General features: G+C 39.0%; 1 protein-coding gene across 12 annotated transcripts; it reads right to left on the bottom strand.

The window, feature by feature from the left end:
- Window positions 1-24,044: 24,044 nt before the first annotated feature.
- SLC39A12 (solute carrier family 39 member 12) lies at window positions 24,045-61,197 on the bottom strand. 12 transcript variants are annotated; one of them, XM_043541281.1, is made up of 15 exons: window positions 61,023-61,151; window positions 59,517-59,866; window positions 54,180-54,461; window positions 51,061-51,268; window positions 46,302-46,504; window positions 42,809-42,980; window positions 40,212-40,384; window positions 38,326-38,478; window positions 36,973-37,083; window positions 34,678-34,738; window positions 30,448-30,606; window positions 28,207-28,394; window positions 26,878-26,953; window positions 24,988-25,058; window positions 24,045-24,165 (listed from the first exon to the last, which is right to left on the bottom strand). In XM_043541281.1, exons 2-15 carry the CDS (start codon window positions 59,787-59,789, stop codon window positions 24,148-24,150), a joined length of 2,148 nt encoding a protein of 715 aa, XP_043397216.1. In that variant the 5' UTR covers window positions 59,790-59,866; window positions 61,023-61,151; the 3' UTR covers window positions 24,045-24,147. The 12 variants fall into 12 exon arrangements, with proteins under 12 accessions (XP_043397216.1, XP_043397214.1, XP_043397218.1 ...); XM_043541279.1 differs by lacking the exon at window positions 24,045-24,165 and having other exon boundaries at window positions 24,933-25,058; XM_043541283.1 differs by lacking the exon at window positions 24,045-24,165 and having other exon boundaries at window positions 24,933-25,058; window positions 28,207-28,286.
- Between the last annotated feature and the right edge of the window lie 838 nt (window positions 61,198-62,035).

Genomic DNA, 62,035 nt, shown 5'->3' with positions numbered 1-62,035 from the left:
CACTTTATGCTTGGAATGGATTAACATAGTTCTCAGAATCTGATTCCCATACAAACACTTATGGGTTATGGATTTGAAATATGGCCCCAGGACTTTCTTTTACTGGCAGTGGTGGAGGGAGTGGACAGGCCTGTAAAAGTAATTAAAGCTCCCTTTCCCACCTACCAAACTTCAGCCATTTTTGAGATCTCTAACCATGCTAAAATTGGTGCTTTCACTATTGAAGATATTTTCAGACCTTTTGATTATCTTGGATCACTTAAATGGTTTCTTTTAAAATATTTCAAACTTGCCATGGGCTCAGGGCTGACCCAGCAAGTGCTCACATTGCAACTCCCAGCCTTGATGGAAGTTTCAAGTGTGCACTACTGCCAGAAAAAGTCCTAAGTCTTCAAAGACTTAAAGCCTTTTACATGGTTGAAGAAATATGATTTAGAATTAACTATGTTAGTCACATGCTGTGTTTTCCTTTTTTAAAAAAAATCACAGAGGGCAACATTCTATGTAGGCACTTTTAAGTGTGTATGTATCTGGAGCACCACACATTCAGACTCAGTAAAAGCTGGTTTAGTCAGGCAAATTAGACTGCATAACCTTCACTGTGGTAGGCAGCCCTTATTTCTTCTCTCCTCCTCCTCCTCCTGCACCAGACATGACCAGATATCCTGATTTTATAGGGACAGTCCCGATATTTGGGACTTTATCTTATATGGGTGCCTATTACACCCCCCACCCCATCCCTATTTTTCACACTTGCTGTCTGGTCACTCCACACACACCCATCCTAGGCTGTCATTCTGCTTGATTAATCTCTCAGCCAAGTTTATCTGAAAGATCAACATTCACTTCAAACTTCTTGCATTTCAGGATTTTATGCCTTTGCTTTTTGGATGGCACCAAAAGAGCCATCAGCTTTTCTACTGGTCCTCTGTGAAGCCATTTTTCAGATGGTGCGTGCTCTGTAGAAAACACAGGACCTCAGAAGAAGAGAAACAGAGCAAGTATCTTTGAACTCTACATTTGTCTCCTGGTTTCATTAACTTCAAAAGGATCTTGCGTAAAGATGCTCTCTTATTAAGATAGTAGTAAAGTGAAGATGGGGACTGTACCCATCAAACACATTAACATATGCAGCTGGTGCTAGATTACATTTGTTAGCATTTATCCTCTAGTCAGTCTCAAAATATATTTTCTTTTGACTAACCTTTAATATTTATAGCTGTAGGATATATTTATAAATAAATGAATAGCTCTGAAAATGTACAAGTTATATAAATACAAGATCCTTTGTCCATTGTACATGGAGTTAGTCCAGACAATTGTATACAGATAAACGTTTTCAAACTATACATTATGGTATGTGTCATGAAGTGGTACTGTTACACAAAGTCTTCCAAGTCCTATTTATTAGCATGAAAGCAAATGTTTAGTCTTAAGAAGACATGCTGTGTTAGTTTTGGTTATACAACATTCTGTATAAAGGGAGCTGTGTGAATGCTTTCTGCTTTGTTCTGTGATTGCAGTGAATTGCTCTGTGGGAACCAGGCATGATGAGCAGAGATTCCTGAATGTAGGGACTGCCTACATGCTGTTTGTGACTACCTCCATTCCAGGATAAGGCTGTGTGTGAAAATAAAGCCAAGGTCCACTTACAATATACACAGACTCTGCACCATTGATTTTTCTTTTCTGGGAAGCCAACCTGCCAGATCCACATCTGCTACTGCTCAGCAGAGGGGCCAACCCTATTACATTCCATACATTATCTAATATTTATAATGGACAAATGTTGGGTATTCATATAAGGACATTTCTAATCTTGTGAAATGGCAAGGGCAGCTAGTAGAAGACAATAACAGAAGAGACAACACTTTCAAGATTTGATTTTTTTCAAACAACAGTTCAGGGACCATATAAAGCTACTTTTACTCTTTCTAAAAATGTATGAGAAATTTGGTGGTCATGAAAGTGAGGTACTGAAAGTACTGGCATTGTAGCTATGTATGCAGAGGGTATGTTTATACTGTGATGTAAGCCTGGGCTTAAGGCAACCTCCCTCCCCCTTGATTTTCTACACTGCAATTGCCCTAACCCAGGGCTTGTACTCAGAGGCTCAGGACCCTGCAGGCCTGGAGGGTCCAAGCTCAAGTTGAGCCAGGACCTCGGGCCTGAGCCCTATTGCTTCGCACTGTAGACATGGTGCCAGCTTGACTGGATTCAGACCTTGGATTCTGAATGGTGCCAGCTTGACTTGGATTCAGACCTTAGCTTTACCAATAACAAAACATACAGTATGATTCTCTGTGGATCATAAAATTAGTGATATATATTATGTGCCCAGGAACATGCACAGAAAGGAAGTTGTCTCAACCTTCAATCAGAACTGCCTTACTTTTGGAGGCTAAAGGGGCTCCTTAGCATTATTTTGACTTGCATGTACTTAAAACTATTCTGGCAAGTACTCTTTATAGCATATTTATGAAGTCTGCATTATGTAAAATCCTTTTTTAGAAGCTTGAAAAAAAGTTTTTGCTGTCCAGTTTTGTCCTTGTCCATTTTGTAAGTTTTGTGTTCACTGCTTAAAACAAAGCTTGAAATAAAGATAGTACTTGTTTACTCGATTACACTAATGAGCAAATAAGAACAAACTTCTGGCATGGATTGCCTATTTTTCCTTTTCTTTTTAAAAAAATGTATTTATTTGTTGACTTTGAACACCACCTCTTTCCTTGCCATCCCAGCTATCATACGTAAGACATAAAAAATAAACAAATAATACAGAGCTACACCTAATGGGTAACATGTGAATTGGTGCCAATGCTGTGAACCATAATATGATACCCTCAGCACAATTTCCTGAATAGGTGTGCAAAAAAAAATAATTCAACAAAAATGTTCAACCTCATAATGAAAGAACGTTAGAACTGCAGCTCTTTCACAAACTTCTACTGGAAAACAAATTGAAAACTTATCATGCATCTTAAGATTTTCTTAACAAGGACTGTCTCATAGTAGGGGTTTTGTTTGTTTTTTATTTACATCCAGATTTGACATTTGGGGATTTATACTTATGAGCAGGTCACTGAGTGCATGTGTTAGTGACAAATTGGATAAAGTTGAGTGTGAAATGCAAAGCTAAATCCTGGGCTGCATGTGAAGCTAATGGAGAGCAAGAGCTCCATGGCAACAAGGACCGGAGCAACAGACGCTCAGTGAAGAGCTTTAATTCTCCAAAGAAGGTAATATATTACTTCCCTCATTATAGCACGAAAGACAAGAAAAAAATACATTTTAGATAGTCAGGATGGGCAAGGCTTGAAATGTTTTACCTAATGGAGAATATAATGCTGATCCTGGACAGGGGCACTGAGAGGGATGAACTACCAATGTTTGTTCCATATACTAGTTGATTTATCTTGAGCTTCTCTTACAAATTCAGGGTCAGCTCTGGCAGCCCATATTCATGCGAAACTCCCACTGATTTCATAATTGCTTTTTATGTGGGTAAGAACTGCCAGGCCATCAGTACTTATCTGTTCATCAGTACACATTTTAATAAGTCCTTAAGAGAGCAGTTGCCATAATGGAGCCTATTTTCAAAACTATTTATTGTTACAGTGCAAATTGGTGGGAAGGGGGGCAAATTGGTGGGAAGGGGGGCAATGATTAGTTGAATACCAACCACCACCAATAATTTTTAAACTACCTCATTTCTGCAGACTTTTACATTTTTTACATTTGACACCTTGTCTACTTTGTAAAACTTGCCATGAGAAAAGTCACTTTTAGAGCAATTATCACAGCTTTGAAAACAGCATTTGGTAACCTGTGCTCCCCAGTGACACAGCCACCGCAGAGCCCCCAACACTGCAGCTATTATTTTGTTTCAACTTGGCTTCAAACCAGTAGATTTTTAAAAAAAGGACCCGGGGGACATTCTAACTAGTCAAAGGCAATTTTAAGGTGTATCTTGTCCTAAGATGCTTGACAAGATCTCTTTGAAATTGTTAACTTAAATTCACTTAGTAGTAAAATCACATCAAAGGCATATCTAAAAATTGCTGACGATAGGAGGTGTTTTCCAACTAAATCTTTAACACTGTTAGCTTTTGAGTAGAATTATCTCAGCAGGGTCCTATTTTCACATGACCACTGTTGTGCCCTGGTGTCCAGACTGTGTTGGGAAGAGGGGAAAAGAGCAAACTGCATTCACTTCCAGGAATGGGGACTTTGAACTCAGTCCTGAAACCCTTACCCTTGTAAGTAGTCCTTTTGAATTCAGTGGCACTATTTGTGTGAGTAAGGGCTATCCACAGTAAAGACTGATGTAAAGGAACCAGGACCAGACACTTTTTCAAGAGATATATTTTCCTGTTACTTTAGCATTTGACAGGACATCTCTCCAATTGTGTTTGTCCTGGATTAGTGAATGAAGTCTATAATAAATTAATGCTACAAGGATAGGGCTCAGTCCTTAGACATGAGTCCCATGCACGTTATTAGACTTTCTAAACTCATTTTAATTAGGTTCCATGGTATTCAGCTCCATAGTTCTCATCCCAATACACAGCTGAGACTTTTTTCAAATCAGATACACCTCAACTGGGGTCATTAATTTATTGCAATAAAGCAATTTTCACTTCCATATTGCCTTTTATCCAAGGATCTCAAAGCACTTATCAAACATTCATTAACAAATACCATTGTAAAAATGTTCTATTCTGAGGCCTTCAGAAAGACCATTTAACCTAAAACATGTGCAAGGACCCATGTAACAAAAAGAAGAAACTCCTGGCTATGGGCTGACCCAAAATATGTAAAATACAAAACAGACGTACACCGAAATATTTTTTATATTAGCTCAAATTAGGGACCCTAACAACTGCTTAAATATTTAGTACCAGATTGTGAACCAATTGCTCACTTTGGTGAGTTTCTACTTATATGTGTAGCACCACTGATTTCACTTGGACTATTCATCTGAGTTACTTGTACCAATATGAGTTACTTTTACCAATGTGAGCAAGAGGTTTGCAATTTTGCCCTTACTGACTTTGTTACACTTTTTCCCCCAAAAGTTTTTCTTTTCAATCTGATACTGATTTATATTGTACCAGCATCTTCGTATGAAGAGTAAAAGGCCTTGACTGGAAGGTAAAGAAACCCATCTTAAAACAACAACTAAGAAACCAACATGGCAGGTAACCACAGGAAGACGGTTGGTATAGACCAACATTTTAGCAGTTTGTGACCAAACTTTATGCTATACAATGTTTTATTAATCTCATCAGTTTTGAAACCTGCTTCCCAATTATTATATATATATATTAGTGTGCAGGTCTTGCTTTTGAAGCAAATAGCCTTGGTACTAGACAATTTGGGGGAGACGTTCAAAGGTACAAAGGGCAGTTTGGTGCCAATTTTCCACTGAAAACCAATAGGAGTAGAGTGCCTAACTGCCATTTTTGTCTCTGAAAAGCTACCTGTTTAGCTTGGTATTTCTCCAAGTTTTGTGTCAAAGGCTCAAAATCAATTCATTCCCTCCAAACCAGGATGTCATTGTTCATAAGAAAATAACATATTTGAAAACATGGGTTAAAGTAATTTAGCATAATAAAACTGCTTCCTATGGCCTGGTCTACACTTAAAATTTTGTCAGTATAGCTATGTCAGAGTATGGGGAAAAAAACCAAGAACATAGATATGCCAGAAAAATCCTGGTGTAAATGCAGTTATGCTAGCAAAAAAACAAAAAACAAAAAACCCAAAACAAAACGAAAAATCCATTCACTGGTTATTTTGCTTGAGGAAGTAATAGAAGTTGTACCAGCAAAAAAAACTCTTTTGCCAGTATAAGCTCAGTCTCCGCTAGGAGGTTTTGCAGGTATAGATATAACAGCAAACCCTATCCAGTGTAGACAAGGCCTAAATTGTTGCAAATGATATAATTTTGCTCTGATTATCCAAGAGCCATATATGTCATATCAATCCCAGGTTCCCACTGATACTTAGAAGAGCAGGAAGGAGAAAGAAACCGATCTACTTCCTCCTATCCAAGGAGTTCAGCAGTAAGAGATGAAAATATTTTTCAACAGCTCATCTAGATAGTTAAACATTAGTGTCAAAAGACAGACATGCAAGAAGCTAAGGGTACCAGCTGAGTCTCTATCCTGAATTTCCTTGGATTGTGTGTATGTAATCATGAAGTAAAATACACATTTCCTCTTTAAACAGAGTGCATGTAGTTTCACACATGTGAACAGAATTTGGTTTTCCCACTCCAATATATTACTTATTTACAATCTATTGTTATTCATATGACTATTTTCTGCTTTCCTGTATGGCAGCACTGAGGTGTCTTCATTTGAGGATAAACTGAGACATATTACTTCAGAGCAGTTAGATGCAGCAGTGAAGCTAACTCAAAAATAAGTGTATATATTTTTTAACATACACAAATATTCATTCTCTACATTTTTAGGCTTGTATTGCTCTGAATGGTGAGTTTATGCCTTCTGGTCATTTACATTAACTAAGCACATGAGGATGAAAAAAATGTGAAAGTGATCCAAACTACTTCAGGTCATCTTGCTCTCAGGCCTAATATACTGTAATAACACTTTGCACGTCTGTAGTGCCTTTCATCCAAAACATCTCAAAGTGCTTCAGAAATATTCATTTAATAAGCATCTCAACTGACCTGCGAAATAAGTGTTATTTTACAGATCTGTTAACTGATGTACAAAGCAGTTAACTATGTCCAAGGTCAGGAAAATGAGACTGTGGTAGAGTCAAGAATAGAAACTAAAGTCAACATTTTCAAACTTACATATGTAAAGTTAAATACCTACACCCTAAAAGAGGTGGCTCAGTTTTCCAAGGTACTGAGCAGCTCCCCTGGACTTAGGTATGAATCTGATTGCAAAAAGACCCAAGCAGAAGCATAAGAAAAAAACAAAGATCAAATGGGTAAATAATGTTGGCTTTATAGGTAACCAAAAATATCTTAACATTTATAAGCAGGTAACCAATGGAGATATTTTATAAAGTATAATGTGAAAAAAAACATGGATCCAGTTAAAAATTCTGGGAAACAATATTATTATTGCATGCAATTTCTTAACATCTCTATGCAGGAGATATAAAAATAATGAATTACATCATACAGATCCAAAAGTGAGTAAAAACATTAATTAACATTTCCATATCTTTTGTTCTAAGCAGATGTTTCAGTCTGGCAATGTTATATAAAGTAATAAAGAAGATACCTAGGTAACAGATACAAAATGATTATGAAAGGTTACTGAGATTAGATATTAACCCTCCAAAGCCCTTAAAGTTGAATATGGTAGAATTGCATTATACTCAGAGTTAATTGTCAGATTGGGAGTCAAATGCAACAACTGTCTAAAATAAGTTTATAAAAATTCAATCACATATATATATAGAGAGAGAGAGAGAGAAAGATTGGCTGCATAAACCTTGATACAACCAAACCATCAGGACTGAGACAGCTCAGGTATGATTGGATGCAAGCACTAGGTAAGTCTGTATCATCTGTACAACAATGGAACATTAGAAGTAATAATATCTGTCAGCAAGATCTAAATGGCAATATATGCACATAGAAAAGCAAAGATTCTAAAATTAAATCCTGTAATATGCTTGACAACAGAGCAAATGGATGAGATGTGAAAAAGAAAAGTCAAAATAACAAAGCAAAAACACCATTAGAGATCATTGTGAGAGATAGGGAGTAAAATCACCCTGAAACCTTTCCAGATAACTCCAGAAACAATTGTATCACAAGAACATTATGATCAATAGCATCCAGTGGGTCCAAGAATATCAGTGATGAAAGAAAACTTCCATCAGCCACCACTATTGTGTTAAGAAATTCCTGACTGAATTTTTTTCAATCAACTTGCACTAGATGCAAATAAACAAAACATAAAACAATTTATCCCAATATCTGATTTCCCCTCAATTTTCAGTTTTTAGTAATAACTAAAGCTAATCAAGAATTTCTGTTGAAACTGATTTTTGATAGAAAATTGGGTTTTCAATAAAATGATTTTTTCCAGTGTGGAAAATTCTAATTTTTGTCCAAAACATGACAATTTTTCCATGAAAAATGTTCAATTTACAGCCACAGATTTGTGCTTATTTGATGCAAAGTTGAAATGTTTTGGGGGTGGGGGGCATTTTCCAGCTCTAGTAACTACTAAAGGTACCTGAGCAGCAGAGGCTGTGTGTCAGACCAGTAACAGAAATAATGTAGAAACAAATATGTTCCCATGATATTTCACTGATAACACTGGGAGAACATGTGAACTGGTCTCCTGGTTCAACAGGATATACCCAAAGGATCTGACATAATGAGTTGGCCAAACTTCACTGGTTACATAATATTATTACTGAAAACATTACCTCCTGAAAGGTGTGCTTCTAAGAATATTGTGACCCAGTATCACAGCTTGCACCCCGATGTCATTCTCACCAGGCAGGCCAAGGACAGAATGAATTTTGAGAGTGAAATGTCCTTTCAGCTTAAACACAGTCATTCCAGGAAGTGGGGGAAAACTTGAAGTATCACTGTCCAAATTATATGCCCTAGGGAGGATTTCAATTTACAGAGCTATAAGTCAGGTTTTTTTTTTTCTGTGAGAACTAAACTACTTAAATTGTTTTCTTTTAAAATACCCCAAGAGATGTGTATGTCAGTGTACAGACATAATTAGGGGCATGAGGGGACACACACCTGTGTAGAATTCACATTTCTTTCTAACAGAAAACATGAATTGCCAAGTGCTTGTCAATCAATGGTTTGTTGCTGACCATTAGCTGCAGTTGCTGAGACAGCTGCTGCTGCAAGCTGGGAGTCTGAGGTATTTTTTAAAGGGCAATTTGGAGAAGCAGTTTGTAACTCAAGGAGGTGGATGGTATACTGTCTTCACATAAACGTGTGCAAGAGTAGTCATGTTTGTGGAGGCAAGGTAAGTGGAACCCCAGTGTGGCAGACACTGTGACTGACCTGTGATGTTGCGATTTAGTTAAATGAGAAATTTGCAGATGAGTTAGACAACACATAAGTGTTACAGAACATTCCTCTAGTTTCCACTGTCTAATTTGCTTATTGTTTTTGGTGGAAGATGGTTATCTAAAAACCTGTTTATGTGGCTATGGCTATATTCATGGGAACTGTATGTTTCAAAATGTCCCAAGATAAACACAGAAGGATTTCATGAATAGGGGAGGTGATGTTTGTAAAGGAAACTATTCTCTGGACATTGGGAGAGAGTCTCAAATATCATTTCCATTAACACTAATCCCCGTGCATTGAGAGCAAAGGAAGATTGGAATCCTGTGGTGTTGCTTTCCAGCTGAAATCCAGATTGAGGGAATCTGCACTGTAATCAAGAGAAATTATACAGAGTTCTCATCTTTCCTGCAGCCTGAAACGGTATTCAGTTTTTTGTTGCACTGTAAAACCAATTAATTCAAAGAGTAATCTAAGTGTTACTCCTTGAAACGGTCCAAGCAATTGTATAAAATGTCAAAAGGGCAACTACAGCATGTACTGCAAGGCAAGGACAGTGGGACTGAGTGGGGTGATGATGATAGGCTTCCTGGAAGATCTGGTAATTAATCTTAGTTTGGGGAGGATTTTAGAATGTTGGCTGATGTAACTAATTCTCTTTCACTGTTGTAAAATGTAAAATAGTAGACTCGCCAAGAGACCTTTGCCTCTACTGTTCCCCGGATTTCTCATGCAAGCTTTAAAAGAAGAAACAGTCTAGAGATGTAAGTCTACCTAACAGGAAAGGTAAAATGTTGAAAAGCTATACTGTGCTGAGAGGTGCTATAGAAAAACCTTACATAAATAACCACTGGCAGCATGAACAGGACCATGTTCCTCAGAGAGATGTTTCTGTATGGATTTCCCTTTAATTGTTTTAAATCATGTCTGCCTAAGAAAGAAACAGTAGCTATATTGAAGCTTCTGTAACAACCTGTCAGGAGTGTCTATCCTTGAAACGTAGTGCCTTCTCCAAAACCCACTGAAGTATATGGAAGCAAAACCAAGGAAATATTTTCATGTCCAGTTATTCTGAATATCATTTCAAGATTGGATTACTGCAGTGTGCTCTTGCTGGACTAAGTTTGAAGAGTAAGTGACTTCCACAAGAGCAGAATGTAGCTGCTGTCTTGCTTAGTGCCGTTTCCTGAAGGGAACACAACACACACGTGTACTACTGTCCATACTGACTTTCATTTGGATTAAGGATGCGGTTCAACATACTGACTTCATTCAATATAGCCTGATGTGGTTTGAGTTCCAGCTTTCTTAGCATCCCTGTGGAGTCTGGTTGTCTTGGAGGATCTGCAGATTGGTGACAGAGCTTCAGGGAGTGTGTTCACAGCATCATATTTGTCCAAACTTGTGATGCCATTCCCAGGAATAATGTTTCAGCATCAGTACTTCTGAGAAACTAAACTCTAGCCAGGAGGCCGGGAAGCAATATGCCCATGTTATCAGTGATGACATTTCCAAACCTCCCACAAGGTTTGAGGTGGATTGGCACTTGCATTTAGCCAGACTAACTCTGGACTCATCATGTTGAGATTTCTTGAATGTGTGGCTATTTCTTGCAACTTCATACTAAAGGAATCTAGTGAATTAGATCTGATCCAACATACTAGTGTACAAAAATTAGAAAATAGGACCTTTATATGAATGATCTATCTTTAGAAAATGATCTAAACACAGGCATATTAGAAAAGGCTTAGTCATTGACATGGTCAAGCTGAATAAGATACAATTAGGGCTAACTGCTTGGATTGATAAACCTGGGAGCTTTGAATTGAGGAGACCAAGCTTGTCCTAGTTATGTATGTTTTAATGACCATTTAAACAGCTAACCCTTTTCCGACACAGCTCTTGTTAAAGAGAACACATTTTATATGGCTGAAAGATCCTTTTTATAACTTATTTTTTTCCCAAGGGAATTTTTTGGGCTCAGATACCATCTTTTTTCTTTCCTGTAAGAAACTGGCAAAAATTGAGTGTAAACAATTTCATACTTACAGCACTATTCATATTTAGTGACCACAGCAAAACATTATAATTAGTATACTATGCACACTTTAGATCCATGCTAAATATTGTAGTCAGCCTTTAAGAAATGGGGTTGCTTAGATTCAAGCAAATATGGATCAATATATCAATTTTACTCTACCCTAAGGTGGTGAGATGGATACAGCTGTATACCATCTTTTGTTTCTAAGACTTTATTAGGAGTGGCTTTTGAATGGTCTTGTGCTATTTCAGAATGTTGTGAGTATATCGGGGAGGAGTGGAACGTAGCTCTGGGTACTGTGAATGTGGCGAGGTATGCCTCTCAAGAGGGTGATTAGATGTTTCCCATGTTATTGTTCTAAAGCTCTTAGCAGCTATTGGGTGATCAGGCAGAAAAACCTTTATTAAAACTGCAGTAAAATGTGGCTGGTGTATTATGATTGTCTGAATTTGTTTGAATTCTTGTTTCTCAGAGAGCTCACTGTACTGTTTAATACATGTACAATGCTGCTAAATAGCCTTCTTCATATAACACAGGAAGCATATTACAGCACAGCATATAGTTTGCATGCACATATGCTACATAGTTTCATGTCTTAACCACGTTGATAGACTCCAAAATTGGTTTTTAGGCAGCTAGTTTGGAGTCATACCTTTATTTCACTCCAGGCCAGATGTAATTTCCTGTTGAAAGGTTCTGAAGTCTGGGAAAGAAACCCTATACCCCCCCATTCAAGTCCAGCACTGTCACCATGCTACTCTCTGTTACTTCGACAGCACCGTACGCTGCTGAAAACATTTCCAAGTGGGAGATTTCCTGGCTGCACTTACCTACATCCATGGTGCAACTTAAGCAATATGAGTCTGAACCAAGGCCTATTGAAGTCCAAGGAAAGACTGCCAGTGATGTCAATAGGTTTTGGATCAGGCCCTATTTAAGGGCCAGAGCCTGCAACTGGATATCTTCATCCACGCAGTTGAAGGTTCTAACCCTAAAATCTTAGCTGCAGTTGAATGTATATTAAAGGTGGAAAATGAATTCACTAGGTAATAGCTGAACAGCTTCCGGATGTCCTAAGATATTATCTTAAGAGCCAGAGATGACTGAGACTTACAAGGGGTACAGAAATAGAGTTAAAAGAAAAGAATGTTTAACAGTGGGATAAATAGTAAAATGTTATTCCAATATTTCTGAAGCTCTGAATCCTTTTTCTCATTTGGGCTTGGCACTGTGTTTTATATAAAACAACACATATAAATATTTACTGAAAAGGAGGGTTCTGTATATTCCAAAAATCCTGAGGATGACAGCCAAATGTCTCACTAATTCATTGGGAGATCCCAAAAAGAAACAATCTGTCTTTGATGTGTTATCCAGTGCATATAATAATGACGTTAACTCTCCTGCCAGAAAATGGCTATTAATTTTCTGTTCTACTATCTTGGAGCTGACCCATCACTTAAATAAATAGCTAGTACAACATGTACAGTATTTCTAAGTGCACATTTACTAGCATTTTTATTACCTTCAGCATTTTTCTGAGCATACATGTGTTTTGAGGTCTCTCTTTCTCACTATGTGTTGTTAGTGAGGGGCAAGTGCATTTGAAAACATAAACCATGCAAAATATTTAAAATATATCACATTTTAATGGAAAGTATTAATAATTTGCAGCTGACAATGAAGAAGAAATAAGAATGTTGAAAAGGTAGGGAGATCTTTAATAGTCCCAATTTTCATTTTGTTATTTTACAGATTTCAAGAAACAAAGTTTGAACAATTTCACTGCAAACACAAAGTTAGCATGATTATAATAAATTTTATGCTAAACTCACTAAACACTGTGGGGAAGACAAATGTTCTAGTCTTAAGGAGAAAGTGTATTAGAGGTTTGATATTAAACAATTCCTTTGACATATTTCTTTGGGATTTAGACATTAATACAATGCAGTATTTCAGGGTTGGATTGGAACAGTTTGTACTTCAATAGCTGTTTATACCACGTGAGAGAGAGCATCTTTTATTCTTATACCGCAGTAAAGCATGATCAATGTTGAGATGAAAAAATGGATTTTCCTGGTAGTAACTCTGAGTTTTGAACAGATGAGTAATCAGGAGCACATAGAAATATAATAAGCATACCTTGTGCACACCTTTATATTTTACCATTCCCATAAAGCATGCATGGCTGGCTTTAGTCACCTGGGAATCTGTAGGAAGTACCTGCTCCAAATGAGAGACACCTAAAAATAGGGTGGAAGAAATCTTATTGATGTACAAACCAGGGTTTCATTATAGGCCTCCAATCAAGTCATCTGATTGTTAAAGAAACTGTGTTTTATTTTTTTTTTACCTAGAAAAGAAGGGTTGTCATTAAGTTGCAGAGCAGAGAACAAGATTCCTTGCTGTCACTCTGAGCTTTTCCTTCTCTCTCTTTGTTAAGGGATACTTGAGACCATAAGTCCTGAAGGCAGAGACTAGGAGCTTCTTTCATTTCCCTCAACCACTTTCCGCATGTTCTTTTCTATTTCCTCTTCTTGCATTGATAATTTCTTCGCTTTTGGGGTAATTGTACGAGTGAACTTGATACAGATTGGCAAGTGAGTTTCTCTTCTTCCTATTAAATTATGGCACCAGTTTATTGTTCTAACTCTTTTCTAGAGCAAAACAATAAACCTTTTTCTTTACCTTCTTTAAAAAATTATGAGTTGACTGAGAGACACAGTTAAGCTAGAGGTAAGAGAAGAGACTACTGTCTCCTAATAAAAGAAAGAACTAAGTCTAGTTTAGTCCTTTTCTTCTCCACTTTATAAAATGCAAGCTCTTCTTCGAGGAAGAGAAATAGTAGGAGTTCTCACTCTAGCTTGAGCCAGCAGGATCCTGACTCTGTCAGCAGCTTTCTGATCATTAGCTCTCATTAGACCCTAGACAGCCCAGCTGTGGTTAATTTAAGGCACTATAGGTGCCTCAGTGTGAGTAGTCTGAGGAATAAAAACATACAATAGAAATCTGACTTTATTTTAAACGAAGTTTCCAAGCTAGCAGAGAGAAGTTGTTTGTTGACATTAGAGTAGTTTGGTAGGTTTTGACCACTGGGAAAACTACATACCATCGTGATTTTATCTCTGCTTCCCTTTTGCAGTCCACTCCAGTTCCTTCATTGTACATTTCTGTTAGTGTTTATATAATTGCAGTTTAATTGAAATCCTACATACAACAGATAATTTGTTTGTTTCCTGAAAACACAGCAGCCTGTCCGGTGTTCTCTTACAGCTAACTACCACTGTTGTCCTGCGCATATAATCTATGTATACCCAATTAGTTCCCTTTGAGGGAGCCAGATTCTTTCTTGCATTTGGCCCCTGGCAAAGACATGAATACGGCCTGCCCTAGCTTGTGGCTTTATTAACAATGGCCCTATGAGCCAATGCTGGAGTACAGAATCTCTATTATGTTTTATGTTGGTGTGACCCCACTGACATCAATGGAATCTCACAGGTACAAAACTGGTGTAAATACAGAAGTGAATCAAGCACGTTGAGTACAACTATAGTAAAGGTTTTGTCTTATCAAGCTGCATTAGAGTGTATTAATTGTATAATATTTCTATATATACTGGACTCTCTTTGTTTCGTGGCTGTAATACATTAGTCTTGTATAACTTATATTTTGTTCTTATTAGAGCTGAAGCAGTCTATCGCTTGGAGGGTATTACAGCTTGAACTGGAGAAGAATTCACTCAGATAAACAGATATCTTAGTAACTGAGCATTTTTAAGCTCATGCTCCACTGAGAACAATTTTAGAAAGAGAAGAGACCCTGTTCAAGCAGAAAATTTTATCTGATGGGCACATTTGGGGTTAACGAAAGTGTAGCAGACATATGGTGAAGGCAGGAAAGTGAGGAGGCTTACTAATTGCAAAGCGATTGTTTATTTTTAAAAGCCAGATATTTTCCTTGAGAACGGTTTATGCTTTGGATTTAATAATTTCAGTTAGTGAACTGATGTGTAGCTATTTCACATGTCCACACGTATCCAGCTAGATGACTCAGAATCTGAGCCAACTGGTGCTGAGAAAGAGAATTAAAGTTTGCAGGGGAATGTTTCAGAATGTTTCCATAGCAGATTTGGAGAAGGGTGTAAGAATGCTCAGTTTTGGGGGGAGACTTGAATCCACATAAGATGTTACTTATTTATCATACACACACTATATTACTATATTCCTTTCGAATGAAAGTAAGTATATGCATCTGATTAGTATATCATCCTATTACTGTTGGTAATTGTTTGAACCCTGCATGGTGTGAATAAACAGAATAAATAAATAATAATTTACAGAATAAATAATAAATAAAAAACAGAATAAATAATTTCAGTGTAGAGCTGTTCAGAAAATGTTTCTGACCCCTACCCCCCATCCACAGAAATTTTTGACTTTTTGCCAAAAATAAATAAATAAATAAAAGGAAAAACTGAAAAATTCATCCAGAAATTGAAAATTTGTGAATTTTTGGCTGCATACTGAAAATTTCTATTCAGAAATGCTGCCACAGTATCTCATAGGAATTGTAGTTTGAGTGCCTCATGTCCTGCGGAGACCAGACAACAAGTGTGAAAAATCGGGAAAGGGGGTAGAGGGTAATAGGGGCCTATATAAGAAAAAGATCCAAAAATCGGGACTGTCCCTATAGAATCAGGACATCTGGTCACCCTATCATGTCCCCATTCTTCTTTATGAGCTGCTCTTCCAGGCCAGACTACATCTCCCATGATGCACCATGGCAGCCCCTATTGCTGAACCTCCAGGGTGCGGGATGGGAGGTCTATGGCTGCCACGCATCATGAGAAGTATAGTCTGGCTGGGGAGCCCAGCCCACAGAGGAACATGCAGGCAGGAGGCACCTTTTCTGAATAAAAAAATGTTTATGTTTTAGGTTGTTTGTTTTTTCTATGAGAAGTCAAAATTTTCCATGGCAGACACTTTTTGCAAAAAATTCTTTTATCAAAACAAAATTTTCCATCAAAAAACAGTTTAACAGACTTTTTTGACCAGCTCTATTCCTATGTCCTTTTCAGGAATGTTATTTTATAGGATTTACCACACATAAACATTTACTCACCTGATTAAAATTTAAGCTGTAAATGGCCACATGGTCCTAATGCTCCTCAACTCTAATACCAAGAGGAGCAATAATGTGCTGGGAAGTGGCTGGCTGGGCCTGTGTTGAAGGGTTAAGCAATAATCCTATGCTATGCGCTACCGTCCCATGGAGTCTGCAGCAGTTCTGCAACATAAATATTGTGTATTGAGGGGGCTCTGTGTGTATCACAGTTGGCTAAAAGAGAACCAGGGAAAGATTGCTCTGTGCCTCATGTCCCTTTGTCAAAAGTGTAATGCATTTACAGTGGATTTTAATGCTGATTGGACCAGCATTTACTTTCCTACTGTGACACTAACCATGCACCAAAGGTGTAGCAGTGTATGACCACAGTAGGGCAACTTTGAGCTAGTCATGTTGCTAAGGGATAAGGGGTGCCTGGAGGGCACAACTGCTCTGTGCAACTGGTCTGGCATCCATCGGGTTTGGGTTTCCCATTGTTCCCTGACCTGAGGCTCTCCACCCTCTTCCCCTTCTATGAGGCATAACTGATGGGATAATGTGGTGGACAAGTCATTGCAAGATACACTATTTTGGGAGTAACTCTTCCTTTCTCACTGGATTTTCTGTGGGAGATGATGATCAGTCCCTTTTTTAATTTAAAATACGCTATGGTTGTAACTTGGTATAAGTGGAACTATTGGACAATTACAATGATCCAGCAGGTGGGTACATTTTGTACCATTCTTCTTGTAGCAAATAGACAGTGGTATAGAGAAGTAGTGTAATGCCAGATATGCTATGTTGCCACCAATGGTCATTACTTAGCATCCAAAAATACTTAGCATCCACAAACACGAGTCTGTCTCTCTTGTTATATGGAGCTGCATTTGTTTTGTTCCATTTGACCTTCTCAAAGCTGAAACCCACCCAGATTCAGTTATATTCAGTATAAGGAGGTGTGACGGTGTATGATTTGCAAGTTTACTTTCAGCTTGTTTTTTTCTCTTACGGCAGATGAATTATGGCAGGAGTATTTGAGCCAGCTTCTCTGTCACCAGAAAACAATAACATGAGGCAGCTAGAACTGGAGTGTTATACTTATCAGAGGGATATTACATGATCGGGTTAGACTGGACAAATTTAATTTGCTCCTACTTTGCTGAAAATGGTGAAGTGCTGATTTTTGTTTCTGCTGCGGCTTTCTAATCAGTTGCTCAATGAATTAGCTAACAAAATGTCAGTGTGGTGACTGAGGGATGTAAACCAGATACAGGTTTGCTAAACTGAGTACATTAATCTCAGAGATGTTTATATTTTATATTTTAAATAGTCATTGGGGATAAATGAATATGCAATATGTTTTTCATCAGATTGATGCCTGAGAACCTTCAGTACTTCATAGGCAATGCTGGTCCTCAGCTATGTGACAGAACTGGAGTGAATTTCTTATATCACAGATCAAAGTAAAAGGCACACTGTGCAGATGGGAGCCTCTGCAAAGGCATGAAGGAGCCTGATTCTACTTCCACTTAAACTGGTGTGGATTGGGACTAACTCCACTGATGTCAATAGAGTTACACCAGCAAAAAAAACAAACAAAAAAAAAACTGTGAGGAAAAAAAGACTCTGGCTCATGATTTATACATTTACATGTTAAGAAGTAAACATGTCTGATTGAAATAAGCAGTAGAGAGCAGTCTAACAGACACTTGATCTTATGCTGTTCTATAATCAAATGAACATGAATATGTTTACATCACAAAACCTGTCTATTTCTCATCAGGCTTAAACACAGGAGAACATACTCCACCACCAAGCTGAATTATGGGAGAGGGCAAGTTTGATACCTTACATCATATTTGGCAGTTTCTGTAGCATAAATGAATGCAGAAAGAGTAAAGGGCCCTTTTACTGTGCAATTAACCATTTAAAATGTACTTTTCAGAAACATACTCCCTGTGAACGTGGGGGCAGGCCTATCTGAACGTGACTAGCATAATGCAGGAATGTGGCATGAGAAAAAAATAATACCAAAAGGATATTATAGCTGTTACTTTTGTTAGTCTACCAAATGGGATGCCACATGCTGTCTCTTTTTCCTTTGCTGTTGTCACTCTTGAGAAACCCAGGAGCCTGCTGCCTTGTTCTTAGTGTTTTGAATCTGCAGTGCCCACAATGGCTGTGAAGTGATGAGGGAGAGCACAAAGGGAGGACAGAATAAAAATATAGGAGGGAGTCTACGTGCAACCTAGCCAGCTAACACAATTGTAAAGGTGTTCACCTGGATTCACACAAGGTGTAATGGGTGTTTCGGGTTACGTAGCTGTTAGGACAAAGTGGAGATTGGTCCATGGGGGGGGGGGGGGGGGGGGGAAGGGAGTAAAATGTGGCCCAGCTGGGAACACTACTCCTCCTAGTGCCCCCATGGACCCAGAATTGTGTTGGGAAGACCCCCATACACAGACTCTGGGAGCACCAGATGGCGCCTCCCCTCCCCGCTCCAAGTGACCCTGTGGGAGAGCTGGAGAGAGCAGCCAGCCAGAGACTCCAGTCAATAGGACCAGAAACAGCCAAAGCAGGGACCTCTGGACATTCTAGTGAAAATGTTAGACTGTTCTATGTTGATTGACTGTTTGCTCCAACCCTTCTCTTCCCTCTTCACAGAATTTCACCCTCTTATCTTCTTCTCACCTGCCCTGTTCTCCTCACCCACCTTCTCTTCCCTCTTCTTTTCACTGAGCGGATCCCTTCCCCCAGATGGAACTAACATGACATTTGCTGTCACAGCATTGTTCACTATACTTGTGTGTTCTACTCCTTCCCCCACCCTGTCCATCTTGTCTATTTAGATTGTAAGCTCCTCAGGGCAGGGACAATCTACTTCTCTGTGTTTGCACAGGGCCTAGCACAATGAGGCCCCATTCTCGGCTGGCCCTTAGGCACTACCATAATTAACATGATTGATAATGTTACCTAAATCAAACAGCAAATTCAAGTTTTGAAAAGCACCTTTCCCCACAATCTAGAGTCTAGTGTGGGAGAGAAAGAATCCCTAGCTTCTTGTGTTGAGCCTTGTCTTTACACACAACACTAAATTGATTTAAGAGTATCAACAAAGAGGTTTGCACAAGTTCACTTTTGTGATGTTTCTGGGGATCATCCAGGTTGGTAAGGGGGTTAGTCACAATCTGCCTTGTAACCCTGGTTGTCTTGAGGCTGTGCAGGTTTGGTCCAGGGCTCTGATCCAAACAACTTGCCAGCAGCCCACAAGTTGACCTCACCCTGGCTTTGCCCAACCTGGTTGCTCCTTGTAGGCTGACCTTAGTACCCTTCCAGCCCCAAATTCTCCCCAGAATTGTCCTACTGCAGGGACCAGTCCCTCTCACTGGACCTTCACAGAAGAAGTGTTAGGTTCACTGCCTTTACAGAGACAGTAAAACACTCCAACCTGTTTGCTTTCTAGAAGCACACAGTTTACTGAACTTACACAGCACTGATGATTTATAATGAAAGCAAAAAAAGTTTATTAACAACGGGCATGGATTAAATGATACCAAGGAAAAGAGATAAAGGTAGAGATGGTTACAAGCAAATAAAAGTGAAAACATGCACCTAAAAGTCTAAAACTTAATCTACCAAGATGGTTTCTTTCATCCACAGTCTCCTTACCCGATTTTTACTGGCCAGCCTGGCCAGGACCCCTCACAGAGATCAAATCACTTGGTTTCCTTGTCTCCTAGGTAAAGGATAAAGATGGAGTTTATCTCTGTTCCTCATATTCCCAACAGGATTGCCTTTGTTTTACAAGTCAAGGAGGCCTCCTGGGGATTCAGTCTCTGGAGTGCAGGAGCCATGTTTATTCTCTGCCTCTCAAGTTCAGGATCAGACTAAACCCTGAAGGTTAAGCTTGATGATTGTGTTTACTGCAAACATGTCAATTGAGGTAAACTCACATTCCTTTGTCTAGGACAGACCTGTTTATCACCATTACCTAAGCTAGGCTATCTGGTCTTAAGCATGTTTTAGTAACACGATACAGAGAGAATTAATAACTTCACATATAACATTAAGACATGCATTTTAGAACAATATTAATAACCTGTGTGTTATTAGCTTTCCTATACTTCACAAGGCATATTTTGTACAAATATTTTTGCAGTCGTGTGTAAGGTGTGAATACAGGGGTGCCAATTTTTAAACTCAATTTTAGTTAAACTGGGGCTTGTTTTGTGTGTAGACAAGGCCTTATTTCACGTGTTACCAGCAAGAAGTGAACAGGAATTGCTCTTGCTATAGCTATTCTCCTATGGGAGCAAAGAACTGTTCTTTCAGATGTTGCCTGAACTCATCAACAGCTGTCAGCACAAACTCAAGGAGTGAGGAAGAATGGTCTTGCCACCACTGCTGGAGTATGTGGAAGGAGATCTTTTTCAGGATAGTTTTTCCCCACTTATAGTGAAACTCAACACATAGTGAATTTTTGGGGGTTAAAAAAAAACACAGAAAGAAAAAGAAAACTCACTTGATTTCACCTTAAGAGGATCCCATCATATCTTATTCTAAAAGACATAGCTCTGTGGGGGAGAACTGCAATTGAAGAGGGACAGTTAGTAATTTAAAATCCAACACAAGTATTTTCATGGTATGTTAAAATACCACACACCAGTAAATAACTTACAACAGCTTATCATGTACTTTCTCACTCCACTCTTATAATGCCAGACACCATTATGCTAGACAGTAAGACACTCTGCTGTCTAGAGAAATGGCATATTTTCTCTTACTAATTGCAAGTACAAAATGGCATATTAAAAAGTAGTTTTATTTATTTAGTAGTATTAGGAGGTGCTGGGGGAAGAACTATATCTCCGAGAAGGTGTTTTCCATCTCTAATTACTAAATATAAATAATATACACAAAATTATGGTTACATCAGGCATGAATATGTATTTTCCAAAATACATGGCTATGAACATGTGGATCATATTGTCAATACATGTCTTTCATTTAAGTGTTATAAAAAGGGCCTGCTTCATAATAAGTAAAATATTGAAATGGTACTTGGTCAGACAGGAGATTTTTTTAGCAGCACTGGCAGAAGTTTTGTGTGGATTTTGTGTATGCTGCTGGGAATGAATTAAATGAGGAAGGGCAGCTTTATTTTACATATTCTTGCTACAGTATTTTCTTTGTGGCCAGTTGTACTATCATAATATGCTGAAAGATTTTTCCTTGACACACCTTTGTTCTGGCTGGTTACACACCTTATCCTTCCATAGTCTGATTTTGTCCTTTCTGCCTGTAAGTAGGATGAGACTTCCTTTGCACTATCACATAATGGTAAAACTGTGCAATTTAGAATACATTGCCATTTGTACTCATTGTCCCAGTAGTTTACAAAAGGGGCCTGATTCTCCAGTACCTTACTCCTTGTGAAGCCATTTCCATTTGTGCAAAGTTAGAGCAAAATGATTTTGTAGTACTTTACACTGTGCATTCAGTTTGCAATTATGTAAATGACTACACAAGTTGCAATGTATTGGGAAATCCAGCCCCAGGTATGTAACTGGCACCACCAGGAAAATAAGAGTAGACTGGGCATTTCTATTTAGTGATTTAGTGTGCAGCAAGTCAAGGTGTTAATCTACAGCACCCTAGCCTGGCACACACTATGTGGACCCTGCTGCTGTTCACTAAAAGTTCCGTAGTGTGCTTTGATCTACTGCTGTTTTAAACTGTGTTTGAAACACCACCATATCACAATGTACTATGGAGCTTTGAACATGCAGCAGCAGGGTCCACATGGCCACTTAGTGTGCAGGTTTGTGCATTTTAGATTCACACACAGGCTTGCTGAGCACTAAATCATCCTCTAGACAGGTCCTAAATATTATACTGATACCGGTGCTTGTTGGTATTTGGTAAAACACACCTCTGCTTTCAGAGCAGTAAGCATATACGGTAGTAATGTTCCTGACTTTCTGGTAATATTTTGGCCAGAGTGAAGATTCAAGCACTTTCTCACACAACATCAACAAGCACCTGCTTCTACGGATAGATCTACTCCGGAGTCTCAGGCACTCTCTAGTCGCCAAATACTTGAAATAAACACACTAACTAGTTTCCTGCAAGATCTTTTGAAGAACAGAATCTGATTTATGGTTTCTATGTGCCTTTACTGAAGTGTTCGAATCCACCTGGAGAGAGTACACAGCATTTGGTATGGTGAGGTGTTCATTATTAAGGCTCGAAGAGTCTCACAGTATGTCATCTAGGCTACTTCCCTACATCTTATGAAATCTATGTAAGGTACTTAGCTACACCTCTTACCGTACTTATCTGAGGAAGGGGCTTTTTACACCTTTGTCCTCCTTTGTGCCCCCAGGCAGGAGATAGGTGCAAAGGTCCAGATCTTGAAAGGCATTTCAGCTTCCAACTACCACTGATTTCAATGGAAGTTAAGTCCCTAAATACTTTGAGGATCTAGGGCAATTAATTTTCCTGTTGATCTAAACTGCATTTTCTTGTTTTGGTTAAAGACAGTGATCTTTTCTTAGGCATCTGGCTATAGATAACACAAGAATACATTCAAAATAGGAAGCAGGTTCTTTTTAAGATGAGAGGAAGGGATGAGAGGGTTACAGTAAAGCAATGAAAACTAATGACACTGGACAAAAAGTACATCCCATCTTTATTATAAAGTTCTCAGCTCTACTCTGCCTTTGATATAAAACTGCTGCACATTGGTTCCTAGGCCCGAGAACACTCAGCCCTATTAAAGTCATGACAGTCTTCCTAAGAATGAGAGGCAAAGCTGAGATATATCAGCCTATCTGTATGTATGTTATACATACAAAGAAAAGGAGTACTTGTGGCACCTTAGAGACTAACCAATTTATTTGAGCATATTACAATATCAAAATTAACTCTGTTTCTTACACTATAGGCCAAGTTGGTACATTATTCTATCACTGGAGAGATGCCAAGTTCATGTTGAAGGCACAAAGTTCAGTGATGGAATAGACAGTGGTGTTTAACACTTAAGGATAGACTCCAGAAATATTCCAAAGGCATTAAGAAAGCTGCTGTAAGGAAGGTAGTATTTATCTTAGAAGCCAGTGAGTAATGCATAACATAAACAAGAACGGATGAACAGGGTCAACCCTCCAACACTTAGAAGACCCGAGAGCTTGGAACTGGAACTACTTTTTATGAGTTCTTCTGCCATATAACTTTCAGGAAAAACAATTCTACCGAACAGATATTCTCTGTGTGTGTGTGGGGTGGGAGGGGGGGGGAGGGCGCGTGTGTGAGAGAGAGAGATCCTCTCGTGTTTCATCCTAAGAATGGCTGAAAACTGAGAATGTATGGAAGAACAAAAGAAATATTAACCCTTTTCTGCTAACAAAGTTAGTAGATTTATAGATTCTTGAATTTTAAGGGCAGATGTGATCACTGTGATCATCTAGTCTGATCTCCTGCATAACACAGGCTACAGAACCTCATCCAATAATTTCTGCATCAAGTCCATAACTTTTGTTTGAGCAATTGTGCATCTTTTAGAAAACTATGCAGTCTTGATTTAAGGACTACAAGTGATAACATTCTGCAATATTTACTTGGGATTTGCCTTGATAGATGTTTTGACAGAAGTCAAGGGGGAAGAATCTCTGTCAGTTTAAAGTGGGAGTAATAGAGAAGAATCTGACCCCTTGAATTCAATTGGAGTTTTGTTTTAGAAAGAACTATCTAAGGACTTCAGTATTGAGCCCATTAAAGACAATAAACATTGTCTTTGAGTAAGGTCTGCAGAATTTTATTTAGAATTTCTAAAATTATTTAGAATTTGAGCCAGACAAAACACAGTCTCCATCCCTTATGTAAGAAAAGAATGAGTTCAGTTCCACAGTAGTTTTATACTCTCCCTTCAATGGAGGTGAAACAGGATTCTCTTGTTTCTTTTTCAGTTCTTGGAGGTCACCTTGACAAAAAAAAAGATAAGAGTAGAGTAATATGAATGGTTCTTTTTTTGATGAGAGTGACTTATTGTAGAAGTCTATGTGGCAAATTCCTATCAATCTACCCAGTATATTAATCATGATCAAAGAAAAAGTATCTTTTTTTAAACTACAGTTTACCATTCTACATCATAGTAATACTTCATCTTCAGTGTTTCCTGAAATCCACTGAAGTCTCCTTTGATGCAAAAGGATTATTGCTGAAAGATCAGCCTTAATGAAATGTTGAGGTAGATCAGCTCTCTTGGGTACTACGGGTATCCAAATCCTCTTCTGTAGGCTTGTGATACAGTCAACAGTTGTGAAAATTGGTGACTGGATTGTTCATCTGCTGAAAATATCACAGTCATAGAATCTGAGTGACTACACCAGGTGGCTATCCAGTATTCTGACAAATCAGATTTTGTGTTTGGTAGAGGGTGTGTAAATATGTCTGGTTGTTCAGTGAGACCAGGGTATTTGAGGTTTTTTTTTAAGTCAAAAGAGTATATTTTTTAAGCAAGGGCAGGTACATTTATAATCACAAATCTTGCTAGCACACACAAGTACTTAAGCAAATACTATTATTTTATTTTGGAAAATATACTACAAAAATATAAACCTTGTTCTTTCCAAAAACTTTTTGACAACAGGTAGAAAAACATTTCAATATTCAACTTCAAACGATGATGCAAAATCTTGTTCAGTTGGTAGCCTTGCTCAAAATACAGTAGCTCTGCTCTTTGAAATAACAAATGTTTCTAATATTCACTTGGCGTTCCTGAAACAAGAATATATTTTCTTACCTCCAGTGGTGTCCTGAAAATTGCTTGAACTGACTGTCTGTTGAAGGTCATGAAGTGACTCAGCTCCATCACTAGCAGATGAAATATTGAGAGATCCATTTTTTTAAATCTCACCTTATGAAAATTAAACACAAACTCCTAGAAAATGTAAACTTGGGACAGACAGCCATCACTCACAGCTTCTCAATGAAACTGGAATCTCTCAAAGTTAATGTAACAGAATAGGCAGCATCAGAATCTTTTGTCCCTTGAGCACAAGTGGTTCAGGAGCTAGCATGGGACTTAGGACACCTGGGTGCTGTTCCCTGCACTGACAAAGACTTCCTGTGTGAACTTGGGTAGGTCACTCAGGGCCAGGTTTTTAAAAGATATTTAGGCACCTAAAGATGTAGATAAATTCTCAGCAGGATTTTCAAGAGTGCATAGATACTTAACAGTTATTGAAATCAATGGGAGTTAGGCACATGGGTGCTTTCGAAAATCCCATCTGGTGCCTGTCTGCATCCCTAGTAGCCTAAAATACCTTTACAAATCTTGTCCTTAGCCCCCCTGTACCTCAGTTCCCCATCTGTAAAGTGCGGATAACAGTACTTTCCTACTTCAGAGATGTTTGAATAAATACATGAAAGACTGGGAGACACTCCAGTACTATGTTAATGGGGGCTGTCTGAGTACCTAAGACAGAGAAAAGAAGAAAGCTGTGCATTTGGTTGTACACAGAATATAATTTGTTCAGTAACTGGCTCTCCCTCTTTCAGCAAATAAGAGAAATAAGCATTTTGTATCAAAGAGCAAGTCTGTGATTAAGTTTACAGAAAAGAAATTAAATAGGGGAGGGAATCCTGATGCTAAAAAAATTACAGAGTTTAATTATAAAATACCTCACTGAAGTCACACAGCGCCTCAGAGTCAGGCCGTTATTGTCAAAATTTGTTTAGGGCCTGATTCTGCAGATTAACTGAATGGTCTACTGAGGGGAATAATCCCACTGAAGTCAATAGGGGCTACTTGCGTAAAACCACTCAAGTGAGAGAGGGTTGCTGGATCAATGTACACTTCAGACAGTAGGAACAGATTTTCATTTAAAGCATATTGTATTTGTATGAATAAACTACTTTCTGACTGATGACATTACCTAATGATCTGATTGGCTTCCATAGATGCCAATATGCATAACATACACATGATACAATGCAGACACGAGTGGATATTCTGACATTGCTCAACTGTGTTCTAATATTGTCATAGGCTTTAACACTTGTTTGCCATTGTTTCCTGTGCGACAGAGGGCCAGCAAGACATGACGCAAAACTGTTTTCAGTACATCAGCAAGGTAGATAATGCACATTGTATTAGAATGAGATTGTGTGGTATTTAACTCAGTAAATCAGCTTGAGTATACTTTTCAGTTTCATAGAAATTTATTCTTGGCATTAAGAGGTAACAAGATTTTATGCTTCAAACTCTTCAGTGATGGTCCTTTTCAGTTGGATTACTATATATAAAAACTTGTATTCTTTTCTTCAATCAGAGTAGCAGAGATCACTTGAAGCATTTAACTAGAATGGACTCAATAAACTAACGAGAAGCTCCTGTGAGTTTGATCATAAGAGTTTTGGTAAACTCAATAACAAATAAAACATCAATCTAAACATTCATGTTTTAAAAAAATTACAAAATCTGAACAATAAGTTAATAAAGTGAAATTGTTACCTACGTAACTTTAGATACAAAAATCCCACTGACTTAACTTATAAATGACTATACCAGGCAGGAAAAAATGGAAATAATGCTATACAAATTCATGACTGATATTTAGAGATTTCCAGTAGAAACATTATATTTTAATTTTCTGTTCATATATAGCTAAAAGAAAGAGGCAAAGCCAACCTAATAGTAATCCAAGGTTCTGTAGGAGAAACATCAACCAGGGTCGTCGTGTCTGAATGTGAGTCATTTCAGGAAGCTAAAAAAAGAATAAGATACCAGAATGAGAGCCAGATATATTCATCTCTGGGAAAAAAAGTCTTATGGGAAAACTTGACAAACTTCTTATAAAAAAAGACTTAAATCCTGAGTTTCTGAATATAGTTGCAAATCTGTAGCACATACTGTATGTTATCACAACTATTCAAAGTGAAATACTTCAATTGATCTAATTCTATCATCGTGAATCTTTTACCAACATTAGAGAGAATTACCAAATGAGGATCCAAAATGTGTTAACTTCTCAATATTTTTAAAGAAACTGCATGGAAGGAAACACTTGGTAAAATTAGTGTTTCTTTTTTATGGGAATAAAGCAGTTTTTATTATTTTGTTTCTGTACTATATATAGGGACCAATCCTTCTCCCACTGAAATTATTGGCAAAATTCCTATTGACTTGACCTTTAGCGGGTACATAAATTAAAAGCATAATCCATGAACTATGCTTTTAAAATTACCTTTTATATTTTTCTCCATAAGGTTTAGATCAGATACAAAGGCACCAAATGTTTAGCATCAGATTAAAAGCTATTTACTTGATCTCTCGAATCACAATATTGAGGACAGTGTATCTTAACTGTATGTCCCACAATAGCCTGTGAAAATACACGAGACTGAACCTGATGCATATAATTTAGCTTTTTTATTATTATTTTCATGTAACGGTATCATATGGATCTCTTCTGATCAACTTCTTATGTGTAGGTCCAAATCAACATTTGAACATAGATCTAGAGTCATGATATTTTACTGTATGTGTTTTCTTTATTTGTTGTTCTATGCTTCAAAACTTGATAAAAATATTTAAACGTGAGATGGGCCAAAATCAAAACCCTATCTCAAAATTCTGGCTCCAAATTAAAATTCTGAATCTTAATAAAGAGCAAAACCAAAAGCCCTGGATCTTAATACTTAAAACACTTTGGTTCAAATTTTGAACCAGAATTAGAACTATTCTGTACTCTTTCCTGAACTATGAAATGTAGATCCCTCAATTTCATCTAATTTCTTATGCTTTATAGCCTTTATTTTTCCCTTTTTCTTATTTATCATGTTTAGTACACTACTGGCTATGCACCAACCATAAATGGGGTCTTATTGTGCAAGGCACTGTACAAACACAGAGTAGAAAACCATCCTTGCCCAAAAAGCTTACAGTCCTTTCTTATATTCATTTATGACATGACTGTTCTCAAAAGAAAAATGTAATAGAAGAGACTGTAGTGCTCACCATTTCTGCTAAAGATAAATACAAGAACATTCCGGCTGTGACAGTAAAAATCCAGTTCTGAACACAGGAGTCAGTTGATACTGAAAGACCAATGTAAAGTCCTATGAAGGCAGTTAGGGCACTTATAAAATTCATTAATAATGCAATTTTTGTGGAGAGCCCTGTACTTAACAGCACAGCAAAATCACCTGCATAGAGAAAATAGAGGGGGGAAAAAGATATTATTTAGTTGATAAAGCATTTTCAAGATTACATGGAAGGCAGTAAGACATTGATGATAATAGTTTAGATAGAATTACACACACACACACACACACACACACACACACTGTATTGGATGCTGGAGGATTGCCCTTCCATTTCTGTAGAAATGATTGTAAATTCGTGTAGCTATTAGAAAGTTACATATCCAGTCATATTTGTTCAGTTGCTCCTAAAGATAGCATACGGTATAAAGGGAGGACTCTCCACTAGTTCTCAATGTTCTGTGACATTTCCAGCTTGGATACATGCAAACGTGAAGTCACATGCTTTCCCGGAGTTTCTAAATCTTTCTTGGTTGGGAACTTGCCTGTAGAAATCATGTGATTATGTCTGTAACATGGGCTTTAGATCTTTACTTATAGGTGCTGTATGTCAGAAAGAGAAACACAGTGACTGAATCTGATCTCAGCAGCTCAGGTTTTACACTTATGTCATTCCGTAGTTTTCAGTGGAGTTACTCCTAAATTTCTTCCTTGGTCTAAATTGGATCAGAATCAGCCCTCAGGATGCTTCTCTTGTAGAAGAACCCACTACATGACAAATACATAGCACAAGTATCTGAGCACCAGATTCTGATCTCACACCAGTTTTACACTGGTGTAATTCCACTATGCCAGTTGGTCTGATATCAGTATCAGCTATTCAATATTTTTGTCAGATTTTTTTGTTTTTATAAACCTGCATGTTTTCCAGGAATCCCCCGCCACACACACCTAGGTTTTGGTAAGTTATTCACACATCCAACATTTGAGTTGTAAGTCCATAAGAAAAGAAACAAATACAAAGTTCTGATCCACCTACCACCGTATATATGGGTGTGAATGCAATGCGATGCATAGCCTCAAACTTCTGAAAATATGTAGTATGAGGAAACAATGAAGAAAAAGGGAAAGTTTAGGTCGAATGAAACTTCTATTTTATCTTGTTGGCCTGTCTGCTAGTTAGAGAAGCTGGGTGAGGTAATGTCTATTATTGGACCAACTTCTCTTGGTGAAAGACACAAGCTTTTGAACTACACATAGAAAGAAGATCTGAAAAAGAGCTATCTGCTAGAAAAACTGTTCAATTATTTGTCATCACTGGTACCAGATATTTTGTTCACTAAGGGTTTGATTCTCCACAGTACAGAAGTGGAGTGTTGCGCATACATATGCTATGGCAAAGGTAATAAGCAGGAAGAGCAATGCCAGGAACCCATCCTCAATATTGAGAGCACTGCTGTCTGGTCACATTAGGTTACTCCTAATGGTCGGAGTAAGACCAATGTGGGGAGGGAGTTGTTAAGTGTCTCATTTAACCCCATATTTCCTCAGACATGCCCATTCTGCATCCACATCTCACCACTTTTTTTGCCTACGTGCTTGAGAATAAGGGAACAGAGGACAATTCCACTGTGTGGAGGATTATGCCTATGTGCCCATGCATAGTCTCCCTTCACACTTGCTCTAGAGCGCAGCATCGTTGGGATCCCTGCTGTGCACTATGAAAGGACTTTAAGGATCAGGGCTTGTACTGTCCTTATTTACTCTTTCCTTTCGTTTGTGCTGCAGTGAAACAAATTTAACTTGTAGTGGAAAGAACATCCCATGCCCAATTAGGGAACGATCCTGTGAGGGGCAGGGAGCAGAGTGATGTCAGCAGTACTTCAATCAAAAATGACATGCAGGAAAAATTGTGCTACAAACCCTAGCATATAAACTGGATGTGCCAACCCCATCCTCACCGGCTGACAGACCATACATGCTTGGGGATGTGGTTTGGAGCAGTAACCAAGCACTAGGGAGAGCTCCTGTTCTTCTGCTTATGCAGGGGATGGGACAAAGGGAGTTACATGCCCTCTTTACCCCATCCACCCACTGCACTCGTGTTAGAACAGGGCAGGATCTAGCCTTAAATGTATCTGTAAATGCAGAAACACAGAGCCATAGCTCCTTTACTTGAGCCAGTTAGGAATAATGTGTATTTATATTTGCTTACCCATTTCATGGGGAATTTCATGGCATAAGATAGCAATCGTCGTGGTAACACCCGTTTCTGTTGAGGATGAAAATGCTGCTCCTATTACCAGGCCATCGGCAAAATTGTGAAGACTGTCACCCACCAAAACCATTATTGCCAACAAACTAATTCCTTTGCCTAGGGAACAAAGTCAAGAGTAAAAAGAAAAACATGTCTTCCTAGGCTTTCGGGTTCCTACAAACATTTGTTCCCCAATGGACTAAAGTTTTTGTGTTGCAAAAAGCCAAGACAAGCAGAGGACTATAAAAGTCTAGCCAATTTGTTCGTATTACAGTGGGTTCAAGATTTTCAGCATGAGAAAATAGTTAATAGAATAGTTCAGAGATGCAAACAGTGGGAAGTAGCTTCCTTTGGACCTTTTCTACTAGGTAGACTGTTGAGACAAAAAGTTGGTCTGAGTCCAGTTGAATAATTTACCTTCTGTGTGTCTCCTAAACCTCACTCTGTGCTAAGCTCAGATTCCCCCTCCCCTCTCCCAACTCAAATCGTTTCTGTCTTGAAAGGTAGGTGTTTATACCCTGGGGGGTCAGAGAGTTGCACATCTATAAGTAAGAGAAGAATTTGGCCTTGTCAAGAGACCAGCTCTTAGGCAGTCTGGTAGAGTGGTTGGAGCAAGAGTAGGCGTCCAAAATGCCAGAACCAACGTTCAAGATAGAGCTGGACTCAGGATCAGAACCATAGTCAGACTCCAAATGCCAGAGCCAAAGGTCAAGACAGAGTCAGAGCCAGAAATCAGAGCCAAGGGTCAGAATCAGATTACCTGGAGTCAGGGAAGACATAAGCAAGGCCGGTTCCAAGGTGAGAGCAAGGCAGGAACAGGACTGAAACAAGGCGAGGTGCAGGGCAGGGTCGAGGCTATGGGCAGGGCAGAAGCAGATCTTGGAGCAAGGTTAGCTCATGGAGGCAGATAATCTGCAGGCATGTGAATTGAGCAGCCTGTGAGCTACCACTGCCACTGAGCTCAAGACAGATCTGCTAGCTTCCTCAGTCAGTCAGGGGGAGCAATCCATCAAGTGGCCTAGCTGATGTGGCTCAGCTGTGCTCATGAGGCCATCAACAGACTGAGAAGTGCATCTGCATGGCCTTATCCTTGCCGGGTCTCATGTAAATGTTCTTTTAGTGTTGTCAACAAGGGAAAAATTATGTTTTCATGTTCTCATCTTTAAGCATTGTATTTCAGAGGAGGTAGAATCCAAAACATAATCAACCTCAAATCATCATCACTGATGTAGTATCACATCATACTCAATTCTAACCTTTGCTCTAATCAATTAATAGCTGTTTTGTTCATTCATAGCACTCCTGTCTGTAACATCAGTCATGAATACAGATAGCTGTTTTTCTTTCCACTATTTTTCCATGACCTCCTTTTAGCATTGAAGCTCATGTTGCTTGTGTGTGATGAGGCACTGAAAACAAGTGATCTTGTAGCTTGCACGCTGAAATACAGTTAAGCAATACTGGGCAAATGCTCTTCCCAGAACCTGGCCCAAGTAGCTGGGTTGCATGCTGAGCAGATGGATGAGGGAAGGAACCATCTCCCCAAGCTGCAGAGCAGCTGCAGATCTACTACATGGAAGTTACTCCAGCTCAGCGGTGAGTGGATTTTGCAACCCATACTTGGCTCCCCAAGTCCTGCAACTCCCTTGGTACATCCATTTTGCCCAATTGACTCCAATGCTTACCTGCATGCCTCCGAGGAATCCTGCCTACTGCCCCTCCACTCTGTGCATAGAGTGGAACTCTACTAACTCAGTCTCACTGCCAAGGTCTGCCTCTGTAGCTGTCAAGGCAGTGGCAGAGTTTGCCCCTATAAACTCATCTATTTCCTGACTCTCCTCCCCCGACCCAGCTACAGCATGACAACTTGGGGATGTAATGTGGCATTCCACAGACCCCGCTGAATGTTATTATAAGGTTTTACTGTAGTGACATTTTTGTAGAGGAGACTGTTCTTAAGGAGATGGGAGAGATGTTTTTCTTATGTAAACTGCCTAGAACTGAAGCCTTCAAAACTATTATAAAAGAAAACACAGAGAAAATAAAGTCTTACAACTGTATTCAGAAAATCCTCTCCAGTTGCCTGGAAGCTCTGTGGATTCAGTAATATTGGCAGGCGTGGTAGATTTTCCTGCCAGCTCAGAGAGCCAGACGTGGCTGTCCCCAGCTTGCATAGCTTTTTCTAAACACTATAGGCAGTTTATTCTCCATAGTGCAGGACAAGAATGACATCGAAATAACAGATTGCTGCACTACATTAAGTTTGTGATTTGTAATATGCACTGGCTAGGGTGAAATTGTGGCTGGCACAAGATGTTATTATCCTGTTTTATTTAAGTAACAGATGTTGAAAAAAACCTACTATAATGGCTGGAACTCATTCCAGCCTATTATCTATAGTATAAAAGGGGAGTCAGGTTAACTTGATGAAGTGCTAGGCATTTTAAAGCTTGTGCAAATGTAACCTATGTGAACACACTTGACTGAAATTTAAGTAAATACATACACGAAAAAATTGGAGTGCTTTTAACCTCATTTATTTTAGTTCTATTTTAAAACTAAATCAGGTTATTAGCAATTATGTCAATGCACTTTACTGCTGTGACTGTAAAACATCTTATAGTACCTCTTAGAAAATGAGTATTTGGATCCAAATTCTTCTTCTTTGAACAACCTTGCATTTAACTTGCAAATTGCATGAAACCAGGGATTGGAATTTTGCTCTTTAATTTTCATAGAGCTACCGGTTGGTAGCATTTCTACTATAGATCACACTTCTGAAGTTCTGACTAACAAGGTAATGGTTTAGCCCTTACATTTGCTCCTGCATAGGGCTCTAGTTCAGTGTTTTCAGGGCTAACACTCAGTGCCTATAGGACTTCTGATTAGTCTAATGTGAATCAGGCAATACAACTACAAAGTGATAATATTGGTTGTTGATATTGACAGAAGGGATCATGATAAAAAAAATCAGTACAAACCCTTTGAAAGTTAATTATTTTTCAAAACATACTTTTAATCGAGTATTACTCCTAAACTTCTAATGCAGAGGAGAATTGATAGTTATGACCAAAACATGAGATCAAACAGAGAATACTGATAAAGAGATAATTGGGAAATTTTCCCAAATACAGGCATGCTGTACTTGGAGCAGATAATCTTGACCTTGTGTGGAATATGTTTTAGATGATTAGTAGAGAGTGATGACTGAACAGCACTGAACCAATGACAGATGGAGTAGATAGAGACAGTGAAACGGAGGCTAGATTGTATGCTTAAGGGAAGGTCAGATTCAAACAATGGAAATCCAGTTTTCCAAAAATGAGATCTATGTCCTGAAATGGAAATGAATTCCACAGTATCAGAGAATAACACTGAAGGGCTGGCAGAAGACAGTGAGACTACCAAGAATTCAGGGTCATGTCCTGAAATTAATTGCCACTAGACAAAGGGGAGTAGAACAAGATAAATATATAGATTTTAGGTAAAATGCTATTTCCCAGTAGCACTCCTGCTGCTCTGTTGAATTCAACAGGGTTACATGAGTGTAATCAAGAGCAGAATTAGGTCCACATCATTTTTTCTTATTTTTTAAAATAAGGAAAAGCAGAGTAGAGAAGTAAAAACTATTTCAAAATTATTTAATGGGATATCAGTTCAGTCTAAAGCTACTGATAGATTGAGAAGTATTATGAGCCCAGAGTCCCATATAAGGAACAAGTCACCACTGATTCTAATAACCATGATTCATTACCATAAAGGAGACAGAAAGAGTCAGAAGGGAAATTATAGAGTGGTGAGAGAGCCAGAAAATGAGAAGCGATGACAATTTCAATATCTTTGCAATAAGGAAAGGCCCAAGCAAGGTCTACAATTATAAAAAAGATGTTTGGTGGTAAGTATATGAGGGTTTCCCTTTAAGTAAAAGGCTTCAGTCAAGTAGTTTGCAAAGGTGGGTAAACAAACGTTGAAGCAAGGACAGTATAAGATTAATGAACTTTACAATTATGGGTCTGGTTGGCTGGAAACAGGTCTTTAAGCAGAGATTTAATTATGTAGCCAGGCAGAATCAGATGTGGTGACATAATACATAGAAAACACAGAGCTGAGCCAGTTTCACACTTTCAATCCCATCTCAGGCCTTAAGGTTTTTCATGCTGCTTGTTTAATCCTTTTATCAATACTTACTCTTTCTGCTTGTTGCCTTGCAGTCTGGAGGAACTTCAGACTCCGAGTCTTCAGAACTTCTCTAATTAAAAGGAACAATATTGGATCAGCATAGAGGGGTTGTTTCAATCTGCTGTTATTAAACAGTAAAAACTTAAATAGATTCACTGTTTAAGGAAAAGTTAGCTGCTGCCATCTATAATATATCCCATTATTATCATTAGAATTATTTACTGAACTCCACACACAAGAGGGATTGTCCTTGCCCCCAGGAGCTTACAGTCTAGTTCAGACCCAAACAAAAACAAGTCAGTAGCACTGTGGTACCTTGAGAAAAACACATTTCAGGGATGAAACAAACTTTTGAGCTGGAAATGCAGAGCTGAAAACGATTAAGTTATAATTCAGCATTTTGGTACAGTTTCTCACGGGATAATGGGTTTTGTTGTATCGCACGACTGTGTATGCAGCTACAGGATCTTGAAAGAAGAATGGTGAAGATTGGAGTCCATAACTAAGGGCTTGTCTACACTAAGATAAGATACATGCTCCAGCATCACATGAGGCATATGAATTTTTCACACTCCTGAGTGATGTAGAAAGTTTTAGGTGTAGGCCAGGCCTAAGATATTCTTAGTAGTTTCTCTGTGAAACTGGAAGATTTGAGGAGATGAAAACAAATAGGTAGCAACCAGGCAGATATTAAGATGCTTGGCCACCTGGATATTGAGACGGTAGGTAGCAACAGTGTGCACACATGATCAGGTAACAAAGGTCCCTGATTTTAGTACTCTATTCCCTCTTCCAGCCCTTCCTCACATACTTCTTTCCTTCCCATTTCCCCCTTCTATCCCTCAAAATGTGCCAATCGGGCTGTTTGAGATGCAAATAGAAAACTCCCTTGTATCCAATTCATTAATTATATCAGAATTGTAGCACAGCAAGCTTTATTTCATCAGCATTCACAGTCACTGCTATAGCATCCTGACCCCTTCCAAAAAACAATAAAAGGGGAGATTAAATGATTAGAGAGAAGTGATGTATGTCTCCTTCACTGTGGCATGATGTCTCCTTTGCTTTGTTAGACTTTGTCTAGACAGAGGATTTGACCCCAAGGGTAAAAAACACTCCCTTATCCAGACCATTCATGATTTATAGACCTTGATCATATCTCCCCCTTAGTCATCTCTTTTTCAAGCTGAAAAGTCCCAGTCTTTTTAATATCTCCCCATAGTCAGCCAGTGTTTTGTCTCATTGTTACCCATATGATCCTGAAAAAATTGGGAGCTCTCATCCAAACCAAGCCACATTAGTTCATATGATCAATGTGTAACTTTAGGATGATCTTGCAGTTTGCCAGCTGAAAGGAATGATTAATTACTTAATGAAGAAACAGGAAGTGACCATATTGGTCAAAATGTAGTATATTATCTTCACTGGTCGGCTTACAGGCATTCAGTCAGCAGTTCCCAAACTGTGTTCTGTGAACCAATAGTGGTTCATATGGCTCTTGTTGATAACCATCTCTTCATTAAGATGTGGACCATAATATGGGAAAGTTTGAGATTCTCTGACTAAAATAACAAGACTACAATTAGCATATCCTGAAACTACATATAATATGAAGAACAAACTGTGCTTGCAAAAATGTTAAAACCTATCAATTTAAGCAGTTGAGTATGTGTGTGTGTATCTATCAAACAAACATCTTGCTTGGGCACTCTCCATAGATCAAATGGGAACCTACACAATTTCTAACAGGAAAGCACTATTTTCAGCCCATCTGGTTTTGTTTACATATTATTCATGTTAATGGAAAAATGACTGCATGTAGTCCAAGTTTTCAGCTGGTAACTAATTATACGTGTAATGTAATCTCTTTGGACACTATCTTGCAGTCCTTACTCCAACTTGAAGATTGAAAGGAGTATTGCTGACATAAGGCCTGAAGGATCTGGCTCCTTTGAGATGTGATTTACATTGGAAAACCAGGAAGACAGCAGACGTTTTAAAAATCTACTGGGCAAATGACATATAAGGAAGTTTATTACATCAACCTGAGATATATCGGTAGATTGGCTTTGTAAATATTTGTGAATAAATTATGTTTGAAAATGCTTATTGTGGTCTAACAAATGTACAGATTTCTGACAATACATTCTTTTTTGAGGTCATGGAGTAAGGAAAAAATCAATAAACACAAAAATTAAAAATCAATAAAATACTATTCGGTTATGAAGTTAATTGGGTTTATTTTTTGAGACACAGAGAAAGAAGGAAATCAAGTCAGTAAAGCATTTCATATCAGTAACCTACCAACTGTATGGTTGAAGTAGATTTGCCTCTGCCTGAGTGGTCATTTAATTCAGATTCCACTGGAAGATCATGGGAATGCCCCAAGTGCCCATTAACTAATGAAAGGCCCTGCTGGATGAAGATGCTTTGCAATTAGTTCTGAAGCCAGATGAAAACAGGTGCAGCTTCTGTCAGTTTCATGTTCAGATTTAGCTTTTATTTGACCTATGAAAGTTGTTGACTTGAGAATAAAAACAATTGAAAAAAAATGCTAGCTGTGATAAACATTTGCTAATGCCTTTTCAGCTCCGAAAACTGCAAACTGAACCAGAAAAATATGTGAGAACCAGAGGGTATTATAGGAAATTATTTTTTTAAAGCTGAAGTTTAGAGTTATAAGCTGAGATAAACAAATTACTTAATGTTTAGTGTTCAGCTGGCCCTCAACTGAATGGGTTTATTAAAGACTTATAAAAAAATTATAAAGTCCCTTTCTCTTTATTAACTATTCTTTATATAATAGATTTCAGCTTTGCTCTTAACATCTTAAAAGCAAACCCACATACTGGCATAGTTAGCAAAATAGTCACATTCCATTTATTTTACATAATTTGTATGGCTCAATCCTGTATACCTCAAAGGTAGTAGGTATTTTGGGTGCATGAAGAATACAGGATTGGGACCCAGATATCTACATTAGGCCTGTGATTAAGCATCCTTTGTAAAACAGCAGCAACAAATGCCCATACTCAGAGACTTAATGAAGCGTCACATTTTGTGCTACATTATATCCTGGTACCTAATGACATTTTCAAACACAAAGCGCACTGAGATAAAATAATAGAATTACTGAGAGCATAGCAGCCAACAAGGAGACAGTACCTGTATAATGCATGAGTCTACGGAGCTCAACATTTATACTAATTTTCAAAATCCTTTGGGGTAGAAAATTACAAGCAATTTGGTGAATTTTAAAGTATAATTCTTTAAAGTGTCATTTAAAAAAGCCTTGGATAACATGTGAGTCTTCGAGCTCTTCAAACAGTGCTTAGGTAAAGAAATTCTCATTACTCTTTCATAGAGAGACATGCTTTTTGCATGTTCTCATGCTAGCCACGGAAGTCTACTTATAGAATACAATAATTAAAATAACTGGCCTTTTTACAGTTAAACACATCAAACTTATGCACCAAAACAAAATGGTACGTACAAAGCAAATCAGTCTGATGAGAGCAATTTGGGAAGAGGCAGTTTATGCTTCATTTCACTTGTAAACAAGGCAGTTATTTTTCCAAAAACTTTTAAAAATTTACTGTGCAGTTTATAATCTCAAAAACAAAAAGGATTTTAAAAGGGGTAAAAAGAAAGTTCTACCTGATCACTTGGTGATACCAAAAGAAAGAAACATTTTTCTATCAGAAAAAATCCATGAATTCCTCCAATCATTCCCAACATTTTCCAAACATATTCTTTCCCCTCATAGATGTGTTCCGTCTCCTGAGCTTCATGCTTATGTAAACCAAGAATCTAGATAAAGAGGTGAAATAAAAGGGGAAACATTGTTTTGACTTTTGCTAGAGTAAGCTCTAATAGCTTTATCCCTCAACTTTCCTTTAATTACCACTCTCAAGACTTTAATTGTATTTTAAGTTGCTCTGCTGGAAAACCAGTATAGATTAATGAAATTCATTATTAATGGCCTCCATTATGCTTCTGTCATCTCTTGCCAGTAAAAGTAATATTATTTCTAGAGGCAGATTTAATTGTATTGACAAGAGGATTTTCCTTTGTATATTTTGTTTAGACTTTTACAGTTTAAAAAATTGTTCAGATCATCTTCGAAAGTCAAATTCATACAGAAAATAATCAATTAACCCTTCTGCTCATGGTCTTTGCTCCAGTTTCTATGCTGGGAAAGAACATAATAACCTTCCTTGGAACTGTTCTGATTTCATTTGAAAGTTGGCACTTTAAAAGAGATATACACTGGACACAGCACTTTAAAAGTTGAGGGGCAGAATTTCAGAAGCACACATGGGATTTAGGAGCACAAATTCTACTGACTTTCAATGAGACCTGGTGCTCCTAAATCCCTTTGGTGCTTTTGAAAATTTCTCCCAGCTCTAGTTCCAGAAATATTACTGGTTTTGATTGTCTTTCCCATTTTTAGTTATATGGACTACCTCAAAGAACTTTTACTATCTCTTAAACCAGAATGAACATTTCAAGATGGAGAAGCATCAGAAGTGTGTTTTGTCCAACTTACCAAGTAAATGAAATTGTTAAACCCCCTTTTTGTTAGAACCCTTCAGTTACTTATTTCGAGTTGTACAATGCAGAGAAAAAGCAGCAAAACCAAATGAATAACTAATCAAAGGCTTGTCTTTTCTTTTACATTGTCATGTATGTAAAATATATGTTGTAAATTTAAAGGAAAATCCTACCACTGAGGTGTTTTTAGTGCAGTTCATAACAGCAGGGCCATATGTCTCTGAAAGCCCCTGGAACTTTAGAACAACTTGGGGCTGGGGCTGCTGATGCTCATGGAAAACTTTGAACAGCATTCTCCTGAATCAGTTTTCCTTACATGACCTGCCTTAAGCATATCTGGAGTGTGCAGCTTGCATAAGGCCCTGTGTTTTCTATGAGTTCTGTGCTACAGAACTCCATTCCAACAACCCCGGGATGGGAGGAGGGAGGCATGGCAGTACAGCCTCCCTGACTCCACCAGCTGAGAAAAGTCACTGGCACCTGCCACTGACAAGTGACCACAAGCCAACTATCTACCATCCTGCTCCTGATTGTTCCCTAGCCCAGCTGAGTGTGTTACTGAAGCATGCCTGAGACCTTATCCATTGGCTTCACACAGAGTCCCACACAAACCTAGAGCTAGACCTATCTTACCTGTTTATCATATATTTTCTGAGGAACCCCCCCCCCATTTCTTTTAATTACTAAGTACAGTACCTATGTATTAAAACAGTACCTGTGTTCCTTCAGCATTCATCATTCTTTGGCTTCTGCTTCTTTATTTCCCAACCTGAAATCTCTTTCTGATTTTACACAGCCCCTAGTGTAACTAGAGTGTTGGCCCTCTGGTTCTCAGATCTCATGGACAGCTTTATTTTTTAAAGATGAGAGCACCTCAGCTCCTGTCAATCCGTGTTGTGGGAGAATCAAAGGAATGCAGCTTCACTAGGTACGCATTTCTTTATATATATAGAAATACTTCATTTTGAAAATACAAACGGGCATGTTACCTGTGGAATAAGATGTAGCAGTGCATCTCCAGAGAGGGTCCCAACAGCTAAACCCACAAACAGCTGTAAAATGAGTGTGTAGATTTCTTGACAGGAGCTGAAGAAAATGAGGATTGTACCAAACATGGATCCAATAGTAATAAGTAAAACTGCAACAGTGCTGTAGCCATACTCTGAGGAAAAGGAATCAAAATAAAACCAAGTCCAGCTTTAACAAGTGGACTAATTACTTGAGGCCCTCTATTCTGAGCTGTGTGAATAAACAGGAGGGAAATTCTTGAGCTGTATCACATTTTCTTGCTATATATAAGGGACAGGCAGCATAACAGAGGGAAGAGGGGGTTCAAGGTCTGCAAAACATTAATTGACCAAGGACCTGAAGGTAAAAAGCCCAATCCACTGGATTTCATGCCTTAAAGAGATAAATATTCTCTTAGTAGACAGGTCATAGGCCTCCTGTAAACACACCATGCCTACTGTTCCAAATTGTATTTGTTGTGTAGTATGGACACACTTCCTTTAGGATACAATCAGGAGTGATAGCCTCTTTTTCCGAATTCAACAGAGTAATTGGGAGGTTACTCACATGTTTGTGCTTACATTTTCAAGCTGCTGTACAAAATGAACTAACTAATTCATACCACACCTTTCACCCTTCTGAGGTAGGTAAATCACAAGATGGGGAACAGACGCAAAGAAATTAAAGACAAACTATTCAAAGGTGTCCACTAATTTTTGGTGCATCATGTTTTTTTTTCACGCATCAGGAGCTGTGAGTGCTCAGTACCTCAGATCCTATGTAACACCAGTTATACACCCAAACACTACATTAGCAGACACTTTTGAAAACTTAGGCCTCAGTGACTTACCAAGACCAACCAGTAACAAACAGAAAAATCTGGGAATGAAACTCCCAGTCCTAGGTTCAGGTCATTAGGCTACTTTTATCTTACATCAGGTCATTTGCCTGTCGTCTCTTTTGGGAGACTCTCCAAATGTAGGCCTTAATCATGCAAAGAGACCTATGTGGTCATAAAGGCCTTCATCTCTCACACATGGTCTCTTTCTCTCCAAAGAGATCTCCATTAGAAGAGGAAGGATGGTCTGGTGGTTCGGATGCTCTCCTAAGTTGTAAAAGACTCTTGTTCAATTCCCAGCTGTGTGAAAGACTTCCTGTGTGGCCATAGCAAGTCAGGTAGCCTCTCTGTGCTTTGGTATCCCAGCTGTAAAATGTGGATGGTAGTACTTCACTACCTCATGGAGATGTTTTGAGGATGGATACTTGAAAGAGTGTGAGACACTACAGTAACAGGGGCTTGAAGAAAATAAATAACTCTTTTTGGGGAGTCTCAGTACCTCTTGCTACTTTGTAGGTTCCTGTCTCCTTTGAGTAGTAGTGGGATGTCCACAAACCTCCTTCCAGCCAATGAGCTACCATGTTGTTTAATCAATGCACACTGACAGTACAAATGTACAATGTGGAACTGTGGTTCAGTCCATTCCCATCAGCAGCCTAATTAATCCAGTTTAAGAACCTAAGAATGGCCATAGTGGGTCAGACCAGCGGTCCATCTAGCCTGGTATCCTGTCTTCCGACAGCAGCCAGTGCCAGATGTTTCGAGGGAATGAACAGAATAGGGCCATTATCGAGTGAACTATCCCCTGTCATCCAGCCCCAGTTTCTGGCAATGAGATCTTTAGGGACACCCACAGGATGGGGTTACATCCTTGACCATCTTGACTAACAATTGTAGTTCAGTCTATCCCAGACAGATGACTGGCTGGAAGGATGCATGGGGAACATTTATTAGCCCCCAGTGGAGCTTACCAGATGAGTAAGGCACAATACAATAGACATAGGCACTGTGTGGATTGATATGTGCCCTGAGAAATTTTTATAACTGATTTCTTTCTACAGGCTAAGGTGTACAAAGCCTGGTGCTCATTTTTGCTGGGCACAGGACAGTAGATGAGCCTGAAAAGCTGCTATTTTTTATTTTCACAACAACATCTCACAAAAAGCTTTACTTTTGCTGTGAAAATTTCACAGAGTGAAAATCGGCACCTTTCATACACATTTACTTTCTGGAGAGCATCTTAACATAACTAATTCAGCACATCATGGTGTAAAATAACAGATGTTACAGCACCAAGGCCTGATTCATCATTGCATTACTCCAGTTTTATGCCTCAGCATACCAGCTGAAACCAATAAAGTTATACCAGTGTAAAACTGGAGAAACAGAGGGGCAAAGTAGGCCCCCGTCTCTACTACTGGAAGGGCCTCCCATGGCACCATAGCCATTATGCCTACTGTCTGTATCTTTGACAAGCATTCTTCCTAGGAGGAAGAAAAATCGGCCCAAATGAGAGTTCTTTTGATAAGAGACAGAAATAGTTACTGGGAGCTGCATCCCAGAACTTCTCATTGTATAGTACTGTGCAGCATGCACACTGTGAAATTCTTTAGAGTATAAACATCTGGGTGTTTTGTTTTTTAGTTACTAATGAATACAAAGGCTCCAGAAAGCTAAACTCCTGCAACCCTTCACCTGAATTAGCACAATGCAATACTGTACAATGGCAACATAACTCACTTTCCAGAGTTGTTGGTGGCAGCTTTGTTTGCTTGGATTCTGTAAGCTGACAAGAACAGCTCAGTAGTTGCTGAATGATCGCCGGGCTGATTTGCTTGAAATGCTCCTTAGAAATGGACGAAGGACTGTTTTGTAAAAATATCTTCACAAGCTCACTGGCAGAGAAGCAAGCCTATGTGGGAAAGAATATGTGGTTACTAAATATAGATACGATTAACGGAGTCTGATGCTCAGGTTAAATGCGGATTTGCAGGACTTTTTAAATGACATGGAATGGACATGAACTTTAAAGAAAATGAAAAGTGGATCCCAAAGAAAAGTCACATTTTCCATTTGTGCTGTCCTGGTGAAATCTTTTAAAATGAAAGATAATGAAGTTTTTGTTTATTGATGAAAACCTTATACATCATCTTCACTTCCACATTTCAATGGGCCAGATCCTCAGCTGCTGTGAGTCAGTGTAGTTTTCACTGAAGCAAGTTTACATCACCTGAGGGTCTGGTCCATTATCATATCTAAATATGTGTATAGCATATTTCTCAATCAAGACTTTTTAGTGCTAAAACTATTAACAGCAGCTGGCATTCACTGCTACTGAGTATTCAAAGAGGGCACGTGCTGACTCTTTAAGAGTCAGTAGAAGTTAGGAAGTTAGCAGGCCAGATATTTGCAGTGAGGTCTATATTTGTGCTGTGTGTGTGTGTCCTTCTTAACATACAGGGCTAATGGAAGTTATAAAGCCTTACTTAGAAGCTGGAAAAAGGACCTGGGCTCCTAACATCTGGTACAGTAGGGAGATAGCCCCTCCCTTTTTCCCCAGCCTTCCTTTACCCTCAAACGAGGGAAGGGCAGCAGGATCGCAGCAACAGTCTGAAACAAATTGGGAAGGGAGTGAGCTGATGGCAGCTCTCCCAGATAGGTAGAAACAAGTGAGGCAGGAATGAAGACCTGCCCACTGTATGATTTATAGCTGGGTACTTTCAGATAGGTTACGTGAATAAAATTGCAACCTAATTAAACCACATCCATTACATCATGGCTTTCTACTTGCGTGTTTGGGACAAAGTTAGGAAGTTAGCAGCCGGAGTTTGTGGTAGTATTGCAATGAAGTCTGTATTTGTGCTGCATATCTGTGCCCTTCATAACACACAGAGCTAATTAAAGTTATAAAGTTTTACTAGTTGAACCATAACATAGGTATATTAAGCATTGCATAGAGTTTACTCCTACTTTTAGAAAACGCCCTGTTGTTTTTATCTCCATCGAGTATTGGTGAGATAATCTAGTTTTGGTATTAAGATTTATTTTTAGGGGTATGGTTTAATACAGTGACTAAAGATTTTGCATTCTAATGCTCATTCATTACATGGCAGTAATAAGGATCAATTCAGGTACAACATGGATTTCCATACTGCTGTCTGAGTCAGTACTTTGTATGTGTATGTGGCAGGGAGGGAATTAGATGCTGCAGAAATGTTACTTAGTTGATGTCACTCTTTATTTTGCAGAAGAACTGAACCAGTCCCCCAGTATAATGTTAGGGGAACAGCACCATTGACTAGATGAGACATTAAATGGAGGTCCTGATCATTTGTACTTATTAAAGTTCCCATGATACTTTTCATAAGAACATTGTTGCTAATTCCAGTATCTTAGCAACATTCCAGCTCAAGGAGTTGTATTCTAACTACATACATACACCCTGAATTGAAGAGGGTAAAGGTACTCTTCATTTCTTGTCCCCATTGCTGTGCACTATTAAATGCTTATGCTTTTCACCCCAAAGGTGGCTGCATATCACTAATGGTGAAATGATCACTATATATAAGTTTTATTAATTAAAATTTATAAGTTAAACTTATAAAACTATTTGGCTTCTTTTAGGAAGAAATTACCATGTAAATGAAAGAAGGTTCTAGTTATTCTTCAGTAATATCAATAATGGAAGAAACCCTTCTGTCCTTGCTCATCCCTTACCAAGGCAAAACTCTCTTTGGACTTTAGTGACAGTTTGAGTGAATAAAGGACTATCAATCCACCAATGAGTTCTGAGGACCCTTGTCTTCTAGGAGCACAGGTGGCCCTGCCAGCAGGAGAATACAGGAACTGCCCTATTGTGAACAGAGGTCTATCTAGTTTAGTTCTGTGACTCTGACAGTGGCCAGCACCAGCTGCTTCAGAGGAAGGTGCAAGAAATCTTGCAGCAGGCTGTTCCGGCGTAACCTGTCTATGGGGAAATCTGTTATTAACTCCCATTGATTAGAAGTTGGCTTATGCCCTGAAGCACAAGGGTTTATATCCCTTCCAAATGAATGTAGGTGACTACTTTGCATCTTCTACCATAAACCCTGGCCCCTGTGTGCCATTTAACATGAGGAGGAAAAGATAAGGGCCTTTGTTATTAATGAAAGAAATCTATATTGTCTTTGAGGGGAATAATACAGAAAAGTATAAATAGAGCTTACATTTTCTCTTATGAAACACCAGATAGATGCATGACTTTCCTTTCCCCTCACACAGATTTCTTTAATGAGAAGTCAGACATTAACATATAGACATGAGTTATATAGTTTTATGTGACTAAATGTTATAGCTCTTATTAGTTCAGTTTACTATTTACTTAAGTTTTATATGCACTTTAAAAATCATTGAAGACAAAGATGATTTTTAAAAAGACTGCCTACTTTTCTGGCATTATATATCAAAATATGAAGCTAATATCTGAAAAAACTAAATTACAGCCCTTAATTGAACTGACAGAAGCAAGCAAGAAACCAGTCCATTTCTTACATGTAACAGCATCTGTTACTAATGGAACACAATGGCTATCTTAGGGACATGTGGAAAACAGAAGATAAAATTAGCAATAACATTTAAATACAAATTCTTCTAAAGGAACGATCTGTCAAGGAAAATGTAAATAGTTAGTAAGAAGAGAAATGGAATGAAAAATAGAAGCTAGATATCAGAAAAGGATGGCAAATCTCTTCTCTCCAAATGTATCTTTATAACCTTTCAAAGGCTACACAAAAATACTTTGGCTCTCGCTTGACTGCCATGCCTGGAATAACTCCCCTGCATGCATAGCCTTTGATTCAAGGACAGTCTTGGAAGTTCAAGTTCAAAAAAGTTCTAAAAAGCACTCAGTTTTGTAAATTGGCCTTCTGCCCAGGGAAATTATATTCCTTGTACTCCTGGCATCACTACTGGCCTATGACCTTCATTTAAAAGTTATTTTGGGGCCACATTTGCTTTAAACATCTACTTGGCTGATTGGCATTACTCTCTTTTGAAGTCCACCAGAATGAAAATAGTTATACTGATGGGCTATGAATTCAAAATAAAAAAATAAAATCACTCAGCTAAATAACTGTCAGGATGGCACTGAATCAGAAGGCAATTGTGTCATCTTCATATCATAAAATGAACACTAAATGAAAGCCAGTTGTACATCTTTTATCCACTCAAGAGAGTAAAAAAAAAAAAATTTAACCTGATCCCAATCAGCAGTGTTTTCATTATCTTCATGATAACCACTTATATATTCCCCATTCTTTTGTCTTGATGTGAGTGGAATATTTAAATATCCAACATCTCTGAGTGTCATGCCATGACATCTTTCTTTGTGACTGTACATTTGTCCATTTGCGTTGCAGGTCCTTCCATCCCTCAGCATTCTTAGGAGTTGGTCTATTTCTAGGAATTTATTAGAAAATGTGGTGTTACCTCATTATAAATACAAATTAAAGAGAAAGATGAAACAACAATTGTTCAAAATGTCAAAATATAGCATATTCATAGATTCCAAGGCCAGAAGGGACCATTGTGATCATCTAGTTGGAGCTTCTGAATAACACAGGCCATAGAACTTTCCTCCAAAATTCCTAGAGTGTATCTTTTAGAAAAACACGCAATCTTATTTCAAAATTGTCAGTGATGGAGAGTCTAACACAACGCTTGCTGAATTGTTCCAATTGTACCTTCCTATGCCAGACTGAAGAGCCCATTATCAAATATTTGTTCCCATTGTAGATACTTTTAGACTGCAATCAAGTCACCCCTTAACCTTCTCTTTGTTAAACTAAATAGATTGAACTCTTTGAGTCTATCACTGTGAAGCATATTTTTCAACCCTTTAATTATTCTTGTAGCTCTTCTCTGAATCCTCTTCAATTGATTAACGTCCTTCTTGAATTGTGGTACCAGAACTGGACACAGTTTTCCAGTAGTGGTCGCACCAGTGCCAATTACAGAGATAATATAATATCTCTGCTCCTATTCAAGATTCCCCTGTTTATATATACCAGGGTTGCATTAGCCCCTTTGGCCACAGCATCACATTGGGAGTTTGTATTCAGCTCAAATCTTTTTCAGAGTCACTGCTTCTGGGATAGAGTCCACCATTCTGTAAGTAGGGCATACATTCTTTGTTCCCAGATATATACATTTACATTTATTTAGCCATATTAAAACACATATTGTTTGCTTGTGCCCAGATTGCTCTGAACAAGTGACTTTTACCACTATCTCAATTTTTGTGTCATTTGCAGTCTTTGTCAATGACAATTTTGTGGTTTCTTCCAGGTCATTGATAAAAATGTTAAATAGTGTAGTGCCAAGAATCAGTCCCTCTGGGCCCCCATTGGAAATACACCTGCTTGATGATGATTCCTCATTTACAATTACATTTTGAGATCTGTCAGTTAGCCAGTTTTTAATCCATTTGTTGTGTGCCATGTTAATTTTATGCATGCATTATTGTTGCAGTCATGTTGGTCCCAGGATATTAGAAAGACAAGGTAAGTGAGGTAATATCTCTGATTGGACCAACTTCTGTTGGTGAGAGGGACAAGCTGTCAAGCTTACACGGAGCTCTTCTTCAGATTTGAGAAAAGTACTCAGAGTGTTTCACCTAATACAAGGTGGAACAGATTGTTTAGCGTAAGCAGTTACCACGTATTTCAAGGGACCATTCAAAGTGAAGGTCTGTCAAGAAGTAGGAAAGTGGGAGGCAGCTTGGGAGGCAGGGCAGAGGGGCTGTTAGTGGGTTATAGACTGTTGTAATAAGCCATAAATCCAGTGACTCTATTTACTCCATGATTTTTAGTGGCTAGCAAAGTTGTGAACTGACACTCCCAGGCTCATCATTTGAAGGTTTATGCAGATTTCCTTCGAGAGGGAGGACTGAGAGGTCAGATATAGAGTGAATGTTTTGTGACAAGTGTTCACCCATAGAGTTTAGAGTTTTTGTCTTTTATTATTTTCCTGTGTGAGTTCATTCAAAAGCATAATGATTGTCTGGTTTGACCAAATAGTTGTTATTGGGGCATTTAGTGCACTAGATGATAGGCATGTGTAGGAGCCATGGATCTTGAAAGTGTGTTGCTGGGGGTGTTGATCATCATGGCAGTGGAAATATGTCTACAGATTTTGCATCTATAATTCTGGCAGGGTCCGGTGCAGCTTTAAGTTGGTATCTCCCGGTCTTGCTTCAAATGATGAGCTTGGAGAGGCTCATTTATTTTTGTAGCCCCCCTCCCCTGAGCTGCCTCTTTCCCTCTCCCTTTCTTTCCACCCTATGGCTGGAGGGGTGTTAAAGGGCAACTTCACCTTGAGCGGTCCCTTGAAATATGTTATGCTAAACAATCTGTTCCACCTTGTATTTAGCTGTGACACTCTGCGTATGGTTCCCAACCCTGAAGAAGAGCTCTGTGTAAGCTTGAAAGTTTGTCTCTGACCAACAGAAGTTGGTCCAATTAAAATATTGCCTCGTGTAAATTAATTTTTTAATAAAAAATGTTTTTGGTACTAACTCAAAACACCTTACAGAACTCTTAGTATTTTATCAACCAAACTTGTAATCTCATCAAAAAAGATATCAAGTTGACAGGATCTATTTTTTTTGACAGGATCTATTTTTCATAAACCTATGCTAATATGCATTAATTACATCACACTCCTTTAATTTTTTATCGAGTCCCATATTAGCCGCTCCATTATCTTCCGCAGGTCTTGCTGACAGGCCTATAATTACCTGGGTCATTCCATTTACACTTAAAAAAAATTGGCACAACATTAACTTTCTTCCAATCTTCTGGACTTCCCCAGTGCTGTAATATTGATTGAAAATCAGCACTGAGGATTTATTTAACGATACTTTTTTAATAACCTTTTTCTCTAGTAAATGTGAAGATCCCATCTTGACAGCTCTAGGGTATGACGTCATCTATACAGAAAGCAGTTACTTCTCCACACTGCCACATTAATGTTTTCGTCTTGACACCTCTAGGAGATAGGAAGGCATGTAATAGGTGGCCATGTAATCTTTCATAGCTCTGCCGAAATCATCAGCAAGGTACTGATAAATAGTGGCCATGATCCTGCAAGTTATTTATGTGGATGGATGTCATGGGCCTACATGGAATAACTTGCAGTATTAGGGTCATTGTGGTGATTTTTGTGAAATGGAGACTTGTCCATTAAGAACTGGGCTGAGCCCACCAATTAATTTCAGATAGGGTATTTAGCTACCAAAGAGGTGTTAAGAATGTTTCTACATGATGGCAATACTTTGTTTTCTCACTTTCATTGTTATTTAGAACAATTATCCCCATCAGTGCTTGAAAAAAGAAATGTTGACCTTTTTCTTAAAGAAAAATGTATGCCAAGATTTCTATTTACTTCCCATCTCTTGAGCAAAAATACTTTTGAAGTCAGCTAAAGCTTCTGTCTAAAAGTTGTCACTGTAATCAGCTTTATTTTCATTTTTCCCTATATGCTGCCAATTCTAGCCCTTTTTTCCAGTTTATATTTGAAATGTAAATACATTTAAAAGAGGAATGCCAATGAGTTTAGGTTTAAAATATGCTGGCACTGTTCCAGTCTGGTTAAAAATATCCTCTGGATTCTGTGGGTGACATTTTGACTCCATTGAAGTCAACGGGAGTTTTGCCATTGACTTCAGTGGCCCCGATCTGGATTTCACTCTTGATAGCTACTTAAATAGTGCAGTGCCTCTCTGCATTCTAACTGGCTCTGTTCATTGTCATGAACCAATTATTTTATGAGTTCTACACTGACATTTTTTAAGGGAAAGTGTTTGTTACATAACCATGGTTAATGGGAGTGAGTGTGATCTATGAATTAGAGAACAGGCCTAAGAGTTAAGATGCTTGAATTCTTTTATGCACGCAGCTTGTTTTTTGTGTTACCGTAGCTGGGATCACTTCGCCCCTCGTGACTCAACAGACACCTCATAGGGATATTAATACTTACTTAGCTCACTGGTGCATCACACAGATTAATTAATGTTTTCAAGGACTTTGTGATACTTGTAAAGAGCTACCATTAGTCAATGAACCACAGACAAGGAAAAGTAGGTGCCTAAAGTTACATTCTTAAAGGCCTGGTAGGCACTTAAATAAGTGGTTTGATTTTCAAAGGTGCTGAGCATCCTACAGCTCCCCAGTGAAGATAATGGGAGATGGATGCTCAACAGTGTTGAAAACGAGGCTACTTGTTTAGATTACATCATTTTAGGCCCTGTTAAAAAAATCTTGGGCCTACTTATTTGTAGTTAAGTTTAGTTGCATCTGGCAAAAGATCTTTTAGAACTGAAGTGGAATTTCTGTACCAAATGGACTTTACGTGTCCCATTCTCACTGGAGGTTGGTGATGTCAGAAAGTGGGTAGGGAAAAATAATACATAAAGGAGCTATGAGTAAAGATCAGAAAACATCCAGTCAAGACAGGGTGAACAAACTTCATCTGCCCTGAGAAGCCCACTGTGTCCCAATCTACATCTACCTGATACAATCTCCAGAAATGGCTGTCCTAGGTAAACTGAGGTCACCTTTCTGAGTAGCAGCCGTGTTAGTCTGTATCTGCAAAAAGAAAAGGAGTACTCGGGGCACCTTAGAGACTAACAAATTTATTTGAGCATAAGCTTTCGTGAGCTATGAAGTGAGCTGTAGCTCACGAAAGCTTTTGCTCAAATAAATTTGTTAGTCTCTAAGGTGCCACGAGTACTCCTTTTCTTTTTAAGGTCACCTTATATCTGATTATTATTATTTATTTTATAAGGCCCAAAATGATTTTGAAAATAAAGAAGGAGATGTCTCCCAGCCTTCTTCTTACATTTATAAGAGTTCTACCTATCAAATACAAAAGGTGAAACAGTGATTTAAACCCTGATTTAAGAAGTACCTAAAATGTACTGACACAAAAGGCAAACCTGAAATATACAGCCCTACCTGTTACTTGGAGTTCATTAGTGCTGTTTAGAGAACTGAAAATATATTTTATAAAGAATTCTGGGGTGGGTAAACTTGCTCTCCCGAGGCAGACTCCTTGGAGAGCCAGAGTAATGATTGTAGCAGCCAGGCGAGGAAGTGTATTTTCATCAGCACCGTCACTGTCCAATATGGCAGCTTCTTTCTCCAGAACGCTTACATCAACACACTGCAAACAGAATAAAAATTCAGTTAAGCGGTTCTTGGTCACGAGTGTAAATCACAGAATCATAGAATATCAGGGTTGGAAAGGACCTCAGGAGGTCATCTAGTCCAACCCCCTGCTCAAAGCAGGACCAATCCCCAACTAAATCATCCCAGCCAGGGCTTTGTCAAGCCTGACCTTAAAAACCTCTAAGGAAGGAGATTCCACCACCTCCCTAGGTAACCCATTCCAGTGCTTCACCACCCTCCTAGTGAAAAAGTTTTTCCTAATATCCAACCTAAACCTGCCCCACTGCAACTTTAGATCATTACTCCTTGTTCTGTCAATCATCAGATAGGCAGGAAAAGAAGCAAGAGAACACAGTATTGCAGAAGCCCAGGGTGGATGGGTTGTTAGGACAGAGTGTATAATCAACAGTGTGAAAAGCAGAAGAGACTCAAGGAGAATGAGAATGGAATACAGGACCTGAGATTATGCTATGAAGCGGTGGTTAGAGACCAGCATGAGATCCGTTTCAGTCACGTAATGGGGAGGAAGCCAGTTTGGGAAGGAGGGAAAAACTTGAGGCAGCAGTTAAAAACACCACATTCAATTAGCTACTTCAAGTTATTTCTATTTATTGTTGTTTTCATACCATTTCTGCTTAATTTTTTTCTCCAAGATTTTTCTGCCTAGAATGTGGCCAGTACAATCCCCAAAAGTGGCAGAAGAGAAGTGGATGTTGTGGTTAAGGCACTGGACTGCAACACTGTAGATCTAGACTTAATTCCCAGCTCTCCCACAGCTTTCAGGTATAGCTTTGGGCAATTCCCCTAATACCTTTGTGTTTCCGCTCCCCATCTATAGAACGGGGTGATAACATTCACTTTCTCTGACATTGTGTCTCTCTTATCTAGTTACACTGCAGCCTCTTTGGGGCAGAGACTGTTTCTTACAGTACATGTGTATAGTGCCTTGCACAGTGAGGCCCTGATTTTGGCCTGGGGCTGCTAAGTTAATGTAATACGAAGAAGAAAAAGAGGAAAAAGTATGAAATCAATTTTAAGAAATTGATTTCCAATGAGTGGATGCCCACTTGTGTGCCTATGTCTCCATGTCCATTTAGTTCAGCTGCACATGTACCTATCACAGGTGCATGAGTAAAAGTGTACGTAGCCATCAAAATATCCCAGTAATTGCATGTGTCATTGCAGTAGAGGTGTGCACAAACATAGTTCTGCAAATGTGTAGCATTTCTGTGCATGAACCTCAGGTCTTCATGTCCAGCTGTGAATGAGAGACCTTTAAGGCCAGATTTTCATTTTGCCTTAAATGTGTTGCTGCCTCATAAGTGCCCCATTCTGAGTGGCTTGTCCATTTTACATAGACAGCTGCCATAGACACATCCACATGTGACCCCTGCCTTGGCTAGTGGCTAGCTGGTTAATTATTCATTTATTAATTCTTCTTCTTCTTTATTTGTATCTTCATAGCACTTAGGAGCCCCAATCCTGAACCAGGACCCCACTGTGCACTATGAAGAAAAGCAAGTATTTCTAATGTCAAATTCACTGCCAATATATCTCCGTACAAGCTGAAGACTTTTCTTTCCTACCAAATTGAATATATTAGTTGCTATGGTGAGAAGGAAACAAGTTTTACACAATCATAACATTTAAAAACTGACCAAAATGGTTTTCTTCCCCTGGATCACCTACCCTTTCTCCTAGCCACAGATGTCGTGATTCAAAGCATTAGACAGGCTATAATGATTTCACTACCTTTGACAAAGAGTCTCCCCAGTCTCCTCTCTGTGAACGATGAAATCACAGACACTAAACAGACATACTGAGTGCACTGCCAGCATAAACAAATAGACCGCACCGAAAGGCGCTGTATGGATTGTTACTCCGTGTTGACATGCCAAATACCCACCGATGCCTCTCTATAGCTGCCGAGATACTCTTTGAGTTCCTGAAAATCTGCACTTTCAGTGAGACTTAGAACTAACTGTACTAGTCAATGAATAATTTATGACGGGAAAAGATTACGCAAAGCACACGAAGAGAAAGAGGAAATGGCAGACTTTCTGTTTTATGCTGCATACTTAGTGACTTCTAGCAATCTTCCATTTGCCTTGAGTGCTGCTACCACTGTGCGGTGTAAATTAAAGAGCAGTGGGATGGAAAAGAAAAGAAGAATTAGAGAGACAGGACCAGACTAGGACAGAGTTGTGTAGCATCCAAAGGGCTGATGAACTTTTCACAACAGGTCAATATATATTATGACAACTCTCTAACCTTGAAAATCTGGTAAGTGGTTTCGATTACTCTACATTGTAAGGAGAATAGATTATTTAGATTGTAAACTTTTGGGGGCAGGGACTGTCTATCATTCTGTGTTTGTACAGCGCCTGGCACAATGGAGCCCTATTCTTGGTTGGTCCCTAGGCACTGACATAAATAAATAGCAATAAATACTAGGTGAATTATACCTGCTGTGTATTTCCTGATTTTAAAAGGCTGTTTACAGCTAAATATAACGAATACATTATTTGCCACTCCAAATGTAAGTTTAGTCTTCTTTGGATGACTCTTTCTGCTGGAGGAACTGACTATGGCAGGTAGATTAGCTTCAGATGTATCTGGTATGTCAAAGGAACAGCCACATCTTTGGGCAGATTCCCTGCTACATCCAGTATCTCAAGGATGTAGTACAGTGAAGGACCAGCAGGGAACTGGTTACAGAAACTTGATTCTATTCTCCAGCCCCAGCTCCAGTGCAGGCTAGATCAGCCAAGGGGCTGCTCTAATTTGTCCCAAGCGGGTATGGTCCTCTAGGGACCACAATATTTGACTGCAATTTCATGGCAGAACTAGGTTTTAGCCTTTAGATCTGCGGTAAGTGTTTTGGAGTGTTGGGGGTATGTGTTTACCTGGCTTTCAGGAGTTTTAAAATGTTGCCTTATTGCAGCCAAAATGTCTTCAGTTTCATTCCTTGAGAAATAATAGCAGTCTTCATCACGCCTTAAACTGAGCATGCTGTGTAGGTAAAATTTATAATCCTTGTTACTCAGGCTGAGCTCTGAAGAACAGATGTCTCTTTGATGAATAATATAGTAGAGAAGAATGAGGGAAATTCTCTGGAATACTTCTTCACTGAGATGGTCTTCAAAATCTCCGCCAGCTATTAATAACAAAGCATCTGGTTCAAGGCACTGCGAATAATTAAAACAAATGAAAATTAGTTTCAAATTATATGTCACTAGTAATCTACTCAAAATAGGATTAGAGAACAGAGTAGGAGAATTCAACTTTATGTCTAAGAGGCTGGTCTTGAGGCTGCACAGATGCAGAGTGGGGTGTGTATAAGGTAAAATGTGATGAGCAATAGGGACAGCACGGAAAGCACATGGAAATCCAATCTTGCAGTAATGAGGGCTGCTGCATGGCTGACAAATCACTCTCTGTGCTGCCTTTCATAAACCATGCCCGCTTGTGAGCAAGGGGGCAGATGCCCAAAGGATTTGAGACTTACTCCCACTCAGGGCCTGATCCAAAGACTGTTGTAGACCATGTAAAGACCCCCATTGACATCACTAGGCATTAATTGTGGCCTTCAGTGCAGAGGACTACAGCTCGTGCTTAACCTTACCTTAACTGCTGCCAGGCCTCCACTTGCACTTGTGTGGGTTTGCAGAATGAAGGCCAGAAAAAGCCAAATTTGGACCTGAGTTATATCAGTGTGAGGCAGTGGTTCTCAACCTTTTTTGGCGTCAGGATCCATTTGTAAACATTGATGGCCTGTCACGACCCAATAAATAGGCCAAGGGCAGGGATTGGGTCCTGCTCCAGAGGGTTGTGGGGAGGTGGGTGATGGCCTGTTGCAACCTAGTAAATAGGCTGTGTGGGGTGGTAGTGGGAAGGCCTGGAAGACGCTAAGCCCTGTGGCGCTGGCTGGGCTCAGCTTGGCTCCCTACTCCAGACGTTTCATCCTGTGGCACTGCAGCCCCTGATGAGGAGCCAACTGGGCCAAATCTGTCTGAGTAGTGTTGCGACCTGTTTCACTCACTCAAATTGGCCCTGGTCAGTTCCCCTATCATCATGATGGAAGGGCAGTAGGAATAAACCTGAGTGCCACAGCAACCCCAGAGGTCACAATGCCTGGAGCTGGGCACTGAGCCTAGCAAGCCCCATGGAACCAGAGCCACAGGAGCTGCCACATGACCCTTTGAAACATTCTGGTGACCCAACTTTGGGTCATGACCCATAGGTTGAAAAATCCCAGTGTAAGTGATAGAATCATACAAAGCATAGAAATGTAGTGCTGGAAGGAGCCGCAAGAAGTCATCTAGATCAATGGTTCTCAAAGCCGCTCCGCTGCTTGTTCAGGGAAAGTCCCTGGTGGGCCGGACCGGTTTGTTTATTTGCCACGACTGCAGGTTCGGCTGATTACAGCTCCCACTAGCCACGGTTCGCCGCTCCAGGCCAATGGGGGCTGCGGGAAGCGGCGCGGGCCAAGGGACATGCTGGCCGCCCTTCCTGCAGCCCCCATTGGCCTGGAGCTGTGAACTGCGGCCAGTGGGAGCCACGATCGGCCGAACCTGAGGATGCAGCAGGTAAACAAACTGGTCCGGCCCGCCAGGGGCTTTCCCTGAACAAGCGGTGGACCGGCTTTGAGAACCACTGATCTAGATCATATCCCAATCAAAGGAAACACTAGAGTTACTCCACATTTACAAGCTAACGGAGCAGAATTGGGCCCTGTATCTTTAGAGCTGTGTTTATTTATATTTATTAATTGTGCTATCAGCAAATTTGGTCAGCACAAAACCTATGCATCAATTAAGTCATCAGAACGGGACTCAAGAGAGACAGAAATCATGCATGGGTCTGTGCTGCTCTCTACACAGGGGTGAATTCCCCCCCCCCCCAAGGGCAGGTATAATTTTTAAAAACAAAATAGCTCAATGCCAATAAGGTACCATCTCTCCTCACACTCAGACCCCTTCCAATATCACCTCAGGCAAAAGTCTTGATGAGCAGATAGGTTTTAGAGTGTGCCTAGAAAACCAGCAAGTGCTCTCAGACTAGGGTAAATGGGTGAGCAAGTTCCAGAACAGAAAGCCCCTTCCTGAAAACATCCTGTCCCTGTTGTGATTTGTAGGCCATATCAGTTGGTCCCATTGGAAGGATGCTGATAGCTCCCTCCTTTTTAAATCCAAGAGTAGCTTGAGCACTTGAGTTGATCTCCACTATCATGGCAGATCACAAGGACTATGAAGAGGGGTGCTGGAACAATTTTCATAGTAGGAGTGCTGAGAGCCATTAAATCCTGAAAATAATGGAAACCACTTCAAGCCAGGAGGTGCGGCAGTACCCCTAGTTCCAGTACCTATTAGAAGCACCTAAATCATAGTCAGTAGGCAAGATTCACCAACACACTTCAGCTATTTTGCCCCATTCCAATGATTCAAAGCAGCCAGAAAACCTCGTTTACTGGGTTAAACTATGTTTATGGCTGCAGACATTGTGTACTGGTGTATCTTGAACGTTTACCCCCAAAAAACTTGAATCAAATGCAGATTATGGAGTTCAGGTTTCATATGCTCCCTCAACTATAAGCAAGTGAGTGAGTTGACACATTTTAATAGAAATATTCCCAACCTAAATCCACACCAAGAGGAATGTTAGAAAAGGTTATGCACTGTGGGTGCCAATAGCCAAATTAAACATTCACAGTGGTGAGTAAATTAGATTAGGATCTAGCCCCTGTGTCCTATCTAACATGGCTATCAACATCTACAATACTAGCATTTACTAACTGACCCTCAGAATCCATGGCCATGTGCTTGATGCTCCTTAAGCAGCATCTGGCATTACTCTATCTCCCAAGTGTACAAAGAAGGCATACCTTCTTCTGTACTGATGACATGTATTAACATGACTGTCTTTGTGTATTATTGTTTTGGACTAGGAGGAATACATTTAATTCTTCTAGCTCATTTCCCTAAGGGCCTCATGTTAAGCCAGTCTATCCTTTAAAATTTACCCAGTGGGCGATAAGACACACATACTGTATGGGGTGGAGGCTTTTCAGAGATTTCTATAATTATACCCCAAGGTCTAGTAAGGATAACTTGAAGTCACTAAGGTTGTTGGCGCAGGCAAGCAAGAAATTTGAAAAGGAAATTGCTACTGGGAGGGCAGCAGGTGCGCTGAAAGAGTTGCTGTTATTGGAGAACATGTGGGATCCTCCACTGGGAGTACTTAAAGAAGGTGTCGGGGAATATAGATTGATTCATCACAAGTTATTTTGCTGTTATCAACATGTTAGAGTCACAAACACTTGAATGACCTTACTTTCAGAATGCTTATTTTCTAAAACAAACAAGTCCCTTTCTGAATATGGGAGCAGCATGTTTTTTTACTGAACTCCCTGTTTTGTAATGATTATTAGTAAGGATTTCATCAGTACAGAAGAAGGCATGCCTTTTTTGTGCACTTGGGAGATAGAGTAATGCCAGATACTGCTTAAGGAGCATCAAGCACATTGCCGTGGATTTGGAGGGTCAATTAGTAAAGAAAAAGAAAGGGTCTAATAAAGATATAGAACTTCAGGGCAATGATTTAAATGCAGGATGGAGTCTTGTTTGCAAATAGTCTGAAAAAGCAATGGTTTGTGATGGCTGGGATCCAAGATTCAGAAGAGACATGTGAGTCTGATTGATCCATTTTTTTGGTTTTGTTGGTGGGGAGCAGGGATCTGGGGCTTCCCTACCCCCACTGTTTGGGAAGTTAGCTCCAATGCCAAGGAGGAGGGCTAATTTCTGATTCTAAAGACTGCAGATGTTTCAAGAACAATTGCTGTCATGAGTTTTCCTCCATTTTGGGTGCTTGTTAGCTCATCTTGCAGGATTTCAAACTTATAAAAAAGCCACTGTACTGCATGGACCTTGCGATTTGCCCAGGCTAGCCCAGCAAAAACTGTGAAAAGGGTTCAGAAAATCTCTCCTTTGCCATCATCCCTGCACTTTCTATAAATAGGTCACAAACGCAAGGAAAACCTTGGCCCATAATGGAAGAATTCCTAGGAAGTTCCCACTCCTCTATACAGGAATAACTCCTGTAGGAAAGCATGGAGCCCTACATTATTTACCAATGATCATTCACACTGTGGCAGTTATGAAAAATGTCAGCATTTGTTACTATGGCTATTTAAATGAGTAGGTGCTCTACAACAGAGGACTGAAATCTCCTCTCCAATACATTGGTCCTGTTGAGTACAGGGAGCATTTTACTTTCACAGTAAACGTCTGCTTTCCCCATCATTAGCCTTTACCACCTGCTGCTTCTTGATTCTGACATGAAGCCACATGACTGTCTGTATAATTCCCTGCTGTTAGAGGTAAACCAGACCTAGAACAAGATGGATTAATATTAATTGGAGCCAAAATCCATCAACTTTTTTGGGGTCCCAATCCAAACTTGGAGCATCTTCCAAATCTACATTTCCTTCCATCTGGGCCCTCGACCACAGCATAGTCTCCCTCCTACCTGAATCTGGCATTCTATTCCCCTTTTCCTTCCATGGTCAAACCAGTGGGAAGAAATAGCCCAGTCAGTAGTCTGAATGTACTAGCGGATTGAGCCCCTACTTGGAGCTGTGATTCTAAACATTTGAATACCCTGGAATTCTTCCAGTCACAGATTCTGGATTTGCAGAGTCATTTATCTGCTCTTGATCTCCCTTGACCAGAACCATGTTTCCAAAACCACCCCTAAACCTTGCAGACTTGGGAGAAATGGCATATGGATCTGAACAAACCACGGGCTGGGTCTGAGTTTTGCAAAACAGCAACCAGAATGGTGACGTTTTACAAAACCATTCCTATTTCTGCCCCTCCATCTCTAACTACAATGGAAATTTCTTTTCACGTTTCAAATTCAAGCTAATGATATAACTGTAGGATGAAATAAAGAGAAAAACCTTAGTCTGAAAATAAATATCTGAAATATCTGGCAATAAGTGAAAGATAAACTGATTAAGTTTTTAAGGTGTACTTGAAGTATTGGGTGGCCCTCTTTACAAGAATAAATAAGCAATATAAATCATTAGCAATTAAACAATTGTAGCCGTTCATTTTTTTTCTGAAAAAATGAATGTCGTGTGTGCCCGTGATATGCATTAGGATGGTTTCACCCAAATAAATGATTTCAGAACTCACTGAACTCATCTTTTAAATGTACCCTTCATTAATTGATACACTAACCAGATTACAATCCTCCTGCATCCCATAAATCCACTGTGGACATTCAGCTCTCTCCAGTAGCATTTTGATCAGTTTTCTTGAGTGATTCTTGTGGAGCTCAGTGTAGTTGTCAGCTGAGAGAATGCGTAAAACTTCCGTCAGATAGCCTTGGCTGGGAGCGTAGCTGCTTTCCTGCTTGTGCTCTTTCCCAGGCTGTGCTTCTGCAGTGACCACACCAAATATGAAAGCTGAACATGCCATCCAAAAAGCTGGATGCTTGGTCAGAAAACACATTTTCTCTTCTTCCTGTAAGTGCGTGTCCCTGTTGAGAGTTGAACGGTAGTTCGTAGTTCACAGCTTAAAGTTGAACCCTGAGGAATTTGTATGGTAAAGAAAAACAAAAACCATTTAATTAGAGTGACTGCAATATGTTTGAAAGGATTTATTAATTGGTTGGCTAAGCTGATTTGCAGTGACAAGCTGTTTCTGAACAACAGGGAGTTTGTAGGGACTTTACAGCCTGAAACAGCAGGAAACAAAGATGACAGTGGCCTTAAAAATTCTGTAGAATTACTGATAAGTGGTTAAATCGGACTGCCCTTTCTTCTCATTAAAAGTTTTGAGTATAATACACATTTTTCATTTCCCTGTTATGTTACTATATTTGATCATAATCTCCTTTAGTAAGTACAGGAACAAATATAATTGCTTTCTCTTTTACTCCATTAGGAAACAGATTCCCAAGGGCTAGTAGATGTACTTGTATATGAAGAGCAAATAAAGCATTGTGCAGGAATTCTGATATAAAAGTTCAGTAGTACTGATGCCAAGCAATGACTTACAGTGGTTTTCATCTTCATTAATTAACATTAGCTATAAAGCAGGGGGGGGAAACAAACCCAAAACATTTTAACAGGAAATTAATGATGCTTTATGGTCAGAGGAAAGAGCTGCAAAATTGCCATAATTATGTAATTCATACAACTTGAAAAATGTAGAAATGTCCCCAAAGTAACTAGTTCTCATTTTGAATAATCCTAGATGCAAAGATAGTGTTCCAAACAGTAAAAGCAAACTATCCTAGCCAAATCTTTCCTAACGTACTGTAGGATCTGTCCTTACTGTAATCCATCTTGATATAGGAGCATGCCAGTTGTAAAGGAGTTTAACTTTTGTTTTCCACTAAGGAGTTTTCCCTTTACTGAGGAGCAGACCTTTGGAAATATATGTACGTATGTTAAATAGCCACATGCAACATCTGCTTCTTTTCACTGTAAAATTATACAGATCTGATTTCCCCTTTTAAAATGCCGTGCTAACAGATTGCTAAAGTAGAGTAAACTAAAAACTTTTGCTGAGTTATAACTTGGAATGCATTCAGATAAAAGTTAGCATGGTATAGCACACTCTGAAAGGTTTTGAAGTTTCAAAATTTATTTTAGCTTTAAGTTAACATGTAGAAATAAGTTAGCATTTAAAAGCATCACAGTTATAGGGACACAACCATTTCTAACACCGTGTTCTTACCTTCAGCAGAAAAAAATGAATGATTGTGTATCTCTAGCTTTGTAGCCTTTTGAGTCCCCAAAAGTATTTAGTTGCAGGAAAGTCTGATGTTTTTAAAATTCCTTGATGGTGCTCTGGAAGCTGGAGAGGATTAGTTTATTGCTGCCTTGAAAAGTTTTCAGTTGCTATGGAGAGAGCTGTTCTTAAGGTAACAATGGAGGTGGATAGGAATTAGTACATGTTCTTCTTGGCAGGTTTTAGGCATCACATTATTGAGTGTATTTAGCTAATTATTTTGGTAGTTATCATTTTATGTAAACATTCCCTAATTAACATCAGCAGATGGCAGGATATATGGTATCTGCTTGACAATATTCTTTATAGTAGATAATACACATGAGAACACCAGTTTCTCTACATTATTAAAATACGTAAGCAGTTTTAGAACATCTGAAGAAAACCTGAATTTCTGTTTTAACTGAAATCTTTGTTCTGGTCACAAATGTGAAATCAGAGTAGAAATATTTTCTGGCATCTCTGTAGAAACTCACATTTTTTCTTAAAGGGTCACTCTCCATGGAGAATTGGCCCCATAAACATTCTTTGGTAAAATAAACAAAATCAGAGAGCATCAAAACTCTCACCTGCACCAAACTTGAACAGCTGGGCTTGGTGCAGATGGTGAACTGGAAAAAAGGCAAGGAAACCCTCCCTGTCATCTTACATTGCTCTGTGGCTGAAACTGCAATCTTCCAGTTTCAGTAGCCCAAGTCACTCCTGTGTCCCTGCACTAGAAAGGGGTGAGAGAAGTCAATGACTAATGGTCTTCATAGGGGCAGAGCTACTAAGCTCATCCTTGTCCTATCTCCCAAACCTGCTGTGTGGGGATGCAGAGTGAGCGATACTCCCTGAGTAGGGTCCCCAAAACCTTTGGAGAAGGAGGCTGGATTTAACTTAATATGAACCATTTTCATAAATGGTGAAAAGCATATGTTTTTAAATGCAAACCCTCTCCTACACAAAGACAATTCTAT

This window comes from Chelonia mydas, chromosome 2 (assembly GCF_015237465.2).
Source record: "Chelonia mydas isolate rCheMyd1 chromosome 2, rCheMyd1.pri.v2, whole genome shotgun sequence".
In the NCBI taxonomy this organism is placed as follows: Eukaryota; Metazoa; Chordata; order Testudines; family Cheloniidae; genus Chelonia; species Chelonia mydas.
This window is presented reverse-complemented; position numbering and strand designations above follow the sequence as displayed.

What these genes read in the sequence shown, in the direction of transcription:
- SLC39A12 (XM_043541279.1), bottom strand. Translation starts at nt 59,789, where the DNA reads ATGTGTTTTCTGACCAAGCATCCAGCTTTTTGGATGGCATGTTCAGCT. An exon ending in TGCAGGAGGATTGTAATCTG is followed by an intron (nt 54,462 to 59,516) that starts GTTAGTGTATCA and finishes AATTATTCGCAG; the next exon opens with TGCCTTGAACCAGATGCTTT. An exon ending in GCCACCAACAACTCTGGAAA is followed by an intron (nt 40,385 to 42,808) that starts GTGAGTTATGTT and finishes CCTTTTCCTCAG; the next exon opens with AGTATGGCTACAGCACTGTT.